The sequence below is a fragment of the Bufo bufo genome, chromosome 6 (assembly GCF_905171765.1).
Source record: "Bufo bufo chromosome 6, aBufBuf1.1, whole genome shotgun sequence".
NCBI classification, from domain to species: Eukaryota; Metazoa; Chordata; class Amphibia; order Anura; family Bufonidae; genus Bufo; species Bufo bufo.
Window position 1 is genome coordinate 324,385,703 of NC_053394.1, and position 72,089 is coordinate 324,457,791.

A 72,089-nucleotide genomic window follows, 5' to 3' on the forward strand; every position below is an offset into this window, starting at 1 on the left:
ATATCCAAAATTGTTGATTCTCGTCGGGTCCGCCGCTCTCTTCAATATCTGGTGCATTGGAGGGGTTAAGGTCCCGAGGAAAGAATGTGGGTTCCAGCGTCTGAGGTAAACGCAGACAGGTTAGTTCGGGCTTTTCATGCCTCTCATCCTGAGAGACCTAGTCCTGAGTGTCCGGAGGCCCCTCGTAGAGAGGGGGGTACTGTCACGAGGGTGTCAAGAGCCACGCCTGACTCCGTTATACCCGGGGTCAGGAAGTCGCAGCGGGTGGCTGCGCGCTCGATGTACAAAGACAGTGCTGTTTCGTAATGGTAGCTTTCTGGGTTTGCCTTGCAACCCTTTGTGGCTCACTCAGGGATCCGTAGCTTCCTCATCCTCAGCTGTTTCTTGTCCAGCAATCCCAACCTCCTTATATTCCCATCTCCCACTTCTTCTGGTTGCCAGATATAGAGCTTCCTGCCTGGACCTTCTATACTGACCCACTGGAGCTGTGTAGTTGTGTTCCTGGTTGTTGTTCCAGAAAAATTACCCTTCCGGATCCCCTGTTGGGCCTTGGTGGTCTGTTGTTGTCGCCACCTGGGATTATATGCTTGTCTGTATTGTCTATCCTGTCTTGGTGTTTTCCTCTTAGTGTCAGTGGTGCGGACTAGTGATCCCACCGCCCCGTTCACTACTCAGGGCTCATCCTAGGGAAAGCCAGGGTTTAGGCACGTGATCGGCGTACGGGTGAGGAAACCCGTCTAGGGACGTCAGGTGCCAGTCGCAAGGTGAGTCAGGGGTCACCACCTTTCCCTCTCTCTTGGACAGGGCCTTCCCTTTTCCCTCCCTTTGCGTGATGCCGGTCATTACAGATAGTATGTTTTTAAGGCGCACCTGGGTTAATGTTTTAATATTTTTTGCGGCAGTGGGAGAGGCAGCCCCCAGCAAGATTACCAGGTGCTTTTGACCCCTGACCACATATCATGGGGCTGGCTCCCACAGTAGGTACTTATCTGCCTTCTCCACCTTCTCCTCCATGGACACGGTCCTGTCCCCAATAGAAGACAGGGATCACATTATCTCTGCCTTCTATCACATGTGTCAAGTCAAGCGTTGCCACGCCATGTTGGAGCTGGGAGAGAGTAGCCTGGGAGACAGTAGCCACACGGCGAGCAGTTGCCTCAAGTAAGCAGCAAACATCCCACTGGTTGTCACCTCTCCGATTCCAACTGGGCAAGATGGTTAGCAACAATGGGCAACAACATCCTTGCTGCCTGAACCTGGGAGAAATAACACATGCACTGGCTTGCGCAGGTGCTGGCAATGTCCAGGAGACTGTCCCTCTTTTCAGCCATTTCCATGTGGTGAGGAATTCTCTCCTGGACCTTGCATAATAGAATGGTATGCAGCTACTCCACTTAATCTGCGACATTCCAACTCGCTGGAATTCACCATTGCACAATATTTGAGCGTCTGTATGAGCAGCTGAAAAGCAGTGGAACGATTCAGTCATGCACCAGACCGCATCTGCAGGGTGCATGTGTGTGTTCCAATGTTTGGGCAGTGGCGCTACTCGCTGTTCATGCTGACATTCTTCCCTCATCCCCCTCATAGTATATTTTTGAGAGATGCTGACCCACTCATGCAAACAGGTGGCCTGTAGCTGTTGCTACTTGAGGAGGAGGAAGAGTAGTCAGAATTGGAGGAGAAAGAGGATGATGATGATTGCGGTAACACCGGCCACGACACCCAATCGTCTCAGTGGGGGGCTGGCTCCTGGGGCACGATGGCCAGAATGGTGACCTGTAGACTCGCTTTCTTATGCAGTGACAGGAGTATCGTTATGATCAAGTAGTCTGATAATTACTGGATAGCCATGCTTGTAGACCCTAGCTACCAGGGCAAATTGGGGAAATGTTTTCCTCTTGCTTAAAGGGAGGACAAATTACATTATTACCAGGAAACACTGTGTATGCGGAGCATATGATGGAGCAGTTTTTCCACGTCCCCCAACAGGCAAAGTCTAGTCAGTAAGCCGACAGTAAGCTCCCACCTCACTTTTTCAAGGCACTGTATGTGTAAAGTGAAGCGTTGCTATACTGTGTTACATCTGATTAGAATTTTGTGGTGCAACGCTTTTTGAACAAGTCCAGGAGACTGTCCTCACATTTCAGCCATTCTTATGTGGCAAGGAATACCCTCCTTGACTTGCAGTGTCAAAACGCTCTACCATTGCACCGCTTGATCTGCGATATTCTAACTCACTGGAATTCTGCCTTGCATATGCTAGAACATCTGTACGAGTAGCGTAAAGTGGTGAATGATCTTATCATGTACCAGATCACCTTAGCAGGGAGCATCTGTGGTTTTGAAGTCTGGCTACTCATCAGAGATGCGTGTCACATACTCAGGTCCTTCAAAGACGCCACCAGATTTGTCAGTAGGGACAAGTGCAGCATCAACTATGTCATTCCCCTGGTATTTATCTTAGCGCAGATGCTCTAGCTCTAGCAACAAGGGATAACGAATGAAGAACCGCTTACGCTTCTTGCTGCCCATCCTGTAGCTGTTGGGTACCCACACAAAGTCCCATAAAGTGGAGGATGAGGAGGAGTCACTGGCCATGACAACCAACCATAGCAGTGAAGGTAGAGTCATCAGGCAATCTGATGATTACTGGATAGCCATGTTTTTAGACCCTCACTATCAAATCAAAATGGGGGAATGTTTTTCTGTTTGCCAAAATTGAGGCCAAATTGCTATATTACCAGGATACTCTGTGTTCGCAGCTTGCCGCAGCTTTTGGTAAGCAACTGCCTGCCACCTGCATGTCTGCCCAGGAGGCCTCTCCCGCCGAGTCACCCACCTCCCACCGTCCCCGACACCACAATCAGCAGAAGCCGCAGGAGCCAGTTCAGTATCATCAACATGATGGAGCAATTTTTTTCATGTCCCATGCTAGGCTGTCACAAATTAGCAAACAGAGACATACCACCTGAACAACCAGGTTCAGTACTACCTGGAGTTTGTCCTTTTCCGGCACATACCGTGTTCCCTGACCCCATGGACTTCTGGATATACTGATTAGAACAGTGGCCTGAACTGGCCCACTTTGCACTCTGTAATGTCTTGTACAGCCTCCAGTATCATCTCAGATAAGGTTTTCAGCACAGAAGGTGGTGTAATCACACCCAAACAAAGTTGTCCTTCACCAGTGTGCAAAACATCACTTTTGTCAAAATGAATGAGGCATAGATCAGTGACGATTTTCACACACCTCCAGGTAAGGCTGATAAATAGTTATCCCATTGTTGACAGTGGCTATTTATCGCTGGCCCCATTACGCCACTGCTGCTGTCTGTCTGCCTACCATCATGTCCCATACCATATGACTGCTGCTGCTATTGCCATCGCTATAGTTGCTAGTCTGAGCTTCTAAGCCCTCTACTGCCACTTCCATTGCCCCTACTACGGCTACCATTACCCTTGCACAGCCACCACTACTAATATTACTCTACTACCCCAACACAGCCATACACATCTATTCTCATGCCTTGTCTGTTCCATGCTGTGCTGCTACTATTGTGACCACATGCTACTATTACCTTACCTTTTTGACATGAGGAAGTGAGACACAGGCCACAGCACTGAGCCAACCCTACCCTCAGCATGCTGCCTAGTCTTTCAGGGCTACCAAACATACAGGAGTATACAGAACTATATATCAGTTACATCCAGTGACATCTCCTCTTATGTAAACCTTCTGTTTTCTCATCTTCTTCATTCGGCCCAGGCTGCCATGATTACTTCTTTCAGCTACATCTCATCTGTGCAGAGTTTTCCACACAGACATCTTATAGTAGGTTCCTCACTTTTTCATCACCCCCCTCACCTTCTCAACACAGACTTCTCATCCTGCTGCCACCCTCAATAATGCACCTGCTGTGCTCCCAATGCCCCCAAATACTATACTACAGAAAAAAATAGTATCCTTAGTATTAAAAATGCCTCATAGTGCCACAGTATTAATAATGCTCCCTATTGTGCCTTCACAAATAATAATCCCTATCGTGCCCTAGTAATAATAATGCCCCTAAAATTCCACCAGTAATAATGCCTCTATAGTGCCCTCAGTTTTAATAATGCCTACTATAGTGTCTCCAGCAGTAATAATGTGCCCCAATTGTGCCTCACTATTACAAAATCCCTGACAGTGCCCTATTAATGCCCCTTATAATGTCACCAGTATTAAAAATGCTCTCAGTGCGTCCAATAGTGCTCCCAGTATAAAAATGTTCCCAGTGCATCCACCAACAACTATGCCCCTTAAAATGTTCCTTTATTAATAATGACAACTATAATGGCTGCATCAATAAAAATGTAGTGCTACCAGTTTTAAAAAATTCCATGTTAGTGCCCCCAGCAATGCCCCCTACTGTGCGATTATATCATCTTTTCGCCTGTGCCATTCCAATGCTTCATAGGCTTCAGGGTGAACAGTGGGGCAGGATGACATTGGCTACCACATATTTTGAAGATGGTGATACAGTTACATTCAGGAGGTCACCTGCTGTACCCAGACAGGTACTTAAGTGTTAATTAACTCTAGGAGCATCAGTTCTTTACATACCTGGTTGGCGGGGTCTCATCTGAAAGGAAGGGGGTATTTTTTGTATTGTCACACATTATAGGGGGTATTCTTCTACTGGCACTCATTAAAAGGAGAATTATTACTACTGGGTGACTACGGGGAACATGATTACTAGTATGGGCACTATGGGGCATTATTACTTTCGGGGCACAATAGGGACATTATTACTATTGGTGGGACTTTGGGGAGCACTATTACTGTAGTGGGTACTTTGGCATACTATTTCCTGGGTGCAGTTATTTTTATTGTGTTAGTTTGTTATTGTTATTGTATTTATTTATCATCTTTTTGTTAAGCTCTGCAGAGACAAGAGATGGCTGAAAGAAGTCATCATGGTGGCGTGGTCTGAATGGAGAACGTGAGGAAAGAGAATATCTACATCAAAGAAGACGTCATTGGATGTAAGAGGTATGTGCATAACAGTAGGGCTGGAGGGAAGGGGATAAATTGTGAATTTGGCATGATGGAGGGCGACATTTAAATTTTTGCCTCTGGCAGCAGAAAGGCTAGGTGCACCCCTGCTCTTTGCCAGAAAGCACTGAGGAAAGGGGGTGGGGGGGGGGGGGGGGGCTGGCACATTCTTTGCACAGGGGCCCTCTGCTGTCTGTGTCCCCCCCCTGCAGATAGCAAATATATTGTTCTTACAGTCAAAATTACTTTTAATCATCTAATGGGGAGAAGGATCCCACCAAAACACAGAACAATTTAAAACTTCACTTTTAATAAGGTATACCTAAAATATCATCATACTAATTTACGGATCAAATCTGCAAACTTGAGACCATACCGTACACAACAATAATGAGCAGAAAACGAGCCTGTGCACATAAATAGAAACAGCCTTACCACTTCCATGACGTCTTGTTATTCTCTATTTGCCCTGATTTTTTTTCCAGGTAAGCAGAGCACCTTCCCTAAAAAGAGTGACTCCTCCAGAAAAAGAGCCCTCAATCCCGGATGTCCTACAAAGTCCCTGTAGCAAAAGTCATGATCCCTATTCCCTCTGCTAGAGCGAAAAACCAAAAAGTAAAAGTTCCTACGCATTTCACCCAGGAGGTTATGCCTGGCCTCATCTGGGTACTATAAAGACTACTGGCATCCAAAACACAGTACAGCCAGCTAGATCATCATACTGTATTACAATAGCTTGTGAACTAATAATCTGACAAGTAGCTGGTTGGAAACATGCATGCCTGAGTATGGCAACGGCATCCTAGCAGCATCCCACATAGAGGTAAAGTACTGAGCGCTTGGTGTGTTTCCACTCACAGGCTACATGTTAATTTGGCTCTGCTGTTTTTCCTCACTGCTGGGTGCTCTATCATTGGGGATTGCCTCAGAGGGCTGGGACACATGTCTAGAGTTGAGCGGACACCTGGATGTTCGGGTTCGACGGGTTCGGCTGAACTTCACAAAAAAGTCAATGGGGACCCGAACTTTTGAGCACTAAAATGGCTCTAAAAAAGTAATGGAAAGGGCTAGAGGGCTGCAAATGGCAGAAAAATGTGGTTAAGAGCATGGCAAGTGCTCTGCAAACACATGTGGATAGGGAAATGACTTAAAATAACATAAAATACATAAAAATTTAAAATAATAATCTTGATCTAGGAGGAGGAGGTCCATATGGAGTAGGAGGTTGAGGAGGCGGTGTAGGTGGAAGCGGCGGTGGAGGAGGAGGAGGTAGCCAACACAGTTTTTGGGGTTTTAATAAAAAAAAAATTTTTTGTTTGAATTAGGGTACACCCCAAAACATTGGGAAAAATGACCTGTGATAACCCCCTCCAGCCGTGCTAAACAAATGTTCAGACAATGCACTGGCTGCAGGCAGGCCAGTACCTCCAAGGCGTAAAGGGCAAGCTCAGGCCATGTGCCCAATTTGGAGACCCAGAAGTTGAAGGGGGCAGACCCATCAGTCAGTACGTGTAGGCGTGTGCACACATACTGCTCAACCATGTTGCACGTCTCCGTGACATCCACGATCCAATTGGATATCTTCTTCTTTTCTGCGCCTACCATGGTGATCACTTGTAGCGGGGAATCAGGGTTCCAGGCGGAGAGGGAGCCTGAGGAACGGATTGCACATCCAAGGAAGGTAATGGATGAAATAAAATGTGATCAAGCGGAAATGTGGGCAAATTATTGAAGCAGAAGCTTCCAAGTAAAGCGCAGGCGAATTACCCAACTCGGGGAGGTAGTGACGAAAATAAACAATACAGGACTCATAAGATACCCTGTGACGACTGCGACCGCAGCCCGCGGCACAATACGTCACGAATCAACCGTCACAGTGCCCCTAGTGGTCAATCCTGCAAACAGGACCTCCCAGCCACATTTCAGCACCACGACAGTCTAACTTGAGTCCGTACAGGTCGATAGGCTGCAAGCGTGGGGATTGGACGCCGCCGATTGACCGCCAAGTAAGCGTGTGAGCGACCGGACCGGACCAACACACAGGGTAGTTTAACTGCCACCAACCTTGCAGAAACCGAGTAGCTTTCTCCTTCGGATAGGCTAGGGTAAGGTTTTGCAGTGTTTAAAAAGCAGGCATATGGCTAGAGAAATTACTTGGAGGTCATTTATTATATATACATACAATACAACTTCTCAATATGTGCATTGATTAAGGAAAGTATAGTCCAATAAACAAAAAGGGAGAAAAGAAAGAAAATACTTATTTTCCGCAGAAAAGATGTCCGTTGGTGAAATAGTCCGTTGCAGGGATAAAGTCCAAGAAATCTTTGTCCAGAATGTAATAATCCGAATATGCCTACAGCCCACGGGTTCTCTGGCTGAGGCCCTCTTCAGGTGTTGGTAAAAGTGGAGAACTCCTTTAGCAGATTCTAGGCCCTTGTTATAAGGATCCCAGACTCAAGGCGGGGAATAGAGAGTCCGCCTGCTGGGCAGGCTGTATTTCTGAGTTGAATGCCAGTTCTGAAATATGGTATGTGCCATATCTCGGGATGTCTCCGCTGTACATAAGTAACGAGCACAGATTTACATTCCCCACAAAATATGGAGTTCAGGGATACCAAATATGACTATTATAACTGGTTCTATGATGGGGTAACACCATAACTTTACCTGGGCATCTCCTAGAGTTATGTTTGTCATATGTAAATGTCCAGTGAATTCTGAGTGACACAATGATGTAATTTTTACGTCCGTAAGATGCATGGTCTCTCTTTAAAAGGGTAAAAATCATATCTCATGTTTCAATCTGGGAACCTTGGTGCCGGCCTGTCTGACTCAAGCTAGCTTACAAGCCCCTTATGGCAGCGACACCAAATGGCTTCCCCCAGGTGTAGTCTTCACACCTAGCTGTGATATCTCTGCAGAAAGGGAAGTTCTTTTGTGTAGGGTCAACCTAAGGAAACCAGCTGTAATTATCTGCTGGGCATCTATTGACTGACTTGAACAAAAGTACCCTTTTGTTCTCTGGGTACACAGAAGGAGACGCTCTGAGTAATCAGATTGTAGGTTCTGGGGCCTGTAGCTTCAGGGCCCTATGGAAATAAATACTGTTTAATAGACCCATTGATCAATAAGGGATAGTGATATTGATAATATTGGGAGGACGGTTCAATATTCTCGCGGATCATCCGAGACAATACCCTCTTATTGGAATGATTAATACAAAATTACAGGGAATGTCACTGGGGTATTTTGGATTTGGAAACGTTAGCCAGGAGAGGCCCTGCTGCCGCTTTGTTGACTTTAGATAGCTTCTCCCTGATCGCACGTCCCGTGACGTCCACGATCCAATTGGATATCTTGTCTATCAGCTTTCGATGTTCTTTTCTGCGCCTACCATGGTGATCACGGGTAGCGGGGAATCAGGGTTCCACGCCGGAGAGGTAGCGTGAGAAAGGGATAACACATCCAAGGGAGGTCAATGGCTGAAATGTGATTGAGCAGAAATGTGGAACAAGTTGTTAAAGCGGAAGGATCGAATGAAAGGAGGGGGCGCGTGTCAATTAAAGACGAATTTTAGAAATTTAAGTCCCTGTCACCTATACAGAGCAGCGGTTTTTCATCTGCAAAAATGGGTTAATGTCACCCACCAATGGAACAGACGATTTTTTTAAATTTCGGTCCCTCTCAACTATGCAGAGCAGGGGTTCATGTCACCCACCAATTGAACAGGCGATTTTACAAAAATTAGCTCCCTGTCACCTATGCAGGGGTTTGTATACGGCAAAATTGGTAAAATGTCACCTGACAATGTAACAGACGATTTTTTGAAATTTAGGTCCCTGTCACTTATGCAGAGCAGGGGTTTGTATACGGCAAAATTGGTAAAATGTCACCTGATAGTGTAACAGACGATTTTTTGAAATTTAGGTCCCTGTCACCTATGCAGAGCCGGGGTTTATTCATGGCAAAAATGGTAAAATGTCACCCAAGAATGTAACAGACACTTTTGCACCCTGCTCCATCTTTTGCTGTGCTGGTGCCTCTGTGCGACCACCGCCTCTTCCTCCGAACTGGTCCTCCCATGTCCTCATCCTGAAACATAAGTGGTTGGGCATCAGTGCACTCAATCTCTTCCGCTTCTGGTGCAGGGCTATGTGGATGGCCCATAGAAACCCTGCCAGCAGAGTCATCAAAAAGCCTAACAGACCGCTGCATGACTTGGGGCTCAGACTGCTTGCCTGATTTGCAAGGGGGTGAGTTGAAAGACAGATGGCCATGGGGTATAGGTGCCAACTCTGATCTTTCAGCAGGGGACTGGGTTGGAGACAATGCGAAGGAACTGTAGGCACTGTCAGCCCCCCAATCTACTATAGTCTGTACTTGTTCTGGCCTCACCATTCGTATTGTCCAAAATGCAGTGTAGGCCGCAAATGTACTTTCTAGCGCAAAAGATGAGCATTTGTCACCCAACAATGTAACAGACAAATTAGTGAAATGTATTTCCTTGTCCACTATGTAGATCAGGGGTATATCACAGCCAAAAAATGGTGAATGTCACCCAACAATCTAACAGACAAATTAGTGAACGGTATTTACCTGTCCACTATGTAGAGCAGGGGTATATCACAGCCAAAAATTTGTGAATTTCACCCAACAATTTAACAGAGGAATTAGTGAAATGTATTTCCCTGTCCACTAGGTAGAGCAGGGGGTATGGGACAGCCAAAATATGTGAATTTCACCCGACAATGTAACAGACAGGTTTAGTGAAATGTATTTCCCTGTCCATGGGTAGAGCAGGGGTATATCACAGCCAAAAATAGTTTGAATTTCACCCGACAATGAAAACAGCCACTTAAGTGAAATGTATTTCCCTGTCTACTAGGTAGAGCAGGGGATATATCACACGCCAAAAATTAGTGAATTTCACCCGACAATGTAACAGACAAATATTGAATGTATTTCCATGTCCACAATGTAGAGCAGGGGTCTATCACAGCCAAAAATTTGGGAATTTCACCCAACAATGTAACAGACGCTATTAGTGAAATGTACAGTATTTCCTGTCCACTAGGTACAGCAGGGGTATATCACAGTCAAAAATTGGTGAATTTCACCCGACAATGCAACAGACAAATTAGTGAAATGTATTTCCCTGTCCACAATGTAGAGCAGGGGAATATCACAGCCAAAAATTTGGGAATTTCACCCGACAATGTAACAGACAAATTAGTGAAATGTATTTCCCTTTCTACTAGGTAGAGCGGGATATATCACAGCCAAAAATTTGGGAATGTCACCCAACAATGTAACAGACGAATTTGTGAAATGTATTTACCTGTCCACAATGTAGAGCAGGGGTATATCACAGACAAAAATTTGGGATATGTCATCCAACAATGTATCAGACAAATTAGTGAAATGACTTAAAATAAAATAAAATACGTAAAAATGAAAAATAATAATCTTGATCTATGAGGTGGAGGTCCATACTTAGTAGGAGGTTGAGGAGGCGGTCGATGTAACGGTTGTAGGAGGAAGCGGAGGAGGTAGCCAACACTGGTTTTTGTTTTAATTTTTTTCTTTGTTTGTTTTTGGTTAAATTAGGTACACCCCAAAAGATGGGAAATATCCAAAAATACAAAAATGAGCAATTGCGCTAGAGTATAACAATGGCTGGGTAAGAGCCAGTAGACATGTCTATTCTGCACAGTTACGGACAAGTCACTGTGGAATCCATGCCTTGTCTGTGATAATGCCCCCTTGCAGCCTGCTAAACCCACGTTCAGACAATACACTGGCTGCAGGGCAGGCCAGCACCTCCAAGCGTAAAAAGGCAAGCTCAGGCCATGTGCCCAATTTGGAGACCCAGAAGTTAAAGGGGGCAGACCCATCATTCAGTACGTGTAGGTGTGTGCACACATACTGCTCCACCATGTTGCTGTAAGGCTGCTTCATGCTAAGACGTTCCACATCAGCTGGTGGTGCTGGTTGTTGTGGCGTGCTTGACAAAGCTTTTCCAACATTTCAGGCCATGCTAACCTTGCTTCTGCTGGTGCTGGCGGTGCCCCAGCTGTGTTGGCAACCTCTTCCTCCTCCTCTGCCTTCGCCTGTGCTTCCACTGTCCCCCCCACTGTCAGGTGGGAATGCAACCAGCAGCGCGTCTACCAGCGTGCGCTTGTACTCGCGCATCTTACGATCACTCTCCAGTGACGGAATTAAGAACGGGACGTTGTCCTTGTAACGGGGATCCAGCAGCGTGGCCACCCAGTAATCAGCACAAGTTACAATGTGGGCAACTCGGCGGTCATTGCGGAGACACTGCAGCATGTAATCGCTCATGTGTGCCAGGTTGCCCAGAGGCAACGACAAGCTGTCCTCTGTGGGAGGTGTATCGTCTGTGTCCTCTGTATCCCCTCAGCCACGCACCAGTGATGGCCATGAGCTGGTTTGGGTGCCACCCTACTGTGAACACGGTTCCTCCATCTCATCCTCCACCTCGTCATCCTCCAGAACTTTGCCCTGGCTGGACAATTGTGTACCTGGCGTTTGTGGGTGCAGGAACCCACCCTCGATGCCACTTGTGAATGACTGGCCTGAAACCCTTGGAAATTATCCCTCTTCCTTCTCTTCCTCCTGTGCCACATCCTCTTCCATCATTGCCCGAAGTGTTTTTTCAAGGAGGCATAGAAGTGGGATAGTAACGTCATTGGCACTGGCCATGTTGGTGGAGTACTCAAAACAGCGCAATAAGGCACACAGGTGTCGCATGGAGGGCCAGTCATTGGTGGTGAAGTGGTGCTGTTCCGCAGAGCGACTCACCCGTGTGTGCTGCAGCTAAAACTCCACTATCGCCTGCTGCTGCTCGCACAGTCTGGCCAGCATGTGCAAGGTGTAGTTCCACCTTGTGGGCACGTCGCATATGATGCGGTGAGCGGGAAGGCCGAAGTTATGCTGCAGCGCTGACAGGTGAGCAGCAGCAGTGTGAGAACGTCGAAAGCGCGCACAGACAGCCCGCACTTTCTGTAGCAGCTCTGACATATCAGGGTAATTTTTAAGGAACCTCTGCACCACCAAATTCAGCACATGCGCCAGGCAAGGGATGTGCGTCAAACCGGCTAGTCCCAGAGCTGCTACGAGATTTCGCCCATTATCGCACACCACCAGGCCGGGCTTAAGGCTCACTGGCACCAATCACTCATCGGTCTGTTGATCCATGTCCGTCCACAGCTCCTGCGCGGTGTGGGGTTTGTCCCACAAACAGATAAGTTTTAAAACTGCCTGCTGTCGTGTACCCCTGGCTGTGCTGAAGTTGGTGGTGAAGGTGTTATGCTGACCGAATGAGGAGGCGGTAGAGGATGAGGAAGCGGAGGAGGAAGCAACAGGTGGCAAACTGAAGCACCCTGCAATCCTTGGTGGTGGAAGGACATGCGCCAAACTGCTATCCGCCTCAGGCCCAACCGCCACTGCATTTACCCATTGTGCTGTTAGGGAGATATAACATCCCTGACCGTGCTTACTGGTCCACGTATCCGTAGTTAAATGGACCTTGCCACAGATGGCGTTGCGCAGTGCACACCTGATTTTGTCCCCCACTTGGTTGTGCAGGGAAGGGATGGCTTTTAAGACTCTCCGTCTCCACCAGACGGAATGACAGCATTTCAAAGGCCAGTAATTTTAAAATGCTGGCATTCAGGGCCAGGGATCGCGGGTGGGTAGGTGGGTACTTCCTCTTTCGCTCCAGTGTTTGGGAGATAGACAGCTGAACGATTCCATAGGACATTGTAGAGATGCTTGGTGACCCAGGTGGTGGCGTTGCTGGCAGATTCTCTGTTTGCGGGGTGGCAGGTGCCACTGTAACTCCAGAGATGGGTGAAGAGGCCAAGACTGCATCAGAAGAGGAAGCAGGAGGAGCCAGAGACCTTTCTTTGTTTTTGAGGTGTCTACTTCCACTGCAGCTCGTGCTTTGCACTTAGATGCCTGTCATGCAGGTTGTGCTCATGTTTAGAATGGTTTATGCCTTTGCTTCAGACTCTGATTGCACAGCGTGCAAACCACATCGTGTCTTGTTGTCAGTACATTGTCTGAAGAACTCGCCACGCCAGGCATCTCCTTGGAGCTGGCTTTGTGTGCTCGGTCCCTTGGTGCGGTGGGCAGTAGCAGGCCATACTGTCTAGGGGACGGCCACTCCGCTTTTGCACCCTGCTCCCTCTTCTGCTGTGCTGGTGGCTCTGTGCGACCACAGCCTCTTCCTCCGAACTACACAGGTCAGTCGCATGACCTTGATTCCATGTGGGGTCGAGGACCTCATCGTCCTCCACATCATCTTCCACCCAGTCTTCACCCCTGCCCTCCTTGTCGGTCTGCAGACTGCAGAAAGCCACAGCAGTTGGCACCTGTGTTTCGTCATCATCCGAGATGTGCTGCGGTGGTCCTCCCATTTACTCATCCTGAAACATAAGTGGTTGGGCATCGGTGCACTCAATCTCTTCCACTTCTGGGGCAGGGCTATGTGGATGGCTCTTGGAAACCCTGCTAGCAGAGTCATCAAAAAGCAGAAGAGACTGCTCCATGACTTGGGGCTCAGACTGCTTGGCTTTCAGCAGGAGACTGGGTGGGAGACAATGTGAAGGAACTGGAGACACTGTCAGCAACCTAATCTACTATCGCCTGTACTTGTTCTGGCCTCACCATTCGTAGAGCCGCATTCGGCCCTACCAAACAAAGCTGAAGGTTCTGTCGCCTACTCGCACCTGAGGAAGGTGTTTCACTTGGGCGTGTAGCTGGCTCAGATCGACCACGTCCTCTCCATGCAACAGGAGCTCCACCAGCAGCACCACGACGGGGGCCACGTCCCTTATTTGACGCTCTCCTCATTCATTGTGTTCACCCACCAAACTAACAGATGGTTTATGTCAGGTGACAATGTAACCACCAATAGTCAACAATTAAGTTCACTGAGCGTAAGGCAGTGCCGGTGTCATAAAGAGGAAACATTTCTTCAGGTCACACAACAGTGTGACAGGCGAATTTTATACAATTACTTCACGGTCACAAATTTTTTTAATTTGTCAACCAAAAATGTAACTGCAGTATTAACTGGTTGTATTTGACTGTGACAAATGCAGCAAAGGCCCCAGAATGTAGGGTCTTGCCCAAATATGGGTGTTTTTTAATACCAGAATATAACAGCAGTAGTCTAACGCTTGTATTTGACTGTGAGCAAGATGCAGCAAAGGCCCCAGATGTAGGTTCTTGCATAAAAATGGGTGTTTTTTTAAACCCAGAATATAACTGCAGTATTTTAAGTTTGTATTTAACTTCACAAATGCAACAAGGCCGCAAATGTGTTATCTTGCCCAAAATGGGTGTTTTTTTTAATACCACAATATAACAGCCGTATCTAACGCTTGTATGGACTGTCAGATAATGCAGCAAAGGCTCCAGATGTAGGGTCTTGCCCAAAATGGGTGTTTTTTTTAATACCAGATATAACAGCAAGTATCTAACATCTGGTATTGGACTGTCAGAAATGCAGCAAAGGCCGCAAATGTATTATCTTGCCCAAAATGGGTGTTTTTTTAATACCAGAATATAATCAGCAGTATCTAACGCTTGTATTTGAGCTGTGACAAATGCAGCATGTAAGGTCTTGCCCAAAATGGGTGTTTTTTAATGCCCATGATATAACTGCATTATTTACAGCTTGTATTTGACTGTCACAAATCCAGCAAAGGACCCAAAATGGATTTATCTTGCTAAAAGATGTGGGTTTTTATAACCCTGAATATACGGCAGTATTGAAACCTTGTATTTGACAGTCACAGAGATGGCACATATGCTGTGCTAGTGCACTGAACTTGTACAAAAGTGTCCACTCGACGCCCACCTAACTAACAGACGGATAAAAGTTCTTTTATGTGTCACTGGGGCTAAGGGCAGGGTAAAAAAAATGGTGCACTGCACCCACAAAACAAAATCGCTGAGTTAACAAGCACTTCTGATAACAGATTTCTTTCTTATATCTTCTCCCCTCACACAGCAGCATCCTATCCCTACACTAGTAAGAGCATAGTGACGTGCAGCGCTACGTGACTCCAGCTTATATAGAGGCTGGGTCAAATGCTGCACTGGCCAATCACAGCCATGCCAGTAGGGCACAAGAGTTAAATGCTTGTTGATTAGCTGCTCTGCGCCTTTCAAAAAGCGCCATTAAATAGCTGAACACCGAACTCGAACCCAAACTTTTACTGAAAAGTTCAGGTTTGGTCCGGGGTCCAAAAATCCTAAAGTTCGGTACGAACCCGAACTTTACAGTTCAGGTTCGCTCAACCTACACATGTCCCTCACTTACAGTATGTCACAGGTATTCCTCAGTGACATGCATCCAGTGCTCGAGACACACCAAGCTCTCAGTACTTCCAGGGCAACTCTGAAGACTGGGTATGGAATGAGTGGCATAAATGCCACCTGTAGCAAATGCAAGTCCATCCTGGGAGCTCTGCTTAAAACCCAGCACTTACAGTCTCTCAAACATAAAATAAAAGGAGTATTGCTGCTATGGATATGGTGGCTCTAGTCAATTTGACTCACCCCGTCACAAGTGCAAGAGGTAGTTATACTATATATATTTAGGACAGGCACTTTGCACCTGAAACCATCCAGAGAAAATTTTCTCTTAAATAAGTATTTAATATTGTACATCCACATTTACAATAGATAAATATTCACATCTGCATTTGCAATAAATAAAAACCTGTTCTAGAACATAGTTAAAAATAAAATCATAAGCAAAAAAATAAATAAAATAATAATAATAATAAGTGTATAACATACGGTGGCAATATTATACTGGGAGCTGTATGCATGGTAGGTCTGCTGGTGGCATTATATATTTATGGTCAGGGCTAGGACAACGTCGGCGTACGCAGAGAAACCTGCCCTGAACATAGTGGCTGAATTGCGCCGGAAGCCACGGGCGCGGGTACACCAGTGAGGAAAAGGGGGCATACCTGATGGAAACCTGAGAAAAAAGGGCGGGAGGGAGGGGCGTGAGGCTCGGGCGCCTGGCTGAACGGAGGGAAGGTGACTAAATAGCCAGACGCCCCTCCCACAAATGCAGGCTGGTAACAGCCTTACAATTTATGGTCAGGGCTAGGACAACGTCGCGTACGCAGAGAAACCTGCCCTGAACATAGTGGCTGAATTGACCGGAAGCCACGGGCGCGGGTACACCAGTGAGAAAAGGGGGCAAAAAACAACAGGTAGGTACAACACTTTTATTTACAAAGTTACAAAGCCAGAGAACGAAAGGCAGTGAGATATCTCGGTTAGAGATTGGGTATATACCTGAGAAGCAGGAGGATCGTCACCGCCACATGGGACCTGATGACGTGAGAGCCGGGCACCTGATGACGGGAAGTCAGCGGAGGCTGCCCTATAACGAAATGAGTGCCCTGAAAATTACCTTGGGGTCATAGCCTAAACCCTGGCGAGGGCACGGATATAAGCATGAATTGCGAGTGCGTTAAGAGGCTTGCCTGCATGCGGCAAGAGTGGACTGTCCGGCTAATGAACCTTGGATGAGTGCTGTCAGTTGATGCAGCACTTGAACTGGGCACCAATTGTTCAAGGTCGGGTAGAACCTATTTCAGAGGGGAGGACCCGTCTGATTGGTTTTTGGTTGGAGGGTAGAAGCAGAGTGTATGAATGGCCCCTGACCCCATGACAGATGTTTCTTCAGAGGATTGTGTTTTTTTTTCGATTTGGACCAGCCAGAACCTCTCCGGCCGAGGTACCCATAAAAGACGAGATACATAGCCGCTTTCAGAATCAGCTAGTGGAGGCCGCAAATAAGGATTACTCATCCAATGACGAGGAGGAGATCCTGAACAATACTGGCCCGGATACTGGCTGCCTATGGCTCACGGATCCCTTCCCTTCCTTTTGCCCCCGAAGAGTGGCTTTAATAGCTTGGAGGGGGAAAAATAGGACCTGTGAGCGAGGAGTGGCCAGCCATAGCGTGATGTTGAAGTCCGGCCGTAAATAAAGTCTGATGGTACTATACGACAGAGAGAGATGCGAGTGACATTAGGCCAGGAAGGGGCCATGATGTAGGTGATCTCGTAGTGTTTGACCCCTCGGATGATTCCGTGAGGAATTTATCAAACACGCCCTTAGGCCAGCCTGATAATTCCTCGCCGTATTACGTGACAACGATTTGGCGACCAGGCCCTTGGCCTCCTCTAAGAGCGAATCTAAACCAGAATGAGGGTGCTAAATTGGGACACCGGGGTGCCTGACCGATCCGCGTCGGGCATTTCCTGAAAGAAAATTGGAAAGTTAGCACGGGAAAGCGCGTCCGCAGCCCTATTCTGCTCGCCTGAGATGTGTACGCAGCGCATGTGAAAATTATGGTGGAGGGATAACCACACTAACTTGCGTAATAACGCCATGATCCTGAGGGACTGGGCTCTGCCCTTGTTGACGATGTCCACCAAGGTCTGGCTATCCGTAACGAACGTCACGGAAGAGTCAGACCAGAGGTGACCCCAGGCCTGAGCAGCCTCCACTATGGGATATAGTTCCAAAAGGGGGGAATATTTTAGAGCTGCAGAGTCCGAGGCTAATTCTGGCGGCCATCCGGCAGCCAGCCAATGAGATCTGAAAATGGCAGCGAACCCGGAGGAACCGGCGGCGTCGGAGAAAACCATGGGGGAAGAGGAATCCCACTGCGGAACGAACAAGGAAATGCCGTTCCAGTTAGCGAGAAAACTGCTCCACATGTCGAGATCTGCAATGGCCTGGCTGTCCAAATGGACGACAGAATCTTGTTCCGGGGCCGAGGGCAGGAGACATAGCAACCTGGAAAGGAAGGCCCTGCCTTGAGGCATAATTCTGGTGGCGAAATTAAGCATCCCCAGCAAGGATTGGAGCTCCGCCCTGGTCAGCGAGTGAGACTGGACTGCCCGGGAGATGGCTGAGCGGATCCTGAGCAACTTCTCGCTGGGGAGGCTAGCTTGCATTCTAACGGTATCTAGAATAATGCCCAGGAAGGTGACTGTAGTGGCCGGACCCTCAGTCTTGGCCGTGGGCACGGGGACCTGGAGTCGGGAAAAAATATCCAGAAGTGAATGGGGAATGGAAGGGACCTGACTGGGCCTCTCAATGAGGAGAAAATCGTCCAAGTAGTGAACGACCATGGATAAGCCACCGTGATGGTTGAGAATCCAGTGCAGGGCTTTAGCAAGCTGTTCAAAAAGCCAAGGGCTGCTCTTGGAGCCAAAAGTAAGCCGGTTGGCAAAATAAAATTTATCTGCCCACTGGATGCCGTAGTACTTCCAAAGCTGCGGGTGTATTGGAAGCAGCTTAAAAGCGTCTGCAATATCTACCTTGGCCAACCAAGCCCCGAAACCTGCTTGAAGAATGTACTGGATGGCCTCGTCAACTGAGGAATATTGCATGGAATATTCCTCAGACGGAATGAGTGAATTAAGACTGGGGATGGAGGACATATGAGGCGCGGAGAGATCATAAATGAGACGTTTTTTATTTGAAGATGACTTCGTGACCAGGCCGATAGGGTTGATGCGCCACGACCGGAATGGGATCTGAAGGAAAGGACCAATGACGAACCCTTTGTCGACCTCTGCCTGAATGAGAGTGGTCACCGCCTCAGGGTCACTGGAGGCGGATAGCAGATTGGGGCCCAACCAGCAACCCTGAGGGGGCGTGATAATGCCGGTGTGAAATCCCTCTCTGCACCCATCCAATAAGAAGGCGACAAAGGAACGATCTGGGTGGTCCTGCAGGAGTGCAGCCAGTAACTCCAAGTTGAGGTCGGCTAGTCAGGAGTCCCTGGCTGACTTCCTGGGACAGGAAGGACGAGGGTGGGCCCGAAAACAAAGGGAGCAGATGTGCAGTGCCTGGCACGCATTGAAAGCACAGCCCTTGGCATTAAAATTATTGCACACCTGGCTACTGCCAAGGTACACAATGGGCCTACCCAGTTTATCTAATGATGAGGAAGACCTGGAGGACCCGGACGGACTTGGAGTGGGCGCTGACTGAGGATCTTGCACCGGATTAGAGCACCATTCCGTGGAATGAAAGATGGACTGGCAGATGGCACACAGGGGAGCCTTCAGACCTGCGAAGTGCCGGCAGAATAACTCCATGTCCAAGTCTGCCCAGTTGGACATGAACTGAAATTGATTCAGGGCTGCGGCGGCTTTGGCAGAAAACGAACGATGATAATCGTAAAATGCCGAGACGCCGTACTTGTGCCCCAAATCCGTAATCCGGTACAAGTAAGTATCTAGTTCTTCCCTGCGATTGGGATGGGCGGAGCATATTACATCCCTGTAGAGGCTGAAGGCCAGGACGAACTCGGAAACCGACAGCTTCCTATTTAACCGAGCATCCTTGGCCTTCAACACCACGGAAACCTCTCCGCAATTAATCACCCGGTTTTCGGAGATATCCTGGGAGGCAATCAAAATGGATGCTAAATTAACGTCCTTGCCTGCCAAGATATCCTTCTTAATATGCTCCGGAAAGAAATGGGAAGGAGCAATTTGGGGGGTGACAGAAGGCCTACCTGCAACGTCCGGAGGAATGGCAGGAATGACTGCCGAACCCGGATATTGCGGTGAGGCTGCTGGTCTGGATTCTAAGACCGCGACCCTATTCTGGATGTCCGTGACTGAGCTAACGAGTCCGGTGATGGATGACTGGATCTGAGCTAGAGCCAGCCGGATGGAGTCGCTATTGGACTGCTCAGCTGTCGGACCCGGAGTGGTCATCAGGAGCCGGTATAATTCGGCCTTGTGGGCAGTCGTGGGATGCCGGATCCCCCTGCGATTGAGTTCGGCGATTAACTTTGGCACAGTCCAGCTCCTTAGAGATGTGTTGCTACAGTATAATGCCTCGAGACGGATGATCCTGGCATGGAGAGGTTGTCCTCCATATCGGACATGTGAGACATGATAACCTGGGAAAAGAAGGGGAACTTAAGTCTACCGGAAAACAAAAAAGAAGCACAGATGGAAGTGGTAGAAGCGGCCGAAAGAAAGTGAGAGACTGAAGCGTGTAAACGTGACCAACGAAAGAACCTACCTGACGGAATGTGAACGGATTTGGAAAGACGACTTCCAAAAACCCCGATCGATTAAGTGGAAACTAATAAAAATAACGGACTTGAGTATCAAACTGACAGTTAACCCTACCCTAGTGACCGTCTCTGAGCTGACTTACCTGGAATTGCCTCGAAATTCCTAGATGAAAACGAAGGAGAGAAGGAAAAATAACAACTGCCCAATCTAAAGGAAGGAACAAGCGACATCAGAATAGATGTAAAACCCTAAGAAAATGCAGACAAAACCTGGCCGATCCAGGAACATTGACATCCTGGGCGATCCAGGAACATTGACAACCTGGGCGATCCAGGAACATTGACAACCTGGGCGATCCAGGAACATTGACAACCTGGGCGATCCAGGAACATTGACAACCTGGGCGATCCAGGAACATTGACAACCTGGGCGATCCAGGAACATTGACAACCTGGGCGATCCAGGAACATTGACAACCTGGGCGATCCAGGAACATTGACAACCTGGGCGATCCAGGAACATTGACAACCTTGGCGATCCAGGAACATTGACAACCTGGGCGATTCAGGAACATTGACAACCTGGGCGATCCAGGAACATTGACAACCTGGGCGATCCAGGAACATTGACAACCTGGGCGATCCAGGAACATTGACAACCTGGGCGATCCAGGAACATTGACAACCTGGGCGATCCAGGAATACTGACAACCTGGGCGATCCAGGAATACTGACAACCTGGGCGATCCAGGAACACTGACAACCTGGGCGATCCAGGAACATTGAAAATATGGGTGAACCAAGGACCCTGGAAAATGAAAAGACCATGGGACAGAAGTAGATTGAGACGACAAAACCCGCTGTCAAAAACAGTAAATTGAAAACATCCCTTGCACCTAAACTGCAAATTCTGGTATTATGATGCTGCCCCTTTTTTTTTTTTTTTTTTTGTACAGCCTAAGTATAGCTGCTCTGAGTTTAAATGGGCATGTATATTAAGGGCTGTGCTTGTTTTTTTTTTAATACCGCAGATGAACTGTTGTGGGTTGTAGAGCACTAATGAAGCTGCGCCCCCCCTGAGACACAGGAATACTGCCTGCATCATAAAACCACAATTTGAGAACACCTCCTGAGCTGGAAGCCCTAGTAGCATAACCGGATTCCAGGTAAGATTCAGGAATCAGACCATGCTGAACGAGCGTGTTTATAAAAACTCATCCTGAGCCGGCATGTGACCGGCAGATCGCAGAAGCTAAGATGCCGCTCCCCCCAACCCAGCCGCCCGCAGTTCTGAGAGTGGAACATACTGGGGGAGAGCGGCATCACAACCCTGCACCCAGGGCTGGAGACCAGGACGGGCGTGAGGCACGGCTGGAACGGAGCCGGCTGAGCCCCGATTACCTGGCAGGCTGGCATGTAGCGATGCGGACGTCGGCGGCACGTGACCCAGAATACCGGAAGTGAAGACCCTAGTCGGAGGAAGGAGCGCGATACGCTGATGATGCGTGAGGCTCGGGCGCCTGGCTGAACGGAGGGAAGGTGACTAAATAGCCAGACGCCCCTCCCACAAATGCAGGCTGGTAACAGCCTTGCAATTAGTTGTCTATAGTTGATGTTATTGATAACTATCATCCACACAGCTACAGAAGATTGCCACAGTAAGTACCACAATTGTAAAGTCGCAAGAAAAAGTATGTGAACCCTTTGGAATGATATAGATTTCTGCACAAATTGGTCATAAAATGTGATCTGATCACAACAATAGACAGTCACAGTCTGCTTAAAGGGCTTCTGTCACCCCACTAAACTAATATATATTTTTTTTGTGTACTTATAATCCCTATCCTGCCATATTGCCATACATTATGTTATTAATAATTTTCGTTCAGTGGATTTAGCAAAAAACTTACTTTTATGATATGCTAATTACCTTTCTACCAGCAAGTGGGGCGTCTACTTGCTGGTAGCAGCCGCAGAAAACCGCCCCCTCCTTCTGTTGATTGACAGGGCCAGCCGCGATCTCCTCCTCCGGCCAGCTCTGTCAGCATTTCAAAAATCGTGCGCCTATGTTGATTCGGCGCAGGCGCTCTGAGATAAGGAGGCTCGCCTCCTCAGCACTCCCTCAGTGCGGCTGCGCCGATGACGTCTTACTTGCTGGTAGAAAGGTAATTAGCATATCATAAAAGTACGTTTTTTGCTAAATCCACTGAACGAAAATTATTAATAACATAATGTATGGCAATATGGCAGGATAGGGATTATAAGTACACACAAAAGAAAAAATGAGTTTAGTGGGGTGACAGAAGCCCTTTAAACTAATAACACACAAAGAATTAAATGTTACCATATTTTTATTAAACACACCATGTAAACATTCACAGTGCAGGTGGAAAAAGTATGTGAACCCCTAGACTAATGACATCTCCAAGAGCTAATTGGAGTGAGGTGTCAGCCAACTGGAGTCCAATCAATGAGATGAGATTGAAGGTGTTGATTACAGCTGCCCTGCCCTATAAAAAACACACACCTGTTCTGGGTTTGCTTTTGACAAGAAGCATTGCCTGATGTGAATGATGCCTTGCACAAAAGAGCTCTCAGAAGACCTACGATTAAGAATTGTTGACTTGCATAAAGCTGGAAAGGGTTAAAAAAGTATCTCCAAAAGCCTTGATGTTCATCAGTCCACGGTAAGACAAATTGTCTATAAATGGAGAAAGTTTAGCACTGCTGCTACTCTCCCTAGGAGTGGCCGTCCTGTAAAGATGACTGCAAGAGCACAACGCAGACTGCTCAATGAGGTGAAGAAGAATCCTAGAGTGTCAGCTAAAGACTTACAAAAGTCTCTGGCATATGCTAACATCCCTGTTAGCGAATCTACGATACGTAAAACACTAAACAAGAATGGATTTCATTGGAGGATACCACAGAGGAAGCCACTGTTGTCCAAAAAAAAACATTGCTGCATGTTTACAGTTTGCACAAGAGCACCTGGATGTTCCACAGCAGCACTGGGAAAATATTCTGTGGACAGATGAAACCAAAGTTGAGTTGTTTGGAAGAAACACACAACACTATGTGTGGAGAAAAAGAGGCACAGCACACCAACATCAAAACCTCATCCCAACTGTGAAGTATTGTGGTGGGGGCATCATGGTTTGGGGCTGCTTTGCTGCGTCAGGTCCTGGACGGATTGCTATCATCAAAGGAAAAATGAATTCCGATGTTTATCAAGACATTTTGCAGGAGAACTTAAGGCCATCTGTCCACCAGCTAAAGCTCAGCAGAAGATGGGTGTTGCAACAGGACAACGACCCAAAGCATAGAAGTAAATCAACAATAGAATGGCTTAAACAGAAGAAAATACGCCTTCTGGAGTGGCCCAGTCAAAGTCCTGACCTCAACCCGATTGAGATGCTGTGGCATGACCTCAAGAAAGCGATTCACACCAGACATCCCAAGAATATTGCTGAACTGAAGCAGTTCTGTAAAGAGGAATGATCAAGAATTACTCCTGACCGTTGTGCACGTCTGATCTGTAACTACAGGAAAAGTTTGGTTGAAGTTATTGCTGCCAAAGGAGGTTCAACCAGTTATTAAATCCAAGGGTTCACATACTTTTTCCACCTGCACTGTGAATGTTTACATGGTGTGTTCAATAAAAACATGGTAACATTTAATTCTTTGTGTGTTATTAGTTTAAGCAGACTGTGATTGTCTATTGTTGTGACTTAGATGAAGATCAGATCACATTTTATGACCAATTTGTGCAGAAATCCATATCATTCCAAAGCGTTCACATACTTTTTCTTGCAACTGTATATAGTGGTATTGGGTTATAAATAATAACACATTTTCATATGCTGATATTCAGTTAAAAGTAATGACAAGTTGTTAAACCCACGAGAATTCTGTCTCCTTTTAGAGATAATGTCTCCTTTAGGAATAGTTCACTATTAGTAGTACTTGTAAGTCTGTTGGTTAGTTCACCAAATTAAATACACAAGTGATACATTTGAGTATGGGCTCATGCACACAAACGTATTTTGCGTTCAGTATACTGCCCGTTTTTTTTGTTCAGTATGCGTTACTTATACTGAACAATTCATTTCAATGGGTCAGAAAAAAAAACTTAAAGGGAACCTGTCATGTGGATATTTGATTATAATCTAACTAATTATATACAATCATTAACTACTAAAAAGTACCTTAGATGTATTCACTTACTGGTGTGACAGATGGTTATCTCATAATATACAAACAAAGATGCCGCATGCCGCATGCTAATGAGCTGATTTGAGTCCGGCGTGATGTCATTGAGTCCAGCGTATATTTAATTCAGAGCTATAGCCACTCCCCTGCCCACCTGCTGCTGGTTCATATGGAAACAAACTGTCATTCAGCAGCAGGTGGGTGGGGAGAGTCAGGAGCTCATGAATATTCATGACTCATCATTATCAGCTGGAGCTTTTCAATACAAGATGTTGGCAGATTGACTGGGTCAATTAAAGAAAGTGACCCAGCATTGTGCTAAGAGAATCTGTCACTTATTTATGTTGCCCTTAGTTAGGACACCATAAAACTGGTGACAGGTTACCTTTAAGTGTCTCCGTGTGCATTCCGTTTCTGTATTTCCATTCCGTTCACAGATAGAACATGTCCTATTATTGCCCGCAAATCAAGTTCTGTGTCTCCATTCAAGTCAATAGGTCCGCAAAAAAAAGGAACACATGCGGAATCTACTCCGTATGTCTTCCGTATCCGTTCTGTTTTTGCTGAACTATCTATTGGAAATTTTATGCCCAGCCCAATTTTTTCTATGTAATGCCATATGGAAAAACGGAATGGAAAGCGCCATATGGAATGCCATATGGATATGCCATGGAATGCCATATAGGCCATATGGAAAAACGGAATGGGAAAACGGAACGGAACCGTAAACACTACTGAAACAAAAAACGGCCCGCAAAACACTGAAAAAGCCATACGGTTGTGTGCATGAGCCCTATCTCTTATATTATATTGTGTCCATTATTTAGTTATGTCTTCATTTTGCATCACTCAGACATATTAGTAAAAGTACTGTTCCTCAGTGAACAATGTTAGATATTAGCTGCCAGCCGATAACACCCACCAACCGTGGCGTCCCACGTGGCGATCGGTACACTCGTCTCTGTTTCCTCCTTCCTATAGCTGATTCGGCTAATGTTACCTCTACTCCCGGCTGCGTTCTCCAGAGTCCCCGAAGTCGGTACCTGGCGTCCCACTCACATTACTCAATAATAAAGAGATATTTTTTATATTTACTTTCCATGGATTTTAGCAAGTGTGTCTCAGGGCTTGCAGGTGTGTCTATAAACACCAGATGCGTTTTGGAGTTTTGACCAACTCGTTCTTCAGTGGCTACATGCACTTGGACACCCTGCCCACTTATATAGCCATCTGTTCAGTCTTCATAAAAACACGAACTGGATTTCTTACTTTCCTCCCTTTTTTGACATCTTCATTTCTCCAAGTTTTCCAAATCGATCTTGTATATATTTATTTATACTTTTCCAGAAATCTCAATTTTCTTCTTCTTTGTTAGGTATTGTTGTGCCGGCTCAAAAAACGCATTGCATTTGTGATGTGTTTTAAATGCGTTTTTTTTTGTATACACTTGCTTTCTGATACTCATTACTCATACCGTAATTATTTTTTAATTATAAGTTTGCATATATGCAGACTTGTATGTTCTTTTTACCTCATTGTGCCAATATTGTATAAGAGTGAGCAATAGAAGTCATATTCACAAGTTGCTGGTACAAAACCTTTTGTTTCTTTTATTTCTTTGAAGGGGTTATAAAACCCCTATAATGCCTCCCCAATGCCTGGGCCCCGCATACAGGTAATATTTACCACGCTTCCCGGAACCCGCGTCGCTTCTGATGCCCGAACGGCCGCTGCTGCATCTCCCCGTTGCCGGCTGTTTTGATCCACGGGAGATCAGGGCAGAGGTTAGCGCCACCAATGATGCTAGGGAGGCTCGTCCCCGTTGCGGCCTGCTATAAAAAAAAAAAGGGTGCACTGTGTGAGAGTGTGTGTGCGCTCCCTATGGGAGCAAAAGACAGCAGTCAGGAAGAAAAGAGGGCAGAAGAGGTCTACAGCATTGAGCAGCCATACCCAAAACATTTCAGCAGCTTGGGAGGGAAGCAGGCATGGACCATTGGTATTACGGGATTGACAGCCCTGCTCACAAGAGCTTACATTCTGTGAGGAATAAGGGGTGACACAAAATCCAACCTAGAACCACAGAGGATGACCACTATGGAGGTACTTCACCAGCAACAAAGCAAAGGGGTGACTGCTATAATGAAACTTAACTTTTAATGATAAAGATAGTTAAAATGAACCTAAATCAGAATAACTTAAAATAGTTAACCTCATGGATGTACTCAACCCCTATGAAGACGTGCCTTTGAGCGTGCTTGCAGCTGGTCCCTTATTTATTTAAACAGCGCTTGGAGGGTATGGTCCTGCTGCCACATGCAGAATTTATGTAGCGCTTGTTTTTCCTATCCAGATTAGCTGCCATATGCAGCATTACTGGAGCCTTTTGTACTACTATCTAGTTCATCTATAGGTAGTAGATGGTTTTGCCTGAGCAGACTGTGAAGCATATCATGTAGGGAGTAGATGATAGGGCTTTTCTAGGGCTATCTAGTGCCAGGATTAGATTCCAGAAGGGGTCACACTTTTCGGGGTGGATGCTCCGTGCTTAGGCTTTTTAGGGCCATTGCAGCAGTTATCCATAGGGTGATTGTAGGGTCAGATTTCTATCCGCTCCCTGCACTTATTTAAGCCTGCACAACTTCTGGTTTATGCCTGATGGACACCCTCATACCGTAATTATTTTTTTATTATAAGTTTGCATATAATTATTTTTTAATTATAAGTTTGCATATATCCAGACTTGTATGTTCTTTTTACCTCATTGTGCCAATATTGTATAAGAGTGAGCAATAGATGCGGTAGGAAGAATTAGTTCTTTTTTTTCATTTCCGCTGGTTGGATACTGACGTGTACTCTGTATAAGCCACTCATACCCCTGGTTGTCATAGGGGTTGAGTACATCTATGAGGTTAACTATATTAAGTTCTGATTCTGGTTCTGTCACGGTGTAAGGGGGAGGGGAGGAAAACCAGAATGACAACAAAAGGAAAATGACCAGGAAATAGGCCTTAAGGCTAGGGAAAGGGAAACTCCTGTCAGTATGAATATTCATACACCGTAAACCTAAGCCCTAGTAACCCTGAATAGCCCCAGGAGTAGTGACAGGGTCGTCTGAGACTATTGGTTTCTTCCCAGATGAACGAAACAGCGTCTCTCTGAGGCCTAGTAAACAACGAGCAAATGGGAACAACAAAATACAAAGAGGAGAACACTTATCTTCAATAGAAAATGGATGAGCAGTAACTCAGATGAGGACCACACACCAGCTCTTCAACTCCAGGCAGAGAATATCAACCGCATGGTATGAAGTGTGAGTCCAGACTAAATAGAGGAGCAGTAATGACCACAAGCTGCACCTGAGACAAGAGGTGTGGTCATTACCAACAACAACACTGCAACAAGTGAAAACAGAGAGACTGTCAGATAACCTCGCGAGCAGCCAGTCTCTCATATCTTCTAACCTCTGTCATGGGAGGGTCCATGACAGGTTCATTTTAACTATCTTATCATTAAAAGTTGTTTTATAATAGCAGTCACCCCGTTGCTTTTAATCAGAGATGACACAAAATATAACTGTAATAGTGCTATTAGTGAACTATTTGTGTCTTAGTAATCTTGCTTTTCAAGGTGATCATGATCCCTCCCATCTATAAAGCTGCAGACAATTGAAGATTTTTATTATTGGTAATTAAATGTTTATTTGTGGAAATGTTGGTTAAGGGAAAAAGAAAAACAAGGTAAAATAAATTAGCAGAGGAAAGACAATACTTAGCCTAATCCAGAGTTGTAGTTAGCCTTTTTTATGTACAGATTAAATATTCAGTTTGCTTCCTCAGCTCAGTATCTGAACACCAAGGCCGAGTTGAGTTTTGCCACCTGAAACCATCTCCTTTCGGCTCCCAGTCACATGTGAAGCCAGACCCCCGATCCCCCGCACCAGCTATGCTCATGACCCAACTACAAAATAATGATCACTTATAGGTGGCATCCTTCTAAATATAAATGGTTACACCTTAACGTTGTTGGATTAGATAAATCTGCATTTGAACTATACATTTCATAAAGCTAAACAAAAGTTTTGATGGAGCAACTTTTTTAATGCCATCACTATGTCCTGGTTTCTAAGACTATATACTATAGGGTTAAACAAAGGGGTAAATACAGTGTGTAATAAGGAAACAATCTTATGAATAAGTAAAGCACTTCCTATGGATGGGATCATATGTTTAACTATGAGTGTCCCGTAAAATGTGCCTACAACAATAAGATGAGAACTGCATGTAGAAAATGCTTTTTGTTTGCTGGTTGTAGTTGGGATCTTAACTATTGTGAAGAAGATATACACATAGGTCACGATGATAAAACCACAAGGAAGGATAAATAATGGCATAGAAAACAGAAATATTTCCAGTTCTATAAGAGACGTGTCTGAGCAAGAAAGCTTCTGAAGAGGAAAAATTCCACAATACAAATGGTCAATGATATTTTTATCACAAAAAATATAGTTTGATATAGGCAAGACACCTATAAGATTAAGAGTAAGGCCCAGCAACCACGGCCATAGTGAAAGATAGATCTGGCTCTTGAAGTCCATGATACTAGAATATCGTAAGGGGTTGCAGATGGCCAAGTAACGATCATAGGACATTATTGAAAGAAGAAAACATTCGGTAATGGTTGTGCCACTGAAGAAGTAAAATTGGGTGATGCAGTCAATAAAAGTCATCTTTTTCCCCCCATACAAAATGGATCCGAGCATGTTGGGAACAATGTTCATGGACATTATAAGATCAGAAAAGGAGAGGTGGCAAAGGAAGTAATACATGGGGGACTGGAGCTGGACATTGGTGGAAACTAAGATGATAATAAGAAGGTTTCTTATAACTGTAAAAAGAAAGATGATCAAGAAAAGAATGAAGAATACAATAGTGAAGCTGTGAAGGTTTCCGAAACCCAATAGAATGAATTCTGTCACTCTGGTTTGGTTCTTTGTAGTCATTCTGTGTGATAAAAATCTCTAGTGAGCAATATACTTATGAAATATATTTGTGTAATTAAAATTGAAAAAGAAATAGTAAAATGATTTGCATGCATTGCTTTGAGGTACATTATTAGTCACATGACTTTTCACATAAAAACAACCCCTATTATGTAATACTGATTAAAAAAAAAAACATTCAAGTTCGATCCATAAATTAATAATAAAGCATTTCTATTTGTCTGTCATTCTAAACTAGGCAATATGTGCACATTTGGTCCTTCACCACACAGTAAAATTGAAGGATTACCAGGACACAAGCTCAGTGGTTACTTATTGCATACAAGGTCAATCGTGTGACCATCACATGCAATACAAGAATTTCTGGAGATGTTGCCCTATCTCGCATGTGACCAGATGCTTCCATGCAGTATGCAGTTCATAGGTAACTTACTTCCTCCACTGATTATCCCAAACTAGAATTATTTAATCAGAACAGGACAATGCTGTGGTGAACAAGCCCAACTCGGGCTGTGTGATTGCAGCAGGGGCATTGCTTCTGAAGGCTCTTTGTTAGGCTAAAACGAAGATGGAGCCATGCATCTTGGTTTAGGACAACACCAAGAACATGGCTCTATTTGCTGTCTAGCCTGAATTAGAGCAAGTTGAAGTAAACATTGTCTGTGCTGTACTGGCAGCTCTCACTTCAGCCTGTGAGGAGGAGGAGAGGAGCAGCTGGACAGCAAAGAGCAGGTAGTACACAAAGTGGAGGAAGCTCACAGACCTTCTTCCTGGTCTTCTATGGGGTTTTCTATTAGGTCATGCCAGGGAAAGGGATGTCTTTAAGCATTCATTTTATTTCCCCCATATCAATTAGAGAACATAATTGCTCTTTGATTATCACATATTCTGTTTTTTTTTTTTTTTTCAGAGAAGCTATATGCTCTATGTCTAATTAGCTGTTTAACCCCTCAGATTCTGCTGTCAATGCTAATCACAGTACCTATGTAAGTTGTTGTGAACAAATTTGATAAAAAAAGGTTCTTTCCCCATAAACCATGTTTTAAAATTGAAAATAAACTCTAACAACCAATGCTGCTACATTCTATTTACTCTACTACATTAAAGAAAAAAACAAAAAAATATACAAACATTGGAACACGGGGGGGGGGGGGGGGGGGGGGGGGGGGGGGAATGTTACTGGTCCTTACAGCACCTTAGTTGTGCACCAACTATTTTTAATTAAGACAAATTCAAAATGTACAATAAAAGTTACATTTTGGAAGTTTTTTTCCAATTTTAATGTGACTTTTAGGGAATTAGTAATATATGATTACTCTTTTAGTTTATTTGCTGAATGTTCCACCAATACGTTTGGTCAAGAGGTCCACCAGGTTGTTTCTATATGTATCCACAGCAGCAAAAAACCTTGTTGCTAAATTGTGGGGGCAAACCTCCCCCGACTATGGAACTCCTCGGTAGATAGAATAAATTTGCTCCATGGATAGTATTCTCCCTTAAAGGGGTTTCCTAGGACTATTGGTCTAATTAGGGCATGGTGCTAACCTATGGAGGGAAGCTCTTTTACATAGGACTGACCCTTCCTCACTCCCTTGATGATGCCGTCTCTGCTGTACTGTACCAGACTGCAGGCTGTTCCACCTGGGTCCAGACAGGATGTGACCACTTTTTTTCCCTGTTGTCTGGATTGACTGTAATGCAGCTGAACAGAAAATGCAGCGTGCAACATTGCAGTGGAGACTGTGGCATCGGGGGAGCGAGGAAGGCTAATTCCTGTGTAAAACAGCTTCCCTCCACAGGTTAGCACCATGCCCTAATTAGACCAAATGCCTGGAGAACCCCATTTATACTGTGGACTTGTTTCACGCAATTTGGGTCCTTTTAATGCAGTGTGACCTGATTCCTGTGTTAGAAGTAGGGTTCTTATTATTGTAACTTCTTGTCCTGGCACATGCTGTATGTAGCCACTGATCCCTTTTCCCTCCCGACATCTCTTGTCATTCTTTCTATATTGATTGTCTATGTTTATCTCTGTAGTAGCTTGTCCTCTATGTAGGATTTGCTCAAAACACCGAAAGCTGTTTTCCTCCTTCCAGAAGGAAAACGTACCCTATTATAGTGAACATTTAGTGCTTTTTATTCCAATTTTCTATTGTTAGCATTGTGTGTTAGCAGTACCTTATGTATGCTACTGTTTGTTAACTTTCTGTTTTTTACTTTTCTACAGTATGTTTATATTCTTGTCTCTTAAGATTTTTTTTTTTATATATACAGTTTAAAAAAAGATATGGTTACAATATATTTATTTGAAGTGGTTCTCTCAGACAGTTTATCCCATTAGACAGAATAGGGAATGGGTATGGGGCTGCCAGAGATAGCCAAGCTATTTCTCTTCAGCAGTCCCATAGAGTTGACTGGAACAGCGGACATATCTGTGTCAATTGAACAAGGAGTACAGGACCCCGTTCTTGTGATCAGCGAGGGCCCCAGTGGTCGGACCCACACCAATAAGAGACTTATCCCCTATACTGTAACTGTTGGGGAAAGCCTTTTTTTTTGTCTCAGACAACCTCATTAACCAGAATTGAATGTCTTGTTGGGTCACAACAGAGAGTAGATGCCATAAAGTAAAAAAAATAGATTAATGTGCATTAAAGGGGTTTTCCAGCTTTCAAAATTTTTTGTACAGCCTCTACTCACTGCCCGACCTGTAGAGGGAATTAGGGACCTTGTCATTCGGGTTTCTTTGGTCCACCACACGCCCGTCTCGACTTGCAGTGATGATGTGTTCCCAAAGTGGCATATGACCTAGTAACAAGCTGCTTGGGGGACACGTCTCCTTTGTGGCCAATAATTGGCTGCAGCAGCACACATGACCCCTGCTCATTCTGGAAGTTGAAAAGCAGGCCCCGTAGAATGGTGAACTGAGGAAGTTAGAACCAAGTGGCGGGCAGCAGGCAAGTAAGTGTTCTTCGCTACACAGGTCTGGTGCAGAGACAGACTGCCCAGAAGTGATTGAAAGCCTTTTAGCATTACAAACTATAGTAGTAGTAGTAGTATGAAGCCTTATGCTGAGAATAGCCCAAGGGAACATTTGTACCACTGACCAGTGAAGGCTTAGCTTCACAGTTCTCACTTAAACTGCAATGTTTCCGTGATATATCAGATTAAAAAACTGAAAAAAGGTAAGAAAAGATAAAGCAAGGACAGTTATTACATGCTAGTGCTATAGATAGCTAATTAATAAAAAAAAATATATAAACCATCATTATTGATGAATAAAATCATAAAGCAGTAAAATGTTTATTATTGCACTTACAATGTAGAGAATCTTCTTGCAGGCTTTCTGCTGCTATCTAAAAAATTCTTGTTATTGCTTTTTATACAGCTTTTGTATTGCTACAGTGTAATATCTAGGGATTATTTATAGAGTAGTATTCCTATTACACAATAGAAAATGTTTATCCCTGTATCTTGTCCAGTTAGCAGAAAAATAGCAGGACACTAGAGACTAGTAATTTCACATAATGATCCAAACATTGTAATTTATGAAAAATTATATTTGTATTGGAAACGTTTATGAAACTTTCATTGAGCTAGACAATACATATACTGTATGAGGTACATACTGTGACTTAAAGGGCTTATCCTAGCTGGACAGAAAGATGCCACTCAGGTGATCAGCACATTTTCAGATAACCTAATTTGGAGCAGGGACTTCTTAGAGGCTGATTTACAAATAATGGACTTTACTGATGATATGTTCAGTGTGTTGGCGTTATCTAAGTGGCCCCCTGGTATTCACCCTTTACCCCCTATACAGAGACTTCACTGAAGGGGAACCACCAGACTGTTGATTTTCAGAGTATTCTCTGCTCAAGTAACTGCTGACCCTTGGCAGTCAAGAGCCACTGGTGGGGAGCACTGAGAGATCAGTCAAAACCATAGTCAAGGAGAGGCCAAGGTCAGGGCAAACAGAGTATGTGCAATCCAATAAACAGTCTGAGGTCATGCAGGTAGCTTAGGGTCAAAACGGAGATCAAGCAGAGGTTAGGCAGCAAAAGGTCAAATCCAGAAAATAGTATACTGGGAAACGGAGAACAGCAAACCTTTGCAGGATGCTAGTGGACTAGAACCTATTTTTCAGGCATTCTCCCACAGGGAAAGGTACCTCAGGTTCCAGCCTTAGACTAGGGAAGATAAAGGGGCACGCATGATGGTCTTTTAGGAGCCTGAGGGAGCGTGCGTGTGCTCCTTAAGGGCAGTAGAAGGCACTGCTGGCAAGAAGCAGGCTGCAACCTGCAGGAAGGAGCAGCCAGTCTGCTCCATCAGTCTGGACCACCAGGAAGGAGGAGAGAAAGGCCAGCGGGTCCAGGCCACCAGAATGCAGGAAATGGGGAGAGGGTGAGTAGCACTCTGGCCGTTCCTGCCAGAGAGTTGGAAGGTGGCAGACATTGGTCATCACCATAACACAATGTAACTCTGATCCAGTATTGAGGCTCTCATCCCGAGGTACTGGAAGTGTGACATCTCATCAATGGACACATGCACCACTGCAGCCACTCAGTGGGGACATGTCCCCAAGTGGCTCCAGATGATGTGTCCCCAACCAGCCAACAAACAAACGGCAGTGATTGGGAGTGAACATCTGAATAAATAGCTGATAATCGGCCTGTGTATATACATCTTAAGGAACCCCAGTTGAACTCTAAATCTGCTCAAGTAAATTAATGTTTGACCATGTAATACATGGTCATATCGAGTCCACCAGACCTGGAGTCACTCTTTCTAGCTGTACCCCAATATGCTTGCATTAGTAAAATACTGTTTCAGCAGACAGCCCAGTGCCAGCAGTAGTTTACTTCAATATACAGTTGGATAAAGTATACTGTTGTCTGATTTAGGAAATAGTGAGATAGAGGAGAAAAATATTGTTTAGAGTTGAATCCAGCCCATAATTAGAAACATTTTCTGTATTTACACCTATTTAAAAAAAATGCTTCTTCCCCTAGATAATCCTAGATTTACGTTAGAACAGCACCACCTACTGTTTCTATTGAACAGCCCTTCTGTGTCCACCTCAGCAATTACAGTAACAATATCATATCACTTGCTCAGTATCTCCTCTGAGAAGCAGAACAGATGCTGCAACTTTCCAGGTAGCCGACTCACCATACCAGGGATCTGTCTGCATACACGAAAGAGTAGATGAAGTCAAGATTGAACATATGCATCCACCTCTGCATATTTACTGAAGTGGACACAGAAAGGATCTTCTATATAAACAACAGTTGGTACTAACATTATTCCTAGAATATCTGGAGATATAAGCAATATTTCAATACGTCTAAATCTATTTAAAAAAAAAGGTTTTCATTGCTGGCTGTGCAACTATTTAACAATGAGCAATAGTTTTTATGGGTATCGAACCTGTCACATTGAAACTGCAGTCTTCAGCATGTTATAGAACAGGATGAACTGAGCAGATTTATATTTATGGGAAAAGATTCAGTATAACTTGTATTTAATTCATATAAGTCCATGCTCCTTCTATGCTTGGGAGTCTAGTGGGTTGTCCAACTCATGAATGATAGCTATCTGTATGCACACTCATCCAGAGATGGTTGTCAGTCACTTCATACTACCTGCTACTTTCACAATGAGAACTGTGTAATAATTTATTTATTTATTATATCATATTCTGCAGCACTTTATATACATTAGCATTACACTGTCCCCAATGGGGTTAACAAACTAAGATCCCTATCAGTATGTCTTTGGAGTGTGGGAGGAAACGGAGTACCCGGAGGAAACCCACGTAAACACGGGGAGAACATATAAACCCAATGAAGATGTTTTGCTTTCCTGGCACTACAGGATATTGAACAATCGCTAGTAGACACCTCAGTAGATTACCTGTGATAATTTTATTGTTAAAGAATGCTTCCAACAAAATTATCTAGGGTAACTGTGATGCAACCATATAAGGTTTTAACAATCTGTATATGGTTTTATTATTGACAACATGTTTTTATAAATACCATCTTTATGTCTTGGTTTCGGAGGCTATATATTACAGGATTAAACAAGGGGGTAAGTGAAGTATGCAATAGGGAAACAATTATATTAATAAGTTAGGAATGTCCTACAGATGGGATCATGTACTTAGCTATTAGTGTCCCATAAAATGTGACAACAATAAGATGAGAAGGTAGAGAAGGTTTTTTGTTTGTTAGTTGTAGATGGTATCCTAACTATGGGAAGGAAGATATACACATAGGTAACAATGATATAACCACAAGGAAGGATAAATATTGGCATAGAAAACAGAAAGACTTCCAGTTCTACCAGAGAAGTGTCTGAACAGGAAAGCTTCTGAAGAGGAGAAATGTCACAGTGGTCAATGATATTGTCATGACAAAAATTTAAGTTTGATATAGGCAGGACTCCTGACACAGTGACAGACAGATGTGCTTAAAGTCCATGATACTAGAGTATCTTAGAGGGTTGCAGACGGCCGAGTATCGATCATAGGACATTACAGAAAGAAGAAAAAGTTCAGTAATAGTTGTACCACTGTATGAGTATAATTGTGTGATACAGCCAACGTAACTCATCTTATTCCCTCCAAACAAAATGGCAACTAGCATGTTGGGAACAACATTTGAGGAAATCACAAGGTCAGAAAAGGAAAGATGACAAAGGAAGTAATACATGGGGCACCGAAGCTTGGTGTTGACTGAAACAAGCACAATAAGCATAAGGTTTCCTATAACTATAAAAAGAAAGATGACCAAGAAAAGTATGAAGAATACAATATTAAATACATGAAGGTTTTCGAAACCCAACAGAATGAATTCTGTCACCCGAATATTCGCGATTACGAATATATTTTGCGATATTCAAAATATTCGCGAATTCTCGAAATGCCGATATTCGCAATTAAAATTTGCAATTCGAATATTCATGATCAACACTACAATAGAATACATTTACGGTTAATGATGTGTTAAATTGGAATAATATAGTACTAAAAAGAGACCGGCGAATTTCAAAAAAATTCGATTCGGTCGGTTCGCCTAATTTTCAGAAAGGATTCGATCCGAATTTATTCGTGACAAATGGCATTAAAATACAGCTATTTCCTGGCTGCAGAGAGCCTGTATAGTGGTGTAGAACACTGTGTCTTGCAGTAACACGCATAGGGTGTCTACTGTGGTAATGAAACAATACTGTAAGTCAGTATGACACGCACATGACAGGCGTCGCTCTTAGAGTCACTGCACACTTCACTTATTTGGCCAGTTACAGTGCCAAAACTTATCAAATAACTCAAGTGTGAACTCAGCCTTACAGGTCCATGTTAGCGTCAAGAAGAAGCACACTCCTTTTACACCGTCGTCAGCTGATTCCGCATAGATGTTTACAGAACCTGTTCTAGTAAACGCTTATACAAGTAGAGCCCCCCCAAAGGAGTGGAGAGGGTGTCAGCAGTATGTTTGTGTTCATGTCACTGATTATTTTGCCCATCCTCTGATCCGTCAGAACAATAACCCCCTAAAAATGGATCCTGTCAGTTGAGCATCTGCTTTCACTCGGTCAGCATTTTGTCAGTAATCCATCAGTATTGCCAAAGCCAAAAAAACAGGAGTGGATCCAAAAAAGAGAGGACATGTAAATAGAATTGTAACGGGGTTCCGAAGGTGCACTCGGTCCCCCATTGCCCGCAGAACTGTTGCTTAGCTTTGGGAATGAGGATCTGTGTTTGACCTCATTCCCAGGGCGGCTTTACTAGCTGGGTGGCTCCCTGCTCCTAGTCTGCCTTGAGAGCCGAGCTGATCACTCGGTGCTCGACTGGTTGGTCTGTCGGTCATGTGACGCTGGCCACGTCACATGACCCTCACTCCCCACTATAAATACAGGCAGCCTGCTGGCCACAGGTTGCCTGTTAATTTAGGTTCCACCTGTGATTTGGTCTTTCCTGGCATACTTACCTCCTGCTGAATTCCTGACGATCCTCTGCCTGCTCCTTGTGTACTTTGCTGCTCTCCTGGTATTTGACCCCGGCCTCCTCCTGACGATCCTCTGCTGACTCCTTTGGTACTTCACGTCTCTCCTGGTATTTATGACCCCGGCTTCTCCTGACAATTCTCTGCTTGCTCCATTTGTACTTTGTAGCTTTCCTGGTATTGACTTGGTCCGTTCACGTCCTGTTGTTTGTCTGTCTGTCATCCCTGCACTTATTCCAAGTTAGGGATTGCCGTCCAGTTGTCCCCTGTCATTAGGACTCGCGAGGCAAGTAGGCAGGGCCAGGGGTAAGGGTGGAGCGCAGTGGTCACTTCCCTCCCCCCTGTGTGTGTGTGTACGCGACCGTTACAGATTAACAGGCCCAATAACCACTGTATTATGAATCCTCTGGTGACCCTGACTGACCATGTCTCTAATCTGACGCAGAGGGTGCAGGAGTTAGGGGAAAAACTCAGTTCTTTTGAGTTAGGGCAAGGTTCTTCCACTCCTCAGGCCTCCAGTCCGCATTTTAAGCTCCCAGAACCCTTTTCTGGAGACCGGAAGAAGTTTCTCTCTTTTAAGGAGAATTGCAAACTTTACTTCCGTTTGCGCCCCGTGTCCTCTGGCCCTGAGAGTCAACGCGTGGGCATTATCATTTCCCGATTACAGGGTGATCCCCAGGACTGGGCGTTCTCTTTACCTGCTGGCGCCAGTTGTTTATATTCTGTGGAGGGGTTCTTTCAGGCCCTGGGTACCCTCTATGATGAACCAGACAGGGCTCTAGTAGCCGAGACGGCTCTAAAGGCACTGGTTCAGGGCAATTTACCAGCGGAGGATTATTGCACCCAATTCAGAAGGTGGTGTGTCCCCTCAGGATGGAACGAACCAGCCCTGAAGAGTCAGTTCAGGTCAGGTCTGTCTGATAAATTAAAGGATCTTCTGGTCAGTTATCAACTTCCAGAGACCTTAGAGGAGATGATGATCCTTGTTGTCCGACTTGACCGACGGGTTAGAGAGAGACGACAGGAACAACAGTTCTCTTCCCAGATGGTGGTCCAGCCAGAGGCCTATCCCAGAGACAATGCTGAGGTCTCCACCGAGGAACCCATGCAGGTTGGCATGACCCGAGGGAATCATCGCCGCAGACGTGGAGAATGCTTTTACTGTGGAGATCCTGACCATTGGATCAACCAGTGTCCTAAGAAGGTCCTCTCTGTCAAGTCTCCTAAGGCAAGGCAACCTAAAGACCAGGTACACCCTGAATTTTCTAAATGTAAGCTTTCGGTACCCATTACGATTTCTCTGGGAGCAGATAAATGGCCAGGTAAGTCCTTTATTGATTCTGGCTCAGCGGCTAGCTTTATTGACTCTGAGTATGCTGTAAGATTGGGTATTCCTATGTTTGCCTTACCAACTCCTATCCATGTCATGGCTATTGATGCTACTCCTCTTATTGGTGGTACGGTGAGCTTATGTACCTCAGAGATTTCTCTAACCGTGGGTGTGTGCCACTCAGAGAGATGTTCGCTTCTAGTCCTGGAGAACCTACCTGCTGAGGTGGTACTAGGGTTGCCTTGGCTCCGACTACATAACCCCACTATAGATTGGTCCAATGGGGATTTGGTGAGATGGGGGCCTAAGTGTGATTCGTGCTTGTCCGTGGTACAGGCTGGGGTCTCAGTAAAGTCGGATACTTTACCCTCTGTTGTTAGAGAATATTCTGATGTATTCTCATCACCAACCCTGGAGGTTCTACCCCCCCATAGACCTTATGATTGTACCATAGAGCTAGTAGAGGGGGCCATGGAAGATTATATTAAGGAGAGCCTTGGTAAAGGGCATATTAGACCTTCTGTATCTCCTATGGGGGCGGGGTTTTTCTTTGTTAAGAAAAAAGATGGTGGTCTTAGGCCATGTATCGATTACCGGAGATTAAATAAAATCACTGTCCAGAATAGATACTCCCTCCCATTGATTCCGGATTTATTTAACCAGGTTCTGGGGGCAACCTGGTTTTCCAAAATTGACCTGAAAGGGGCATACAATCTAATCCGAATCAAGGAGGGAGACGAATGGAAGACGGCGTTCAATACTCCGGTAGGACACTTTGAATATCAGGTGATGCCTTTTGGACTCAGCAATGCCCCAGCTGTGTTCCAAAACTTCATGAATGACATTCTTAGGGAGTTCTTAGGTAAATTTGTTATTGTCTATCTTGACGACATTTTGATATTCTCTCCAGACTTCGAATCCCATGTGTCTCATCTTAAACAAGTATTAGAGGTGTTGAGGGAGAATCAGCTATCCGCTAAACAAGAGAAATGTGTCTTTGGTGTACAGGAGATTCTGTTTCTAGGGCATGTTCTGACTCCTCACACCTTCAAGATGGATCCTGGTAAGGTACTAGCAATTAAGGAATGGGTAAGACCTTCATCCTTAAAGGCCTTACAACGGTTCTTAGGTTTCGCCAATTACTATCGTAAATTTATTATGAGAATTGGAGATTTTGAGAATTGGTCTACTGAGGCCATTTCTTCATTTGAAAATTAAGAAAGGCATTAAGTAGCGCTCCCATTCTGATCCAGCCTGATCAGGAGAAACCTTTTATTGTGGAGGTGGATGCGTCCGAGGACGGCGTAGGAGCAGTCCTTTCACAAGGTCCTGCTAGCCTCACTAATCTGAGACCATGTGCCTTCTTCTCCAGGAAATTCTCTCCCACGGAGAGAAACTACGACATAGGGAATAGGGAGCTGCTGGCCATTAAATGGGCATTTGAGGAGTGGAGGCATTTTCTGGAGGGGCCAAGGCATTGTGTAACGGTTGTCACTGACCATAAAAACCTTATGTTTCTCGAGTCTGCTAAGAGGTTGAATCCCCGTCAAGCCAGATGGGCTCTGTTTTTTACTCGTTTTGAATATTTCCATCACGTTCAGGCCGGGAAGTAAAAATGTGAAGGCGGACGCATTATCTCGGAACTTCCAGGCTTTTCAACCTACTGAGGTACCACCTGAATCCATCCTACCAGCAAAAATCTTCTTAGCAGCTCTTACCCAGGATATCTCGGCTCGCATTAGGTCTGAACAACATCTGGCACCGGTATCCACCCCAACAGATAAGTTGTTTGTTCCCGTACAATTTCGTCTCCAGCTGTTGGGTGAGTGTCACGATTCTGCCTTTTGTGGACATCCGGGTGTTGAGGGCACTAAGGATCTGGTTTCTAGATCTTATTGGTGGCCCACTCTAACTAGGGATGTCAAGTCCTACGTGTCAGCCTGTGAGGTTTGTGCCAGGTCCAAGAATCCTAGGACTCGCCCTGCTGGTAACCTACGACCCCTACCCATTCCCAGTAGACCCTGGTCCCATATCTCGATGGACTTTATAACTGACCTACCGCCGGCGGAGGGTAAGACTGTAGTTTGGGTAGTGGTCGATAGGTTTAGCAAGATGGTCCATTTCATTCCCATGTCTAAACTCCCGAATGCCAAAACCCTGGCGTCTATTTTTGTGAAAGAAATTGTTCGATTGCATGGTATCCCGGAAAATATTGTTTCTGACAGGGGTGTGCAGTTTGTGTCCAAATTCTGGAGGGCCTTCTGTCAAAAATGTAAAATTTCATTGTCTTTTTCCTCTGCCTACCACGCTGAGAGTAATGGGCAGACTGAACGCCTTAATCAGTCTGTCGAACAATTCTTGAGGTCGTATGTTGCTGATGACCAGCAATTATGGGTAAAATTTCTTCCATTGGCTGAATTTGCTTTGAATAACCGTGTCAATTCTTCTGCTGGGGTTTCACCTTTCTTTTGTAACCATGGTTTCCATCCCCGTTTTCATTCTGGGTCATCCGTCTCCTCCTCTAACCCTGAGGCAGATAGGCTCTCCTCTGAACTGTGCACAGTTTGGGCCCGGGTTCAATCGAACTTAGAAAAGGCTCAAAGTTATCAGAAACTCAAGGCCGATAGGAGACGTTCAAGGAGGGTGAATTTTCAGGTTGGGGATAAGGTATGGTTGTCCTCCAAGAATCTCTCTCTTAAGGTAGATTCTAAAAAGTTTACTCCTCGTTTTATTGGACCATATAAGATCACGGAGGTGATTAACCCGGTATCTTTTAGGTTGGAGCTGCCCGAGTCATTCCACATTCATAATGTGTTCCATAAGTCTCTACTTAAAAAATATTTTGAACCAGTAGTACCATCCAAAGCCTCGCCTTCTTGTTAATGATGCTGTCGAGTATGTGGTGTCTAAAATAGTGGATGTCAGGAAGGTGCGTAATTCCTTGCAGTACCTGATTCACTGGAAGGGGTATGGACCTGAAGAGAGATCTTGGGTACCTGCCAGGGAGGTTCATGCTCCTAGACTTGTTTGAAAATTTCATTTAGAACACCCTGAAAAGCCATCGCCTGAAGTCTTGGGTCCGGTGGCCCCTCGTAAAAGGAGGTGTACTGTAACGAGGTTCCGATTGCCCGCAGAACTGTTGCTTAGCTTTGGGAATGAGGATCTGTGTTTGACCTCATTCCCAGGGCGGCTTTACTAGCTGGGTGGCACCCTGCTCCTAGTCTGCCTTGAGCGCCGAGCTGATCACTCGGTGCTCGACTGGTTGGTCTGTCGGTCATGTGACGCTGGCCACGTCACATGACCCTCACTCCCCACTATAAATACAGGCAGCCTGCTGGCCACAGGTTGCCTGTTAATTTAGGTTCCACCTGTGATTTGGTCTTTCCTGGCATACTTACTTCCTGCTGAATTCCTGACGATCCTCTGCCTGCTCCTTGTGTACTTTGCTGCTCTCCTGGTATTTGACCCCGGCCTCCTCCTGACGATCCTCTGCTGACTCCTTTGGTACTTCACGTCTCTCCTGGTATTTATGACCCCGGCTTCTCCTGACAATTCTCTGCTTGCTCCATTTGTACTTTGTAGCTTTCCTGGTATTGACTTGGTCCGTTCACGTCCTGTTGTTTGTCTGTCTGTCATCCCTGCACTTATTCCAAGTTAGGGATTGCCGTCCAGTTGTCCCCTGTCATTAGGACTCGCGAGGCAAGTAGGCAGGGCCAGGGGTAAGGGTGGAGCGCAGTGGTCACTTCCCTCCCCCCTGTGTGTGTGTGTACGCGACCGTTACAAGAATGTTTGCATGTCTTCTGTGTTTTGTACCTACTCCTGCTTTTGGTTAGCCAATTCAGATGGGACCATACAGGCCTTACAGCTGCTACATAGACAGGATCTGTTGTGCATCTAATTTTTCCTTCCTTCTGACAGATCAGAAGAAGGGTCAAATAAATGATGATGTCCACCAGGCCAAAAAGGCAAAATAATAGCCCAGTCATGAAGTGGGGAGGGTGGGAACAGCATGAGAAGTCGACAGAGTGGCCCAAAGACATAGTGGTGAGTTGGCAGCAGCATGAGGAAACCACAGAGTGGCCCAGTGACATAGAGGTTTTGTTGCAGCAGCATGAGGAGACCACAGAGTGGTGATGTGGCAGCAGCATGAGGAGATCACAGAGTGGTGAAGTGGCAGCAGCATGAGGAGACCACAGAGTAATGATGTGGCAGCACCTCCCTACTCTGTCACTGGGCCACTGAGGAGACAGAGGCGGACATTGTCGCAGGACCAATGGCGTGAGAACATGGAGGCGAAAGCAGCGTCACCTAGCCAAGTTTCTGGTGTGGCTGGGCAGGAATCACATTTACCCAGTTGGCCGTAAAGGACATATATTGTCCTTGACCGTAGTTACAGCTCCACACATCGGCGCTGCCTCGCACTTTGGCAAACACCGACAGGCTCAAGGACTGGCCCGCCTTCTGTTCTACATATGTGTGCAGGGTGGGTACTGCCTTTTTGGCAAAGAAATGATGGCTTTGGACTCTCCACCTCGGCTCAGCCCAAGCCATCAGTTCTCTTTAAGGTGCAGAGTCTACCACTTAGAAAGGGAGGGACTGCAGCACGTCAATTGCTGAAGGAATAACTGACGAGGAGGAGCAGGAGCATCAGGACTAGCAGATGATGGGAAGGACAGACAGCTCCCTTCGGCTGAGGTGGTGGAGCCTTGACTGCATGAAATTGGGTGCGTGCCACTGGGTGATGCAGCGGTTGCTGCGGCAGGCTGGACCACCACATCAGAGCCAAAGTACTCCCAGGCCACTTTATGGTGACACTGCATATGTTGACGCAGGGCCATGGTGCCAACATTGACACCGTGGCCATGGTTCACCCTCTGCCCACAAATCCGGCAAATGGCCATGTTCACCTCATCCGGCGGCCTAACAAAAAATTGCCACACCGCCGAGTATGGCATTTTCCCACCAACACTCCGCGCTGACTGTCTGCTACTGCTGCCTTCGTGAACCCCTGCACAGCCACTTTCCGTGCCGGTAGGCTTCTGCTAAGCGGGTGGTCTACCCCAGGCATGTTTGGCTCCCGACCTCCCACTGCTGCCACCCTGCTGACTCATAGCCACGCTGCCACCCTGCTGGCTCAGCCACTGCCTCATGCGCAAGCTGACACCCACTTCTCCTTATGATGATGATGAAGCGCCTTCTTCACCTGACTCCCAAGTGCGATCGGCTACATCATCCGCTACTGTCTGCAAGTCACTGATATCCCTCTCAACGGTCTCAAGGCGAGGTGCATGACCGCTCACAACACCTGCTCCCACGCGACTCTCCTCATCACTACTTGCCCGCCTACCAGAGAAAGTGGCTGATGTCTCCTCTAGATCTTGGCTGGGCAGTTGCTGCTGACTGTCCTCTAGCAGCTCATCCTCGCTGAAAAGTGGAGCCGAGCTTACGGTATATAATACTTCTAGCGCTTAGGGAACTGAAAATGACAGAGGAAGGTTCAGGACAGGTAGGGGTACAGGACCTGCGCCCGGGCCTGCCAACTAAGGGTCGTGTCAGAGGAACCCACCAACTCTTGGCTGGGGTTGTCTGATGCCACTTGCGACGAACCCGAAGACCAAGTCAACCATTCAAGCACCGCTGGGTTGATGGTCAAGACATGACTGCTAGGAGCACAGGCATGACACCGGGAGCTCAGGCCTCTTGCTGCGAATCCTGCTGCCACCCCCCCCCCCTTCTGCTGCCTGCGACAGAAGCATTTTGGCCACTGCCCGTTCCCTATGAAAGGCCTGTCACCTGTCTGTCTGACATACTGTATGATAAAATAATTAAATCAAAATAATACCCCCCTTAAAAAGGCTGTAGTATGTTACTTCACTGCTGAACGGCAATGAAGACATATATATATATTTATTTTCTGATTAATAAACTCCCCCCCTCCCAAAAAAAAAAAAAAACACAATTCACCACAGAACGGCATTTAAGACGTATTCTTTTTCCTATTTATACACCCAAAAAAAGAAATATAACAATCACAATTCATCGCAGAACGGCTAATGGGACGTACGTATTTTTCCTATTAATACACCAAAATGGCTGTAATACAATGTAACTTCACCGCTGATTCCAATTATGACATATATTTTCTCCTTTTTTTCCCTATTTCTACACAAGAAAAAAATATATAACAATCACCGCAGAATGGGTGATCGTACGTACGTATATTTTCTTTTTCTACACCACGTAAATGGCTGTAGTACAATGTAACTTCACAGCTGAACGGCAATTAAGACATATATATATAAATATTTTTTTCTGATTAATAAACTCCCCCGTGTTCACACACTATAGGTAGTCTAGTGGTAGGAACCCATGCCACACTGAGATACCTTGACGGTGGTGCAAAAAGGCTCTGATGTGTTCCTGACTGGAATACATTGGTTAAAGTCTCCGTTTTTAACATCAGCTTGAGGGAATAGCCAGTGTTGTCAGTTGCATATCATTGTGGTGTACCAAAGTACATGTAGATGGGTCCGCGCTAGGTTTCCACAGGCAGGAGTTTCACTCACAGGAAGATTCTATGGAGATTCCACAATATCACCAGTGCATCTCCAATATCAATCCCGATACCGACCAGCAAAATTTTTTCTCTCCTTCAGGAGAAACAGAACATAGTGCAATACCCAGGGTGTTTAATATTCAGTAAGATTTATCGTACTTACAAACATCCATTGGTAAAATGCGTATATAGATGCCCGACCCGGGTTTCGCCTTAGCTTCATCTGGGGCGTTACAAACTAATTAGCCGAAGCTGTGTTTTTATCCCTCCCAACTCTGATGTCATATCCGGTTTCCCAAATCAGGATACATACAGTACAGACCAAAAGTTTGGACACACCTTCTCATTCAAAGAGTTTTCTTTATTTTCATGACTATGAAAATTGTAGATTCACACTGAAGGCATCAAAACTATGAATTAACACATGTGGAATTATATACATAACACACAAGTGTGAAACAACTGAAAATATGTCATATTCTAGGTTCTTCAAAGTAGCCACCTTTTGCTTTGATTACTGCTTTGCACACTCTTGGCATTCTCTGATGAGCTTCAAGAGGTAGTCCCCTGAAATGTTTTTCACTTCACAGGTGTTCCCTGTCAGGTTTAATAAGTGGGATTTCTTGCCTTATAAATGGGTTTGGGACCATCAGTTGCGTTGAGGAGAAGTCAGGTGGATACACAGCTGATAGTCCTACTGAATAGACTGTTAGAATTTGTATTATGGCAAGAAAAAAACAGTAAGAAGTAAAGAAAAACGAGTGGCCATCATTACTTTAAGAAATGAAGGTCAGTCAGTCAGCCGAAAAATTGGGAAAACTTTGAAAGTAAGGACTATTTGACCATGAAGGAGAGTGATGGGGTGCTGCACCAGATGACCTGGCTTCCACAGTCACCGGACCTGAACCCAATCGAGATGGTTTGGGGTGAGCTGGACCGCAGAGTGAAGGCAAAAGGGCCAACAAGTGCTAAGCATCTCTGGGAACTCCTTCAAGACTGTTGGAAGACCATTTCAGGGGATTACCTCTTGAAGCTCATCAAGAGAATGCCAAGAGTGTGCAAAGCAGTAATCAAAGCAAAAGGTGGCTACTTTGAAGAACCTAGAATATGACATATTTTCAGTTGTTTCACACTTGTTTGTTATGTATATAATTCCACATGTGTTAATTCATAGTTTTGATGCCTTCATAGTCATGAAAATAAAGAAAACTCTTTGAATGAGAAGGTGTGTCCAAACTTTTGGTCTGTACTGTATATAATCGTATAAATTCATATCGATAAAACATTCGATTATTTAAAAATATCGATAAAACATTTGATTATTTAAAATCGCCGATTTTTTCAAATCAACGATTTTTTTAAAAACAATTCTATATATCAGGATTCATATATAATCGTATAAATTCATATCGATTAAACATTTGATTATTTATATCGATAAAACATTTGATTATTTAAAGGACCTTAATATGTATAGCTTGGAAGAAAGAAGAGACAGAGGGGATATGATAGAAACTTTTAAATACATAAAGGGAATCAACTCGGTAAAGGAGGAGAGCATATTTAAAAGAAGAAAAACTACCACAAGAGGACACAGTTTTAAATTAGAGGGGTATAGGTTTAAAAGTAATATAAGGAAGTATTACTTTACTGAGAGAGTAGTGGATGCATGGAATAGCCTTCCTGCAGAAGTGGTAGCTGCAAATACAGTGAAGGAGTTTAAGCATGCATGGGATAGGCATAAGGCTATCCTTCATATAAGATAGGGCCAGGGACTATTAATAGGATTCAGATATATTGGGCAGACTAGATGGGCCAAATGGTTCTTATCTGCCGACACATTCTATGTTTCTATGTTTCTATTTAAAATCACAGATTTTTTTAAACAATTCTATAATCGTATGTAGACATTGCACACATAAAATCGCCAACACATTGCTACATTCATAAAATAGTGTCTGACTTCAATGCCAATACAAATGTGCGTGTTCTGAGATGAACATGGGCCGCACATGTGATAAGGCGTCACTTTTCATTATCATTTGTACATATTGTATCCGATCGGAAGATTGTACTTATTACCCAAATACCTACATATATATATAAACACGCCTATGGTAAGGATACTATTAATCTACTAAGGACCAAATAAAACCCCAATATGCTGGATCCTCTGTCAATCCACCCCACACCCAAACCACCTATTTTCCTACACATACCATACAGAAGCAACTAATGGACACTGAAATCTATCTAAGCTGGTGATTACATTCAATTCATGCTAACTGCCTTCATGTCCCATTCTATGTTGAGACTGTTAGGTTGTAGGGTGTTTAATTCATATATCCATTTTGCTTCGATTTTATTAATCTGTTGTGCCACATCTCCACCTCTCCAATTCTTTTGTACAAGTTTGACTCCAACAAATCTTAATCCTGCAGGATTCTTTTGGTGGACTCGTTTGAAGTGAGCAGATACACTGTGTGTCTCAAGGCCTCTTTTTATATTACCTATGTGCTCACTAATCCTAGTTTTTAATTTTCTTAATGTTCTGCCCACATATTGTAGCCTGCAGGGGCACTCTAAAACATAGATGACCCCTGCAGACTCACATGATAGTTGTCCTCTCATTCGTAATTCTTTTTGATTTGAGGAGGAGGATATGGTATTTTGAGTGTTGCGTTTTTTATCCATCATGGATCTGTTTTTACAGGCCGAACAGAAGCTGCACCACACAAAGTTATTTTTAGTGGACTTCTTGTTTTTTTCTTTTAGACATCCTCGTACTATTTTATTCCGTACAGTAGGTGCCCTTTTAAAAATCAAAGGTGGTTTATTTGGGATCAAAGGACCAATAACCTCGTCATTCTTCAATATTCTCCAGTTCTTCCTAATTACCTGCTTAATCTCAGGACATGATGCTGTATACATAGTTTTAAATGCCCACTTGAATCTTTCAGTGTTTTTCTCTCTAGCTGTTTTTATTCCGATATTATTTTCGCCAATTTCCCTTCTTTGATCTTGAAGTACCTCCTCATTGTAACCCTTTTCTTTAAACCTTTTAAGAATGATATTACTCTGTGTCTCATAGTCAGCCTGATGGGAGCAATTCCTTTTTATGCGTTGGAACTGACTCTTGGGGACCCCCTGTAACCATGGGCTATAATGACAGCTGGTAGCATCAATATAGCCATTCCTGTCTGTGGGTTTGAAGAAGGTTTTGGTTGTCAGACGTTGGTTGGTGATGGATATTTCCAAATTTAGGAAATTAACCCTTATTTTACTACTCTCTTCTGTAAATTTGATGTTCCATTGATTATTGTTGATGTACTGGATAAACACCATTAGAGAGGACTCGTCACCTTTCCAGATACACAGACAATCATCGATGTATCTTCTCCAAAGAATCAACATCCCTCCTGCTCCTATTTTTTGTACAATTGGGGTGATAATTTTTTTTCCCCAATAAGACATAAAAAGATTGGCGAAACTGGGTGCGAATTTACGTCTGTAAATAAAATTAGTCACTACAACAAAAATAATTATGGGTTAAACAATATTCGATACAATTTAAAATAAATTATTTTTGTTCAATTGCCATACCCTCATCATTGTCCATGAAATATCTTACTGCCTCTAATCCCTTATCGTTAGGAATTATGGTGTAGAGTGATGAAACATCCGCTGTCATCAGATGTACATCCTCTGTCACCGTATCAACCTCATTTAGGATCTGCAGGACATGACCTGTGTCTTTGAGGTAGGATGGCGCAGTTGGCACGTACTTCTGAAGAAATATGTCCACCTACTCTGAGATCCTGCTGGTAATAGATCTGATCCCAGAGACAATGGGTCTCCCTGGTGGATTTACTGGATCCTTGTGGACTTTAGGCAAATAGTAAATGAAGGGTGTAATTGGATGAGTATTATGGAGATAATCAAATTCTTTTTTGTTCAAGACTCCTTTTTTTAGACCTCTATCAAGTAATATTTTTAGTTCTTTTTTATATTCGTTAATTGGGTCCTTTTTTAAAACTTTATAAGTTACCTTGTCATCTAGAATTCGTGCCATTTCTTTTTGATAACACTCCTTATTAAGAACAACTATCCCCCCCCCCCCCCCCTATCCGCAGGTTTTATTATACTGGTGTTATTCTCTAAATCCCTTAAAGCATTTTTCTCTTTCCGACTGAGGTTGTTTTTTATATTTTTATTGTCTTTGATCCCTTCTACTCCTTTTATCACTCCTTTCTTAAAGGCCTCAATACATTCGTTGTCCTTATTATTTGGGTAGAATTTTGATTTATTTTTTAGGGAATTATGCGGTTGTTGATCTGTTAGCCCAACTTCTATTATTGGTTTGGACAGCATATATTTAAAGATGTTGAGTTTCCTTATATAACGATGTATGTCCAAATAAACTTCAAATTTGTTACCCTTATGTGTAGGGGCAAATTTTAGGCCCTTATTGAGAACGCTTTTCTCTTCTTTTTTTAACTCATAGGAACTCAGATTATATATCCCTATTTGCTCTCTCTCCCTTTCTTGGCCTGTGGACTTGCATTTTCTTTTTCCTCCTCTCTTTCCTCTATGGGTCTTTTTTTCTTCCCCGTAGTGTTTTTCCAACTCTCCTCCTTTTGTGTGTTGTCTATTGATTGGCCTTTGATTGATTGATGGGGAAAATTTTCCAGACATATGTCCTCCAGTCTACTCTCTCCCTTTGCCCTCAGTGGTTCAGGTCTTACAATATTTCCAATCTGCTCTTTGCCTTCCTCTCCTTTCGATTGTAGAACCTTTTGTTCATTATTAATCTTAAATGGTCCCTCTCTGGTCTCCCTATATTGCCCTCTCCCATATCTCCTCCCTCCTCTACCTCCTCCTCCATATTCCTGTGGTCCCCTATAGTTACCATAACCATGATCGTATTGTTGGGTATATGCATTACGTCGCGGATAATATTAATGGTAGTTATATCCATATTTAGGTGCATACGGGGATCTGGATCCATAATGTTGATGTCTAAACCTGCCTCTCCCTGTGTCATGTTGGGGTGGCAATGGCTGCACCATTATATGATCTGGTATATCCCGTTGTGTTCTCCTATTTTCATACACCTGTTTGCTAGTTTTTCCAAAATTGGCAGAGGTATCTGAGATATCCTCCTGTTTGTGTTTCTCCTCTCCTCCTTCTATTTTTTTATCCTGCCAATTGTAAACCTTATTGTTATTGTAATCTTCATTTACTTTCACATATTTTTTCTGTTTTTTCTTTTTTACATCTTGTTCAACCTTTATAATCTCTTTCTGACATTTATATGAAAGTTCTTTATATTCTTCCATATCTTTAAATGGCAAGAGCTTGGTTTTAATGCTATCTATTTTGTTGCATAATACTGTGAGTTTGGTCTTTCTTTTTTCAATAATAAACCTGATTGCATTTAAACCACAACTATTGACAAATTTCTCCCAATCATTTAAATCCTCATCATCATTAGAGTTAAATGGGAGTTGCCACCTGAGACCATCTGGGATTTTTTCTTCCACAAGGAATTTTTCCAGTGAGATAACATCCCATATGGTCCTAATTTCTTTGCAAATCAGGTGTTGCAATTCAATAAACACAACATCAATGTCATTAGACTGATGAATCTCTTTTTTTGTGTCGAACACTTCATCTATATTCAGATGTAGATTCTCTCTAAACTCAAAAATATTCATATTGTAAACACCTGATACACACAGTGGGACTAAAACAAATATAAGACACAAAGAAAGTTTCTGTGCGATATCAGGAGCGTTTAAAGCAGCAGTCCCAAAAAAAGGAGTAAGTCCCTTCTCCAGAAAGACAACCAAAGTACATGTAGATGGGTCCGCGCTAGGTTTCCACAGGCAGGAGTTTCACTCACAGGAAGATTCTATAGCGATTCCACGATATCACCAGTGCATCTCCAATATCAATCCCGATACCGACCAGCTACATTTTTTCTCTCCTTCAGGAGAAACAGAACAGTGCAATACCCAGGGTGTTTAATATTCAGTAGGATTTATTGTACTTACAAACATCCATTGGTAAAAAGCGTATATAGATGCCCGACCCGGGTTTCGCCTTAGCTTCATCTGGGGCGTTACAAACTAATTAGCCGAAGCTGTATTTTTATCCCTCCCAACTGTGATGTCATATCCAGTTTCCCGAATCAGGATACATATATAATCGTATAAATTCATATCGATAAAACATTTGATTATTTATATCGATAAAACATTTGATTATTTAAAATTACCGATTTTTTTTTTACCGCCTTCGGACCGCCTAACGCAGGATTCCGTTCCGGAGGCGGTCAATTCATTCCTCCTGGACGCGCCGGCGCGTCATCTCGCGTCGCGGGCCGGCAAAAGTTAAAGGACAAGTTCGTCATCAGCCTGCCAGCCAATGATCGTCGCTAGCAGGCTGATGATTTTCAAAAAAACGAATCACAAGCCAGTTAACACATTATATTTTTGGTCCTTTTCGTCGGTTGGTCCCAGCAGAGGAGCACACATCACTGTGAGTACACACCAAACACTTCACTTAGCCCCAGATCACCCCCCATCACCCCAATTAACCCCTTGATCGCCCCTGTCAATCACCTAGTGAAAGGGAAAAAAGTGATCAGTGTAAACTGTCACTTTTTTTTTTCACTGGTATTGACTGTTAGGTTTTAGGATAGTTTAGGCCCCTTTGTTAGGTAGTTAGTGTCGGTTAGCGCCCAGCCCAGCCCACCGCACCGCAGTCACTGATTCGCTGATTAGCGTATCGCTAATCAGCATTTGTACTTTTATAGTATCTGTAAGTGATCAGAACTGATCACAGTCAGATCTATAATAGTATTAGTGTCACCTTAGTTCGCCCTCCACCCAAAACGCAGTGTTTGCCCGATCAGGCCTGATCGGTCGCCCACACGTGCGTTCACCCACGCCCGCCCCGCCACAGTGACCAAAAAATTTTTTGTTTTGATCACTGCACAATCACTTTACAAGCGCTGCGGCGATAAAAAAAATCAGTTTTGATATTTTTTATCAATCGCAGCGGATTCCGGTACTTCGCTAGCCTCCCATTTGTAAGACAGGCTTGCTTTTTTTCTTGGGTAGTCTCAGGGAATACCCCCTAAATTTAATTGACCAAATGGCAAACAAGGGGTATTCTTCTAAAGAGGCCTACAGGATTCTGACCCAGTCAGATGAGGAATGGGAACCCTCATCTGACGAATCTAGCGGGTCAGAATATGAACCTGTAGAAAGCAGTGGCAGTCTGACCCAAAGTTCGGACGAGGAGGTTGAGGTCCCTGATAGCACCAGGCGTACCAGGCCCCGTGTTGCTAGACCACAGGTTGCGCAGGATCCGCTTCAAGGGCAGCAGAGTGGGGCTGACGCTGTCGGATTACGTGGTGAGGCATACACCAGCAGCGCAGCCCATCCTGGACCTAGTACCAGAACTGCCGTACAACATGGTGAAGTGGCGAGCACCAGAAGGGCAGTTGAAGCTGGTACGGTGGCACGTGCATTAGTTTATACAGGTATGTGGACTAAGTCCTATGAAAATATTCACTATCTATCAAATATCATAAATTACAGGGTTAGTGATTTCTTAGTTGCATTAAAACATAACTTTTACTTCAGATTTTTAGAAAATAGGCCCAAAAATACATAGATATATACAAACAATTGGTGATCAGAGTGGCTGTATAACAGGTAATCGTGCACGGCGGCACCAAAAGATGAATTGAAGAGAGTGCTTGGCGGCACCCAAAAAGAAACCCGTACTCCTACCACTCTGTAGTCTGCGTCCATGGTGCAGAATGCGTCCAAATTATGTCGCGATGATGGACTCCTAAGTAGACGCTCATCTGCTGTAGGGACGGCGGGGTACAACTGTGGCCCTGGTTGGCCCTATAAAGTGGTCTATGGCTTGCCCTGATACTATTTGGGGTTAGCAGCCTGACCACAGGGCACTCGTCCTTAGAAGGGCGACCCCGTCCGGAACCTTGCCCTGTTGCCTGACCCTGAATGGCCTTATTCTAGTCCCGCTCCCTACATGCACGTTTCATCAAGATAACATCATCAGGGGAGATGTATAGGACTCTATAGGCTTTTAACGATCCAGTGATGGCAAAGATAATCCCATCGATTGGTCGTAAGTGGACTGCTGTATGGAGTGCTAGATAATGCTCCACCTTAAATCGGGCATCCTTAGATAAGCCACGGGCAGTAAATCGCGCCCGCACTCTGTTCCCGCCAGTATTTAAATGCCAGGTACGGCTCTCACCTGTCCGGCGTGCCGCGTCATCAATCCAATGCGTCTGACGTGGCTCGGACCTATGCGCATGCGCAGAAGGCTAGGAAATCGAACTCACGCGTCATCCCGGCCGCAAAAGGTGGCTACTTTGAAGAACCTAGAATATGACATATTTTCAGTTGTTTCACACTTGTTTGTTATGTATATAATTCCACATGTGTTAATTCATAGTTTTGATGCCTTCATAGTCATGAAAATAAAGAAAACTCTTTGAATGAGAAGGTGTGTCCAAACTTTTGGTCTGTACTGTATATATATATACAGTACAGACCAAAAGTTTGGACACACCTTCTCATTCAAAGAGTTTTCAAAGTAGCCACCTTTTGCTTTGATTACTGCTTTGCACACTCTTGGCATTCTCTTGATGAGCTTCAAGAGGTAGTCCCCTGTAATGGTCTTCCAACAGTCTTGATGGAGTTCCCAGAGATGCTTAGCACTTGTTGGCCCTTTTGCCTTCACTCTGCGGTCCAGCTCACCCCAAACCATCTCGATTGGGTTCAGGTCTGGTGACTGTGGAGGCCAGGTCATTTGGCGCAGCACCCCATCACTCTCCTTCATGGTCAAATAGCCCTTACTTTCAAAGTTTTCCCAATTTTTCGGCTGACTGACTGACCTTCATTTCTTAAAGTAATGATGGCCACTAGTTTTTCTTTACTTCTTACTGCTTTTTTCTTGCCATAATACAAATTCTAACAGTCTATTCAGTAGGACTATCAGCTGTGTATCCACCTGACTTCTCCTCAACGCCACTGATGGTCCCAACCCCATTTATAAGGCAAGAAATCCCACTTATTAAACCTGACAGGGCACACCTGTGAAGTGAAAACCATTTCAGGGGACTACCTCTTGAAGCTCATCAAGAGAATGCCAAGAGTGTGCAAAGCAGTAATCAAAGCAAAAGGTGGCTACTTTGAAAAACCTAGAATATGACATATTTTCAGTTGTTTCACACTTGTTTGTTATGTATATAATTCCACATGTGTTAATTCATAGTTTTGATGCCTTCAGTGTGAATCTACAATTTTCATAGTCATGAAAATAAAGAAAACTCTTTGAATGAGAAGGTGTGTCCAAACTTTTGGTCTGTACTGTATATATATATATATATATACAGTACAGACCAAAGGTTTGGACACACCTTCTCATTCAAAGAGTTTTCTTTATTGAATGAGAAGGTGTGTCCAAACTTTTGGTCTGTACTGTATATATTTATTTATTTCTATTAATTCACCCCCCCCCCCAAAAAAAAGTTAAACAATGTAAAATCAACGGCTATCAGTGTCTATGTATCTATCTTATTAATACATCCCATAAATGGCTGTAGTACAATGTAACTTCACCGCTTAACAGCAATTATTACATATATTTTTCCCTCTTTTTTCCTAATAATAACCCACTCCCCAAAAAAAAAAAAATCAAACAATGTAAAATCAATGCAGAAAGGCTAATAGGACATACGTATCTTTCCTATTTATACACCCTGAAAAGGACTGTATCACAGAACTTGCACCCCAATCACAAGCAAGGTTTGTATTGGAATTAGTGATGTATCATATAGTGCAAACAACCTAAAAGCTATTTGGATCCCCAATAAAAGCAGCAAGGTGTAATAGAATCGCTCCTATTGCACCCTGTTCTTCTTTTATAGTTTAGATAATGCCTCCCTATCCATTCCCTACACCTTGACTAATCTTTTCCTGAACTTGTAAATCTTTTTTTTTTTAGCACAATGAAGTCTTTCCTAGCACTGTCCCTAGCGCCTGCTGAAGTCTTTTCCTGTACTAAGCACACTGGAAAATGGCAGAATCCAAAATCACTGAGGCTATTTATACGGCTGTGACATCACAGGGGCTGGCTGCTGATTGGCTGCATGCATGGCATTGTGGGTGATCCCTCGTTTCCAGAGTTCTTTGCTCCATGTCCTAACACGTGCATCTGCCATTTTAGAAAAAATGTGATTCGTTACCACAAAGCGTGAGGAAATTCGGATTTGGTGCAAATCTAATTTTTACTGAACTTCGTCAACTTCGATTCGCTCATCTCTAGTAATAAATGTATACAACCATACAGAGAAGTCCGGATGTGGAATAGCCAAAGACTAAATACAAGGTAAAAAGACAAAATAGGAATACATTTTGCTTCCTGATGGATATGTCTGGGTGTGTGACTCTTTTATGTGGTCTTCCATATGTGCCAAGGTGGATAATGGGAGAGGTTCGTCCCATAAAGTGTATATTCCAGTGTAAGCTGCCTTCACGGTGTGAAGTAGAGGGCAAAGAGGGAAGATGTTGGCGGCGCTGCAAGAAGGAATTACATAGGATCCTTGTCTGAAGAAGAACTCAACTTTATTGATGGGAATACAATGCATTTCGCAGTAGGACCGACCCCCTTCCTCAAGTAAATACCTCAACAGTTTACATACATAAAAGCAGTAGTTTAAATACTTGTCTTGGCAGCTAGAGAAAAAGACTGACAGGTCCCTCCCACTAGGTTAAAACCAACAAATCATGCATATATGTTAATTAGACAAAAAACAAGGTTAATAACAGGTAAACTGGAGTTATAACAGGACAAAAAATTATTTATTAGCCATAAATGTAATTATGACAATAATCGCTCTACTTAAATACATAGGCTGCGTTTTGCAATTATGACAGTAGAGGGCATTAGAGCTCCTCCGGTCACAACCCTATAGAAAATGTAATTGGAATTAATCAAAAAAATATGAATAAATAATAATCATAATATACTAAAATAGTAGTATTATCTCTTTCAGAATTGTATCATAGGGTAACAATTTGTAAATTAGATAAATAATAAAGAAAACCTGCAAAGGCGGTGTTTGTAGGACTACTTCAATGATATCATCAAGGCCGTTAAGTTGTACAGGTGAAACTCGAAAAATTTGAATATTGTGCAAAAGTCCATTTATTTCAGTAATGCAACTTAAAAGGAGTTGCATTAATGCAACTTAAAATTAGAATATTGTGAAAAGGTTCAAAATTCTAAGCTCAAAGTGTCACACTCTAGTCAGCTAATTAATCCATACACCCTGAGCAAAGGGTACCTGACATTGTGACTTTGGGGTTTTCATAAGCTGTAAGCCATAATCATCCAAATGATAACAAATAAAGGCTTGAAATATCTCACTTTGCATGTAATGAGTCTATCTCATATATTAGTTTCACCTTTTAAGTTGCATTACTGAAATAAATGAATTTTTCGAGTTTCACCTGTATCTTTCTATGCCCATGCACAGCATTGGCATCTTACAGCTCCACATCTATAGCTTTCTAATATGATCTTTCTACTATTCTGACTAATGTGCCTATGTTGTTTCAGGCGACTTGATGCCAGCGGGCACAGTATTGGGAGTGCACAGTGGGATGTTGAGAAGGCAGGAGGATGATGGAAAAGTATGAAACTAAGATTTTGTAACAGCGTCGTCTGTGCGACGCTGTCCCCCTGCTTACCGCCGCAGTTCTGGGCACCGTGCTCATCTGCGATCGTGGTCTGTGCTTCCCTATCTCTGCAGCAGCTTTGGGTTCTGCCTGTGTGGTTAGTATTACCTTTGAAGATTCGACTCCACAACTTCCATTCAACCTGAACACTGCTTGAACTTGGCTTTGGTTGTGGCAGGGCGGGGCTGAGTTGTGGCAGGTGATCTCGTTAACCTTTCCTGGCTCTCCTGCAGGTACTTTAGTAGCTCAGCCCTCTACCCAGATGCCTCAGTGTCAAGGTCCTAATCATGCGCTAAAGAGCTTGCTTATCACTCGTGTTCCTTACTCGTGCCTGCTTGCATCGCCTCTTCTGTTGCCGACCCAAATTGTCTGACCTTGCTCCTGTGCCGCCTGCCTTGACCCTTTGCTCGTCCTGACTACGTCTCTGCATCATCCTCCGGTTCCTGTCTTGTTGCACCTGGTCACGACCCTGCCTGGTTTACTACGTCTGTACTGTCGGTACCTTTGCAGGTACCTCCTGGTCTGCCTGGACCAGCTGTCACTGACTGGTTTACGCTCCAGAGTAGCTCCTGGCAACTACCGACGGTCAAGCCTATCCTCACCATCAGAGGCTTTAGTGAAATCTGGGTAGTTGCTTAGTCATGCCCCTCTGCAGTATTGCTAGTCAGTGGCACAGTGACGCTAAACGTCTGGTCTGTGAGGTATGATGTGATCCAGGAAAGGGCCAGGTCAGTGATGCCAAGAGATGAGAGAGTTTGCAACAGAAGGGAGTGGTCAACAGTGTCGAAGGCAGAGGACAGGTCAAGGGGAAGGAGGACAGAGTATTGTTTCTTGGTTTTGCCTGTTAGTAGGTCATTGGTGACTTTGGTATGGGCAGTCTCAGTCGAGTGGTGGGGTCGGAAGCCAGATTGTAGGTGGTCAAAGAGGGAGCAGGAGGAGAGGTGAGAGGACAGTTCAGAATGGACATGTTGTTCAAGTAGCTTTGAGGCATACGGAAGAAGTGATATGGGGCGATAACTGGACAAAGAATATGGGTCAAGTGAAGGCTTTTTGAGGATGGGTGTAATGGTAGCATGTTTAAAAGCAGAGGGGAAAACACCAGAAGTTAGTGATAGGTTGAAGAAATGAGTTAGGGCTGGGATAAACACTGTGGTGAGGTTAGGGATGAGGTGGGATGGGATTGGATCAAGTACACAGGTGGTCAGATGAGATCTGGAGAGTAGAGTGGAGAGTTTTCCTTCTGTAATGGTGGAGAAGCGGGTTTTGGGAGAAGAGGACTGAGCAGTTGTGTAGAGGGTCTGTGGGGACTGTGTATTGAAGCTTTCTTTGATGTTGACTATCTTTTGTTTGAAATATTTGGCAATGTCCTCAGCTGAGAAGATGGGGCACTGGGGGACTGAGAAGGGAGTTAAAAGTTGTTTAGGGCTGTGGGACAGGGAAGATATGAGAGATGAGAAGTAGGCCTGTTTTGCATCAGTGAGTGAGGATTTGAATATGAGGAGGGATTGCTTGTATGCTGTGAAATGATCTTTAGAATGGGATTTCTTCCATCGCCGCTCAGCAGCCCTGGAAGCTTGTCTGAGTTTTTTAGTCAGGTTGGTGTGCCAAGGTTTTTTGTAAATTTTTTGGGTTTTGTTATGTGTGAGGGGGGCAACAGTGTCAAGAGCTGTACTTATTGTGGTGTTATATAGGGTGGTGGCAGCATCTGGGTCTTGGAGGGAACAGATGGTAGAGAGTGGGAGAAGAGGGTCAGAAAGCAAGCGAAAGTCGAGATGTTTAAGGTTCCTGCGGGGGTGTGCTAGTGTGTGGACCGGGGGAGCAGCAGAAGAGACCAATGAAGAGAAGGAGAGTAGGTTGTGGTCGGATAGGGGGAGAGGCGAATTGCATAGGTTAGATAGGGAGCAGAGGTGGGTAAAGATAAGATCCAGAGTGTGACCATCACTGTGGGTGGGAGCTGAAGACCACTGTGATAGGCCGAAGGAGGAAGAGAGTGATAGGAGTTTAGAGGCAGCCGAGTGGCAGGTGTCAATAGCGATTTTGAAGTAACCCATGATGATAGTGGGGATGTCGGCAGAAAGAAAGTGTAGTAGCCAGGTGTTAAAGTGGTCAAGAAAGATGACGGCTACTTGAAGGCTAGAGGGAGAGTAGATACGAACAGAGTGTACTTCAAATGAAGTGAGCGTAATGGAGGGTGGCAGTGGAGTTGGGCTGTAGGAGCAGGTGTCTGATAGGAGAAGACCAACTCCTCCACCATGTTTGCAGCCGGGCGGGGGGGGGGAGGGTGAGTGAATTGAAATCCACTATATGAGAGTGCAGCAGGGGAGGAGGTGTCAGAGGGTGTCAGCCATGTTTCTGTGAGACCCAGAAAGGAAAGTTTTTGAGAGATAGTTCATGAATGTAGGACAGTTTGTTACAGACAGAGCGGGCATTCCATAATGCTCCTGCAAGAGGATCCAAAGGAGCAGGGGTCAGAGGAATGGTTATTAGGTTTAAGGGGTTGCAGAAATTTGTAGAAGGAGATTTGTAGTGGGACATGGAGGTGATAGTGGGGATTTGCTGAGGGGGGCCTGGATTTGGAGAGATATCACCAGCAATAAGGAGAAGCAGAGAAAGTGTTAATAGGTGAGAATAAGAAAGAGCAGGAGGTATCTCTGTGTGTTTGGGAAGGAAGTGTTTTATGTTGGCAAACAGGTTTGTGCAAGCTGTCAGATGAGAAGGTAGGATGGAGGGAGAGATGAATAGTTCCTTGCTCGGTGAATGAATGTGGGGATATTTCAGGAGGTTGTGTAAAAGTGGGAAAAGTAAGATGAAAAATTTAAACATTGTTTGCATTAACTATGTGTGTAGTCACTTGTGGTCCCCTTCTGGTCCAATTCTGATATAATTCAGTATGTGCACTTAAGAGTTGCACTTGAGAGATGTTGCATTTGGAAAGACCAAGGACTGGAAGACCAAGGAACTTATATTTATACCACTCAGTGTTCAATCAGGTGTGACCAAGAGGGGAGGGGGCAACATTTGGCCAAATCAAGGAGGACAGTTACAGGGGTGAAATAGTCAATGTAAACAAATACTCAATAAATCCAGCAGGGAAAGAGACATATATCTATATCTGCGTGATTGTGTATCTGGATGATATACTGGTCTTCTCTCCAGACTTGACCACTCACCGATGGCATGTACAACAGCTCTTGAGGGATAATAGTCTCTATTACTACGTCTGTATTGTCGGTACCTTCGCAGGTACCTCCTGGTCTCCCTGGACCAGTTGTCACTGACTGGTTTACGCTCCAGAGTAGCCCCTGACAACTTCGAACGGTCAAGACTATCCTTACCTTCGGAGGCTCTAGTGAAATCCGGGTAGTTGCTTAGTCATGCCCCTCTAGAGTATTACTAGTCAGTGGCACAGTGGGTTCGCATCCGCTGTTCCGTTATAGATGTCATTTGTCAAACTCTGCAGAGACGAAAAATGGCTGAAAGAAATCATCATGGCGATTCGGTCCGAATGGAGAGGATGAGGAAACACAATATATCTACATCAGAGCAGACTTCACTGGATGTAAGAGGTATGTTGCTTAGTATTACCCTGTATGTTTTGTAGCACTGTATGTAATGTTTTCCAATTATTAACCCTTTCAGTACCGGGCCACTTTTCACCTTAAATCCCAGGTCTATTTTTGCAAATCTGACATTTGTCACTTTATGTGGTAATAACTTTGGAACTCTTTTACTTATCCAAGCCATTCTGAGACTGTTTTCACGTGACACATTGTACTTCATGACAGTGGTAAATTTGAGTCAATATATTTTACCTGGAAAAATTTTGAAACATTCTCAATGTTCTAAATTTGAATTTCTCTATTTTTAAGAAACATAGTACCTCATCAAATGGTTATCAATCAACATTCCCCATATGTCTGCTTTATGTTGGCATAATTTTATAAATGTTATTTTTATTTTTTTTAGGATGTTAGAAGGCTTAGGAGCTTAGAAGCTATTTTTTAAATTTTCAAACAAAATTTCCAAAACCCATTTTTTTAACCACCAATTCAGTTATTAAAGTGATTTTGAGGGGCTTACGTAATGGAAACCACCCATAAATAACCCCATTTTAGAAACTACATCCCTCAAATTATTTCAAACTGATGTTTCAAACTTTGTTAACCCTTGAGGTGTTCCACAAGAATTAAAGGAAAATGTAGGTGACATTTCAAAATGTCACTTTTTTGGTTGATTTTTTTTGTGTTAATAAATTTTTTCTTGCAACACAGCAAGGGTTAACAGCAAAATAAACCTCAATATATATTACTCTGATTCTGCAGTTTACAGAAATATCCCATATGTGGCGGAAAACTGCTCTATGGGCATGTGGCAGTGGTCAGAAGGAAAGGAGCGCCATATGGATTTTGGAGGCAGATTTCGTTACAATGTTTCTTATACACTATTTTGTATTTGAAGAGACCCTGACGTGGAAACACTAAAAAAAGACCCCATTTTGGAAACTACACCCCTTAAAGAATATATTAATGGGGGTACTGAGCACTTTGACTCCCTAAGCATTTTACGGAAATTGGAAAAACTTGCTTGTAAAAATGAAAAGTTTTGTTTCTTCCAATAAAATGTTACTTTAGCCCCAAATTTTCACAAGGGGTAACAGGAGAAAAAGCACCCCATAATTTGTTACCCATTTTCTCCTGAATACGGCAACACCCCATATGTGGGGTGGTAAACTGCTGTGAGGGCACATGGCAGAACTCAGAACGGAAGGAGCGCCATATGGCTTTTGCAGCGCAGATTTTGATGGATAGGTTTATGGATGCCATTAGTTTTTATTTTTTAAGTGATTGTCTTATGTGGGGGCTCATTTTTTGTGGGATGAGATGACGGTTTGATTGGTACCATTTTGGTGTACATAAGACTTTTTGATCGTTTGGTATTAAACTTTTTGTGAGGCAAGGCTGTTTTGGCGTAGTTTTAAAAAAATAATTTTTTACAGTATTCACCTGAGGGGGCATATAATGTGATATTTATATAGGTTGTTACTGATGCGGAAATACCTAATATTTCTATCATTTTTATTTTTGTTAAGTTTTACACATAAGACTTTTTGATCACTTGGTATTACACTTTTTGTGAGGCAAGGTGACCAGAAAATGGCTTTTTTGACACAGTTTTTTTTTTTACAGTGTTCACCTGACGGGGTGGATCATGTGATATTTTTATAGAACCTGTCGATACAGACGCGGCGATACCTAATAGGTCTACTGTTCTTTTTTTTGCCTATTTTTTTACAATTTATTTAACTTTATTTTTGGAAAAGGACACTTTTTTTTAACTTGAAACTTAAATTATAATTTTTTTACTTTATTTTTTTAACTTCTTTTTTTACTTTATTTTTTGTCCCACTCTGGGACTTCAACTTTTGGGGGTCTGATCCCCTTTACAATGCATTATAATACTTCTGTATTGTAATGCATTGGCTGTAAGTATATTACTCACTGTAATACACTTACAGCTTCCTGCCTGTGAGATCCAGGGGGTTGGACCGCACAGGCTTTCACGGAAGGCAGCCACGAGGCCTAAAAAAGGCATCGGGCTGCCTTCCCTGCCATTGGGTCTCTGTCACAGCAGCGTGGGGACCCAATGGACACCCCGCACCCTGCAGGATACCGCATGTGCCGCAGTCACCGTTGCCGGCGCATTCAGCAGGGGTCCGGCTATCTGTGACTGCCGGACCCCTGCAGCTGATCGGGCGGGAACAGCTCCTGTGCCCGCCCAATCAGAGTGCCTTAGCTGTATGGCGCTGGGATTTCTGCCCCGTATGGTATCCTATGGGTTAAAGGCCAGACACACACCATCAAGTTGAATGCGATAAACTTGCAGTGTGTCAGTGAGAGTTCCCATTCTGGCCTCCGCTCCTCTGACAGGATTGCACAGCATTATGTCAGTGTAATATAACAGATTCCAGGACTATCAGGGTTACAAATAATGTTTGTGTCTTTAGCATTCTAGCATCTGTTTAAAGAAACTTAGATGAGGAAAAATACAAGGTTATCTTCCATGACCACTAACAGAAAACTGTGCTACCTATCTTCCTTCACCACTCCAGTTACTAGATCTAAGGCTATCCCTAGGTGTTTACCAGAGCTCACTATCTATTTGCCCCGCTGAAGGGTGATTTTAAAAGTGTGTAGAAGCCACACTGGGCCTGCACGCTGCAGATTTATCATGGAGATACCGGATTTTATAATATTACATTATTATATAAAGAGGAAAAAATTAAATATTAAGCCCCTTTGTCACCCAGCTCCCAAGTGTGATCAGCTACATAATCATCATCGAGTACTGTCTGCACATCACTGATGTCCTCCTCAACCGTCTCTGGGTCAGGAGCCTGACCGCTTGCAACACCAGCTCCCACGCCACTCTCCTCATCATTACTTGCCCGCCTAGTGGAGGAAGCGGCGGATTTCTCCTCCACATCTTGGCTTGCCAGTAGCTGCTGACTGTCTTCTAGTAGCTCGTCCTCGCTGTATAGTGGAGCCGAGCCCACAGCATACAATACTGCTCTGGCTAAGGGAACAGAAAAGGACAGAGGCAGGTTGAGGACAGGTGAGGGCACAGGGCCTGCCCCCGGGCCATGCCAACTAAGAGTTGTGTCTGACGAACCCACCAACTCTTGGCTGGGGGTGTCTGATGTCACTTGCGACGAAGTTGAAGATCGAGTCAATCATTTAAGAACCGCTGGGTTGCTGGTCAAGACACGACCGCTAGCTGACACTGGGAGCTCAGGCCTCTTAAAGTGACCCCTGCTGCCATGGCCCCTTACTTTGCTGCGACTTGTACCTGCACCAGAAACATTTAGGCCTCTGCCACTTCCCTGTGCAGGACCTGGCACTTCTATGTCTGACATACTGTTAGATCAAATAAATAAATAAAAAGGAAATTAAAACACCCTAAAAAAGTCTGTAATTTTCTCACTTCACCACACAATGGCTAATAAGCCCTTTCCCCCCACTAATACACACAAAAAAGGGCTTTAGAACATATAACTACACATGTCAGTGTAATAGGCTACTTTCACATTAGCGTTTTTCTTTTCCGGCATAGAGATCCGTCACAGGGGCTCTATACCGGAAAAGAACTGATCAGGCATATTCCCATGCATTCTGAATGGAGAGTAAGGCTACTTTCACACTTGCGTTGTTCTTTTCCGGCATAGAGTTCCGTCACAGGGGCTCTATACCGGAAAAGAACTGATCAGGTATGTCCCCATGCATTCTGAATGGAGAGTAATCCGTTCAGTTTGCATCAGGATGTCTTCAGTTCAGTCGTTTTGACTGATCAGGCAAAAGAGAAAACCGTAGCATGCTACGGTTTTATCTCCGGCTAAAAAAACTGAAGACTTGCCTGAATGCCGGATCAGGCATTTTTTCCCATAGGAATGTATTAGTGCCGGATCCGGCATTCAGAATACCGGAATGCCGGATCCGTCCTTCCGGTATGCGCATGCGCAGACTGAAAAAAAGGTGAAAAAATAAATGCCGGATCCATTTTTGCCGGATGACACCGGAAAGACGGATCCGGCATTTCAATGCATTTTTTCGACTGATCAGGCATTTTTAAGACTGATCAGGATCCTGATCAGTCTTACTAATGCCATCAGTTAGCATACATTTTGCCTGATCCGGCAGGCAGTTCCGGCGACGGAACTGCTTGCCGGATCTCTCTGCCGCAAGTGTGAAAGTAGCCTAATCCGTTCAGGATGCATCAGGATGTCTTCAGTTCAGTCATTTTGACTGATCAGGCAAAAGAGAAAACCGTAGCATGCTACAGTTTTTATCTCCGGCGAAAAGAACTGAAGACTTGCCTGAATGCCGGATCCGGCATTTTTTTCCAAAATACCGGAATGCCGGATCCGTCCTTCCGGTCTGCGCATACGTAGACCTCTAAAAATGAGAAAAAAATAAATACCTGATCCTTTTTGCCTGATGACACCGGAAAAACGGATCCGGTATTGCAATGCATTTTTCCTGCCTGATCAGGCATTTTTCAGACTGATCAGGATCCTGATCAGTCTGAAAAATGCCTGGTCAGTCTGAAAAAATTACATACGTTTGCATACAGTTTGCCTGATCAGGCAGGCAGTTCAGACAACGGAACTGCCTGCCGGAATCAAACAACGCAAGTGTGAAAGTACCTTTACCCAGTGTTTTACAATTTAGTATGTACAGGTGATTTGCATTATTCCTTCCCATGTGCATAACCTTACATTTGTCAGTGTTAAACCTCACCTGCCACTTCTCTGCCCAAGCCTCTAATCTATCCAGATCCATTTGTAGCTGTATAGTGTCCTCTACAGTGTTAATTATTTTACACAGTTTAGTGTCATCTGAAAAAATTTATATTTTACTGTGCAAGACTTATATATGTAATACACAGAAGGGCCAGAACTGCCTTTAAACTCTCATTAACAAAATTGGTCTTGAGTGGAAAACACAATCTATGAAATCCATAGGCTTTAATGGGGCATTTGGGAATGGATTTAAAGGGGCTTTCATTTTCTTAAGCGGTGAAGGTCCCAGCATTAGAACCCCAATGGTTTTTATAGTTATTCCCTATCCTGTGGATAGGAGATTATTTTTGACAACCAAAATACCCCTTTAAGGCCATTTGCAACCTTAAAAGAAATTAAGTTAGAAAACTCCTCATTAATAAGTGCTGTATAAATAACAGGCAGCCTGAATGCAGGTTCCACATGTATGCTGAGCCCACTCTGTATTCCACTTCTTCTGGTGCCATATGACCTCCAATAAATACAGAGAGAGCAGGCCACAGCTTTATATTTGCACTAATTAAAATCAGCCTATGGGACGGACAGGTTAGTTAGGTGTGCAGGACCAATGGAGTCAGCCATATCTTCAGTACAGACTACAAAGAAAAAAATGGAACCTGCATTCTCTGAATATAATGAAGGCCCGTGTGGCACCAAAGAGTTACAATATAGTGTGGGCTCAGCATTTATGTGTAACCTGCATTCCCTGAATTTAATGGAGGTTGGTATGCCACTGGTGGATGTAGCATTTAGTGTTAGGTTCCTGTCCTAAAGAGATCACCTTGTCGTTGGCGGACAGGCACAAATAATTTTGTACAAAATGTATTTGCCAAGAATCTCACATTTATAACACAGCATTAGCATTTTAATTTTTTTATAGTGAGTATGGCACAATTGTATTCACTTTATTATTTTTGTTTGCAGAGTGCTGTTGCATTGTTTGTTTTTTGCCTGTGTGCTTGGGCTGACTAACCCCCAATTTTTTTTTTTCCGTGGAGCACCTATGCGGTTTCAAAAATTCTCAGCCTATCCGTACAGACAGCTTCTTCTTTTGTGCATTATCAGCACGGTGGCTCAGTGGTTAACCTTGGTGCCTTGCAGCGCCCAGGTCTGATCAAGAACTTGGAGTTTGTATGGGTTTCCTCCAGGTAGTCTGGTTTCCTCCTACACCCCAAAAATATACAAATATGCAAATTGGATTCCTACAAAATTGATTCTAGTGTTGCCACTGACTTCCCAGGGATTCGCCCCAGCCGCACAACTGTACCTGTGAGAAAAGTGCATTACAAATGTTTGCCTTTGTCATATTGAATACTCACTACCAGGTTTCCCTAGCAGATTACCCGTAATCAGTTTATTGTTGGGGGATGTTTGTGAACCCCTTTAAATATCTAGGTTTAATGCTGTGCAACTATAAGAGATTGACCATTAAAGGTGTTACCCAATCAAAAAGTAAAATGAAGTAGAGGCGAGGAGGGGATATAAAAAGGTAAAAAATTGTCACTCAGCTTATGAAAGCCATGCTATTCCATGTGCCGCAGCTCCTGTCCCCATTGTCTCTGGTTCCAGTCAGGATTGAATTGGAGCTGTTTTCATCCACATGACAGCGGCATCAAATCACTGTCCTCAGTGGTCATGTGTGCAAATATGGCACGTGACCGCTAAGCCTCTGCAATGACGTGCTGTTCTTGCTGCAGTGGTCATATGAATGGAAACAGCACGTAATCACTTCTGGTGCGGCTGGGATCGGAAATGAAGGACACAGGAGCCATGTTTCTCGAACAGTTTGCGTTTCATAAGATAAGTACTATAACTCTTTTCTAATTTTTGCACCCCCCCACCCCCAACCTCTACTTCATTTTACTTTTAGGCCGTTCAATTGCTTAATGTACTTTACTCTAATAGTCCCTTGTAGTAAGCAGAATGTTCCTACACTACACCTGACTATTGCTCAGGAGCTGTGCCTTCATCATCTGCAGCAGGTCACATCCTTCTGCAGGGGCCAGGATCTGCCATATGTGTGGGTGAATGTTGATCTTGGCATCTAAGTGGTTAGACAGTGGGAGAAGGTTCCTAACAATTGTCTTTAAAAAAAAGTTCAATGAGGGAGATTTATCAAACTGGTATAAAGAAAAACTGTCTTAGTTGCTCATAGCAAGATGGTAACTACCATGGAGGTAACCAATACTAATGGGGCATTCTGGGGGATAATTATTACTATTGGATGACTATTACTAGTGAGGGTATTCTGGAAGAGAAGCATTACTATTGGTGGAACTTTTGGGAGCACTATTACTATGGAGGTTCCCTGGCACAATAACTTTTGGGGGGCACTATCACTGTCAAGGGCATTCTGCTTGGCACAATTATTTTTGGGGAACACTATGTTTGTGGCACTATTACTTTCAGAGGCACAACTTGCTGGGCACACTTATTTTTGAGGGCACTGTATAGCAATAATTTTTGAAGAGGGTACTATGTTTATGGCACTTTTACAAATTATCTTTTGCCACTGAACAGTCCTGCAATCACAGGCTGAAGGCTTTTTGAGGGATAGATCTTTTCCACACCATGAAGACATGAATTAATTCTGCTTGCTGTGCTCGGTCTCACATCCAGTTTTATACATGTAGTTTTATATGTGGTTTTGAACTTGCCATATATTTTTCCTGCTCCAGCCTTAGATGCACAGTGTGCTTAGGTCTTGCCATAAATTTACTTGTGTAATCAATTTACCTTTCCAGGCTCGAGCGGCGCGATCCTTAGCTTCTGCATGGCCATGCTGGGAGAGACGAGCTGCTGAGTGTCATGGATCAGCGGGTGTGAACCCACTGTGCCACTGAGTGGCTATACTCTGGAGGGGCATGTCTAAGCAACTACCTGGTTTTCACTAGAGCCTCAGATGGTGAGGATAGACTTGAGCCATTAGGGTAGTTGACAGGGGCTACTCCAGAGCAATCGCCGAGTCAGTGGCAGCTGGTCCAGGGGGACCAGGGGGGACCTGAGTAGGTACCGGAAGTACCAGCATAGTCAGGCGGGCAGAGACGTTGCCAGGAGCAATTGTGCAGGACCAAAGAATAAGGCAGAGAATAAGGCAGAGAGTCCAGGAATGAAGTACAGATCAGGAGCACATGAGCGTATCAGGAACAAGCAAACTCAAGGACCTTGAAACTGAGGCATCTGGGGAGGGGGCTGAGCCAGTTAAATACACGCAAGAGAGCCAGAGTTGGTCAGTGAGGTCATCTGACCTAACCCACACAGCCCAGGGAGTGATGCGCTCCACCCTTAAAGGGAGTCTGTTACCACCATATGGCCATATACAGTCGTGGCCAAAAGTTTTGAGAATTACATAAATATTGGAAATTGGAAAAGTTGCTGCTTAAGTTTTTATAATAGCAATTTGCTTATACTCCAGAATGTTATGAAGAGTGATCAGATGAATTGCATAGTCCTTCTTTGCCATGAAAATTAACTTAATCCCAAAAAAAACTTTCCACTGCATTTCATTGCTGTCTTTAAAGGACCTGCTGAGATCATTTCAGTAATCGTCTTGTTAACTCAGGTGAGAATGTTGACGAGCACAAGGCTGGAGATCATTATGTCAGGCTGATTGGGTTAAAATGGCAGACTTGGCATGTTAAAAGAAGGGGGATGCTTGAAATAATCTTCCATTGTTAACCATGGTGACCTGCAAAGAAATGGCTTCACAGGCAAGGATATTGTGGCTACTAAGATTGCACCTCAATCAACAATTTATAGGATCATCAAGAACTTCAAGAAAAGAGGTTCAATTCTTGTTAAGAAGGCTTCAGGGCGTCCAAGAAAGTCCAGCAAGCGCCAGGATCGTCTCCTAAAGAGAATTCAGCTGCGGGATTGGAGTGCCACCAGTGCAGAGCTTGCTCAGGAATGGCAGCAGGCAGGTGTGAGCGCATCTGCACGCACAGTGAGGCGAAGACCTGTTGGAAGATGGCCCTGGTGTCAAGAAGGGCAGCAAAGAAGCCACTTCTCTCCAAAAAAAACATCAGGGACAGATTGATCTTCTGCAGAAAGTTTGGTGAATGGACTGCTAAGGACTGGGGCAAAGTCATATTCTCCGATGAAGCCTCTTTCCGATTGTTTGGGGCATCTGGAAAAAGGCTTGTCCAGAGAAGAAAAGGGGAGCGTTACCATCAGTCCTGTGTCATGCCAACAGTAAGCATCCTGAGACCATTCATGTGTGGGGTTGCTTGTCATCCAAGGGAGTGGGCTCACTCACAATTTTGCCCAAAACACAGTCATGAATAAAGAATGGTACCAAAAAACACCTCCAACAGCAACTTCTTCCAACAATCCAACAACAGTTTCGTGAAGAACAATGCATTTTCCAGCATGATGGAGCACCGTGCCATAAGGCAAAAGTGATAACTAAGTGGCTCGGGGACCAAAACGTTGACCATTTGGGTCCATGGCCTGGAAACTCCCCAGATCTTAATCCCATTGAGAACTTGTGGTCAATCCTCAAGAGGCGGGCGGACAAACAAAAGCCCGCTAATTCTGACAAACTCCAAGAAGTGATTATGAAAGAATGGGTTGCTATCAGTCAGGAATTGGCCCAGAAGTTGATTGAGATCATGCCCAGTCGAATTCAAAGGTCCTGAAAAAGATAGGGCCAACACTGCAAATACTGACTCTTTGCATAAATGTCATGTAATTGTCGATAAAAGCCTTTGAAACGTATGAAGTGCGTGTAATTATATTTCACTACATCACAGAAACAACTGAAACAAAGATCTAAAAGCAGTTTAGCAGCAAACTTTGTAAAAACTAATATTTGTGTCATTCTCAAAACTTTTGGCCACGACTTTACAGTGCTTACATTGCCCTATAGCACACCTATACATGAATGTACTGGTACCTTTGTCTTTGTACTTGCAGAAGCTGGAAAAATTAACTTTGATTGATATGCAAATGAGCACTCGCAAGTGCCCAGGGGCGGCGTTCACTGTGTTGGTGCCCAGGCTGCACTGCCTTTTTTCATTGTTCCCCCGCCCCAACCTCTGCATATGCCCGCCCTCCTATTCCCTTGCATTATCCTAAGGTCCGGCCAAGATCCCGCGCCTGCGCACTGCCTCGCCGGGCCTGAGCATGCGCACTGCGATGCCCATTGTTGGCACGGCATCGCTTTAACTACTGCGCATGCTCCGGCGAATGGCTGGTTTTGCGCCGTTCGCCGGTGCCTACATTCATGTATAGGTGTGCTATAGGACAATGTAAGCACTGTATATGGCCATATGGAGGGGACAGACTCCCTTTAAAGCAGTGTAACATGAAACCAGCCAAACTCATGCTGTATCCAGGGCTGATGGAAGCTGTGGAGCAGAATCTTCAAAAGCACCGTCCACAGATCACCACTGAGCGCGGCACCCAGGACCGCGGCGATAAGTGGGGGAACAGCGGCGTACAGCATCCTGGCATCTGAGACTCACATTCAGGTGCTCTGGAGGTTAATCCAGGGTTAAAAATAATATATACTCACCTTATCCACTTGATCGCAGAGAGGTCGTCTGCTCCTGTCTTGATTGAAAAGACATCACTACGTGATTATCAGTGATAACATTACCGTGTGAGGCCAGCTTAATCATGTGGTAACGTTATGACATCACCGCATGCGGCCAGCATGATCACGTGGTGATGTCTTCACGCTCGCCGCAGCTCCTTTGATAGGTTTTCTTCAATCAAGACAGGAGTGGATGGCATCTCCATGATCAAGTGGATGAGTTGAGTATAATTTTTTTATTTTCATCCACCATTTTAGGACAAATTGATTAGTTACAATGAAGCCTGAGGAAATTCAAATTCATGGTGAATCAAATTTTTCCTAAATTTCTGATCAACATTAGTCTTTTTACACACTAGCGTGGTTCTTGTTCCTGTTCCTTAGTGCTGTTTAATTTCTTTTGCTTTGACCTTGGCTTGTTTCCTGACCTTCCTTTGTCTCATGTTTTAGTATTGTGTAGCCGTCTGGTTCTAACCCATTTCGTACGGCTTTTGTGTTTGTCCGTATTGTGCTTTTTGTTTATCCTGCACTTATACTAGTATAGGGACTATCATCCAGTTGCAGTCCTGCCATCTAGGGCTTATACTGTAAGTAGGTAGGGGAAGCGGGCTGGGTTCTAGTTCAGGGACTCACTTTCCTTGTCTGTCCCTACCTACAGCTGTTACAACCTGCTTAAGTTTTTTCTCAGAGCTGAACCCGGACATATCCCCATTTTTGCCCAGGCAACCCCCCTGATATGAGCATCGAATCATTTATATTTTTTACACTGCTAGGCCGAGGCTTTAGCTTAGCAGTGTTGCCGGTGAAATCTCCTGCACTAATGGATGGGCTTTAGCGCTGCCCTAGCCGTTTTACAGGCTTTCTGAGGGCAGGCTATTCAAACAGGCAGCTGCTGGCCTCAGTTGCCTGTGACTGGTATTTCTGCCTCACTATTTAACTTTGTGTTTATTACTCTGGATTGCTGACCTTTGGCCTGCTTCTCTAACTTTGCCACTGTATTCTGTCTTTGCCTCTGATGTGACCTGATCTCCTGGTAATGACCTGATTGTTATTTGACCTGGCTTGGTAACTCACTTTTTCCTGCTGACTTTCTCTCTGATGTTACAAACCGGATTCCAAAAAAGTTGGGACACTAAACAAATTGTGAATAAAAACTGAATGCAATGATGT

The 72,089-nt window shown here is 44.2% G+C and overlaps 1 protein-coding gene and 1 pseudogene across 1 annotated transcript; both read right to left on the bottom strand.

Moving 5' to 3' along the window:
• Window positions 1–28,419: 28,419 nt before the first annotated feature.
• LOC121005706 (olfactory receptor 8I2-like) lies at window positions 28,420–29,361 on the bottom strand. Its single transcript, XM_040438478.1, has one exon. The coding sequence runs from the start codon at window positions 29,359–29,361 to the stop codon at window positions 28,420–28,422; it is 942 nt and encodes a 313-aa protein (XP_040294412.1).
• Window positions 29,362–35,375: 6,014 nt separating this feature from the next.
• Window positions 35,376–50,973, bottom strand: LOC121005707 (annotated as a pseudogene).
• Between the last annotated feature and the right edge of the window lie 21,116 nt (window positions 50,974–72,089).

Excerpts from the sequence above, each read along its gene's own strand:
- LOC121005706 (XM_040438478.1), bottom strand. The coding sequence starts at position 29,361 with ATGACTACAAAGAACCAAACCAGAGTGACAGAATTCATTCTATTGGGT.